This window comes from Calidris pugnax, unplaced genomic scaffold, assembly GCF_001431845.1.
Source record: "Calidris pugnax isolate Ruff unplaced genomic scaffold, ASM143184v1 scaffold120, whole genome shotgun sequence".
NCBI lineage: Eukaryota > Metazoa > Chordata > Aves > Charadriiformes > Scolopacidae > Calidris > Calidris pugnax.
Genome location: NW_015090867.1, coordinates 638,763 through 708,366, shown reverse-complemented (window position 1 = coordinate 708,366; position 69,604 = coordinate 638,763). Strand labels below are relative to the sequence as shown.

Genomic DNA, 69,604 nt, shown 5'->3' with positions numbered 1-69,604 from the left:
TAGTTCTTATCGCAGCCGTTTCTAGTTCCATGTAGCTCTGTACTTACCCTGTTGGCAAGAGCTGGAGCCAGGAAAACTCCAAGAAGAGAAGCAATCACAATCTGAAATGGACATTTGAAATTCACAGCACTTTACCATTGGAACTGTTTATCTTGCATCAAATTAAAGTAATTTTGCCTTCTAGTTTAAATTTTGTGCATGCTTAGCACTTTTCTGAAGTGGGGTCTAGCTGAAGAGTATTTAAACACACTGAATTTTTTTTTTATTAATGAGCTTACATCAGATCACCAATTGATATAAATTACTGTTAACCTCAGCAGAATACTTTGCACAGTTAAAGTATGTTCTGCCCCAGTTCGGTAAACTCCTTGGAAAAAGGTGGTCTGAAATATCTTGTTTAAAAGATTGAACTTTTCGCCCTGAGCTTTTGATTTCATAGAATCATAGAATGGTTTGGTTTGGAAGGGACCCTATATATCATCTGTTTCCATCTCCCTGCTGTGGGCAGAGACCCCTCCCACTAAATCAGGTTGCTCAAAGCCCCGTCCAGCCTGGGCTTGAACCCCTCCAGGGATGGGGTGCATCAGACATGGAGCAGATCCAATCAACATCCCTGTGTGTGTGCAGCTATTGAGAATAATTAGACTGTGGGTGCACAGGTCAGCTCTGTACTCGGAACAGAGCAGAGACAGGACTTGGCCATCCTCACAGCAGGAGCCTCCGAACACAGGGCTTATAGTATAAGGGTAGGCACAAACATTTTGTACAAAGAAATGCAGTGCTAAACACATAGTTACCCCTTTATAAAAAAATACTCTTTCACATGCTTGCTGTTGCTCAGATTTGTCAAAACTACTGCTGATTTATTTTTGAAAGGTTTGATATTATTATTATGATTATAAATTCTTTTGCAATAATACTTATTGTGAATGTTTATTCTCTTGGAGACAATGCCTCTAATGTTGAAGCTGTCACAAATTTACTTCAAAGGCAGCTTTTTATGAGGAAGACCAAAGTGTGACTCAGAGCACTTAGCACTAGCATTTTGGAAGTTTTTTTGGAAGAATTTCAGGCTGCTGTAAGTACCCCAGCTTTACAGCCACACACTTGGAGTCTCTCGGGTCTCATGGTTCTTGTCCTATACTCCCATCAGACAGCTCTGCCACAACTTTATGTCACTTGCTGAGACTTGCATCGGAGTTGTAAAGGAAAGAATATTGCCCTTCCAACATTTCACATGTTCTTCTTGCCTTTGTACCAGAGCACTTCTTCATATTTGAGTAGGTCTATGGAGCAAAGTCAGTGCCGAAAGTGAAATTTCACCCATGCAGTCCCAACACATTTGGCATTTTTACTCTGTAATCCCTACACTAAACAGTAGTAGTTCACTAGGCACCAAGAAAGACTCAAAATAATTTTAAACCTGTCCAACCTTTAAAGTTTTATGAGAAAGTGATAAATATACTTACAGTGAGCTTCATTTTGATGGCAGGTGAGGCAAGATCTGCAGGTAATTGTTGTGTACTCTTACTTTTTATACAGTAATATCCCAAAGTTAAATCTTAAAATGGGTTTACTTTATTGGCACGTGCCCTGTGTTCACAGAATCATGACAAGTTTCCTGGGGAAGTGCTCTGATAAGAGGAGGCTTTGATACCAGCTTGATTGAGTTCATTACACACGGGAAGATGAAAGAAAACTTGTTATTGTAACTTAAATGTATTTTGTAGCAACTCTTAAATAACAAAAAAAACCAAACAAACCAGAACCAGAAAATAGATGCCTAAGAAAAATTTGAGCAACACTTAGCCTACGTGGCAAAGGACTCGGCCTCATATTTTATCCGTAGCTGTTACCATCTTTTCAATCAATGAAGGTCGTAATCTTGCTGTGTTAAGAATGTTAGGTCTGTTCCCAGAAATCATGAAGTTGGTTCTAAATCATTGAAATAACTGAGTTGTTTTGTTAACCTTCCTTTCTGAGCTCATTCAGTTAGGATCTGCTTGCCAGACTTCAGGCACGGCCTCTGTATCTTCACAGAGCCTCTTCACAGAAGTAATACCTGATGGTGGACTAAGCGCTAATTCTAGAAAGGGACCATAAACTAGAAATAACAAGAAATCACTAAGGGAGGAACAGTAACAAAGGGCATTTTATGTCAAGGAGTATTTAGAAAGCAGATTTCAGTATTTCTCTGAATTTGAGAATTATGCACAGAGCCATGGCTCAAGAGCTGATTTGCCTTGTTTGCTGCAGAAACTTTGCAAAACATTTTGGGTTTTGAATTGGCCAGTAAAAATGCCGGAGTCTCTTTACCTGGGAATATTGTCCGTTGCTGTTCAATAAACCGAGAGAGAGATTTATGTGTAGCCTCAGAGAATTTGGATGCGTTTCTCAGCTGTGACTGTTACAGAAGCCGTGCTGTCAGAAGTGCTTGTTTTCTTTCCCCCAAAGTGCTTCTTATTTACCAGCAGCTCTGTCAGTCCCTCTGTTTGCTAATTGTGCCCTTTACTGTAGCTCAGTTTGGGTTTGCACACTGAAGTTTCCTTTTGGTTGCCAGAATGGCTTGATGGAGACTCAGTGTCCCCATTAACTCATGTCTCTGTTTGAGGGAAGGTCTCCGCTGTCCCCAGGTGCTGAGGACCATTGGGTCAGGTGTTAGTGGAAAAGCCAGGGAATTGGACTGTAGCTGAGCAGGCGAGGCCCAATTCTCATTTACACCCATCTCATTTACACTCTGTCATTCCGCTACTCCCTGATGCCTTGCTGGGACTGTGTGAGTGCAGCCCGTCTGCCAGCGCTGGCAGCGGAGAGCTCTGGGATTCATCTGTTTTGCACCCACTTTGCAGTTTGCACGAGGTGTAAAACATGGAGAATGAAAGTAATGAATTACTAAGGGAAAAAATTGACAGCTCTTCTAATGGGACCCATTTGTGGATGCCAGGTGGAGACAGGTATGTCCGTGGCCTCCAAGATCCAAATGCACATCAAAGTCTTATTTTGTGTGTCACAAAACCCTCTCGTAGTCTCTGGAAATTTAACTAATCGACTAGTTCTCAAGAAAGGTACTGAGAGGCTGTGTAACACTAATCCCTCTGGTGTCATTAGCAAGGAGTTGGCAATCAGTTTGGTCCATGTCTTCCAACAGCCATAGCCAATTTGGCCATTACAGTAATGCGTCACCCTTGGAAGCCTTAATCTCCAAATCTTCCATCAACTTCTGATTACCGGAGCGGTTTGTATGGCAAACACACACAGCTGGAGCACTTGACATTGAGAATAGCTTACACAACTAATTACACTAGTGGAAGCCAGGAAAAAGGGCAGGGAGGGGTGCTTTTACTGTGTAAGACTCTGTTCTGTGTCCAGGACAAGCCTCTCTTGGTCTCATTGTTAAAGCTCTGCTCAAGGCAGTCTGTTTCCATCCTAGGTTCTTGTACCACTGTGCAACAAACGGTTAAGGCTAAGAGGTGTTCCACTTTTAACCCTATTCTCAAAATAATGTTTCATTTTGTCCACACGTGGGTTTTTTTTCACATTTTTGTAGGTGGTACTGCCTAGCAAAACTGCTGAATTGATTTCTGGATTCATCCTTGAACCTTGATTTATTATTTGACTGCAGAATGTGATTAATTCTGCCTGACCTGTCCTTTGCTACAGAGATTTTTCTAGAATGTGCACCTCTTCTTTATCTCATGTGTGACATGCCCAGCTGGACGCAAATGGAAGCACTGAGAATTTTGTTGATTTTTTGAGGTGTTCCTTCATTCTTTACTTTTCTCCCACGACCTGCTCACTCCCTGATAAAGTAAATATTTATGAAAAGTACCTGGGGAAAAACCCCATGAGTCACCAGGAGGCTTTGTTTTGATAGTATAATCTCACCTTAACTTGATTGAATCCATTTCCCTTATGTGTTGAAGTTCTTGTTTTGCAACCAGACTTGAATTGAAATTGTACAATTATTCTTTTCATTTGATGTTCAAGATTCTTTCACTAAAATGATTTTTAGCATATGACAGTGCCAGACAGTGCCAAATAATGGGTCAAATTCTGGAAATTTTACTTACATAGATTAATAGGAATGCTGTAAATTAATCTTGTTTCATCGAGGTAAGTCACAATTTATTTGAAAATACTTGGCCTTATAAAAAGAACAGAGAAAATAAGTTTCCTTTACTTAATTTTACTTCTCAATTAAGTCTCTTCTAACTAACTGCACTCTCTGAAATTAATGGCATATTTTTCAGACAGTGTCAGCTTCTAGCAGGTATCCTGATGTTTATAGTGAATCCCAGGGAATGGTACAGAGAGGTCTCTTGCTTGTATTTATTCCTCTAACAGCAGTCATTAAACTTATGGACTGAGTTGGAGGGTTGGGAGGAGAAAACCATGGAGGGGTCGCCCCTGCGGGGAGGACTGGACAGGAGAGGTGACCCAGAACTGACCTAGTTATTCTTTTCATTTGATGTTCAAGATTCTTTCACTAAAATGATTTTTAGCATATGACAGTGCCAGACAGTGCCAAATAATGGGTCAAATTCTGGAAATTTTACTTACATAGATTAATAGGAATGCTGTAAATTAATCTTGTTTCATCGAGGTAAGTCACAATTTATTTGAAAATACTTGGCCTTATAAAAAGAACGGAGAAAATAAGTTTCCTTTACTTAATTTTACTTCTCAATTAAGTCTCTTCTAACTAACTGCACTCTCTGAAATTAATGGCATATTTTTCAGACAGTGTCAGCTTCTAGCAGGTATCCTGATGTTTATAGTGAATCCCAGGGAATGGTACAGAGAGGACTCTTGCTTGTATTTATTCCTCTAACAGCAGTCATTAAACTTATGGACTGAGTTGGAGGGTTGGGAGGAGAAAACCATGGAGGGGTCGCCCCTGCGGGGAGGACTGGACAGGAGAGGTGACTCAGAACTGACCTAGGGGGTATTCCATCCCATCTGCATCATGCTCAGTATAAAAGCTGAGCGACCAAAGGGGTCACCCTCTTTCATCGATGGCCGGCGACCAAGGAGGACTCTGTTCTTCCACCTCTGATCCCAATCTGTGCATTCCTGAATCCAGTTCCTGAGTTCAGCTCCCGTCCATTGCTGAGTCCAGTCTGGGACTTGCCCAGTGTGGGCCCGTGACGTGATCATCCTGGGAGCTTGATACGCTTTTGCATATCTTGTATGTATTTAATTATTTTCCTATTAATATTGTTATATTTTCTTTCTATGAATAATATTTCTTTAGATTCTTTTCAACTCATAAGTCTCCCTATCTCTCGCTCTCTCTTACTCTGCCTCCCTTCCCTGACGAGGGATGTGAGGTTAAAGGGGACAGAGGTTAAAGAGAGCATCTGTCATTCATTTTAGTGGCCAGCCCAGCCCAAACCACGACAGATTTATTGGCACCCAGCGTGGGCATGACCAGCCTCTGAGAGATCGCCTGGTTTCTGACGTGCTCAGTTCAGAGAGTATTGGACTTTTTTTGCACGAAAGTCTTAAGGGCTTGGAAATTACAACCCAACAGCTCACGTCATGTTGTTCTTGAGCAAAATGTTATATCGTGCCTTTGTAGAGTTTTATTTAATGTTATTTGATATAACACTGCTTCTTGTTAGGTGTGCGTGCATGAATTAGAAGAAATGGCTGAAGAATCGGTCTGTCCAGTGGCTGGCACATAGCCCAGCGTGACATAGGTATTTCTTTCCAGGATTTGTCTGCAGACTGTCAGGCTGTTAGGGATTATATTTTGGAAGACAAAATGCAGTTTGTATGAATGAATAGCAGTATGAATTATTCCTGATGACGTTTAATTCTGGACTATACCCTGTTAAGTATTTAAAAAATGGAAGCAACAAGAGTGTGAACTCCTCATGGGTGTAAGCCAATAAATAATAGCCATTTAGAGTGATTGATTTTTCAAAAGCTGACTTAGTGAGTGCTTTTAACCTATCGAGGTCAGGTTATCTGTGCCAACCCAAAATTCAGATATGAGGCTTACCACAGTGTGGCACGTAGATATGGACTTGTTCGAGTCATGAAGAAAACTTCTGTCAATTGTTTCCCACACCTCCAGCATGATATAAAAGTTGAAGGTCTCTGGGATTTTCTTGCATTCTTACTTTCTGCAGCCTCTTGTTCTTATCTGAAAGAAAAATGAACAGATTTGTGAGTATATCCATTTTTACTGAACTCTAAAAGTTCCTTATTTTTAAAAGCAAAGAGATAGAGAAGAAGATGCTCAAGTACTGGGACTAATATCTGCGTATTGTTTCTGTGGGTTGTTCAGTGGGAAACTTGCATTTCTTGGGTGTGCAGCAATCCCCAGGGAGTCAGTGGAAGCATCATTTAAGCAAAGAGTGCAGAACTTGAATTGCAGTTCAAAATGGGGGATTTAGTTTTTATTTAATAATTACACTTGTAGAGACATGTCAAGAAGTAACATGATATCAAGAAGTGTGACATGAAAAATACAAAAACATGCAATGTTAAAGTTCTTGTTCTGCTTTTTCAGTTACAGCCAAAAGAGAGCCTAAATGCAAGAATTTTACAACAAAGAGCTATAATTTGTTTTCAGCTAATACACGTGTTAAGTGGATCATTTTTCAGACTGATGCTACAGCTGCTTCCCTCAGTTCAGGAACTGTTTGGGGGCTTTTATGGCACTGCCTGGTGTTTCTGCTGAGTGAGAATGCTTATTCCTTTCACAGGCTGCCGTCCTCGTTTTGCTGGGAGTCTTTTGGACTCAGAGCTCTGCGTTGGAGGTGAGTAGGCTGAGGAGTCTGGTAGTGCAGGTACTCCTTGGAAATGCATGAGATTCCTGGGCAAGGGGTGAATAGAGTAGGAAGGAGATCACAGAAGCAGCATCAGCCAAAGCGGCAGCTGTGTGCACCTGCATAGTAACAAGGAATTTGGGAGGGCTTAGGTCCCCAGAGCTCAAGCTAAAATCCAGAGCCTGTTGCCATCTGCTGCCAGTCCCTGCTGCCAGACATAATGACTGGGGTGCCCACATTGTTTTTCCTTGGGCTGAAGTGAGGGCCTGTCCCCTCCTTTCTCAGCCTGACTCATTCTTGCATGGTTTATCTCCACCCCAAGGGCCTCCTGGACCTGTGAGGGAGCTGTTAAGGGATTTAGAGTTCACAAAAAGCAATCACGCTTGTTTATTTGAGAGAAAGCATTTCTTTATATTGCACCTGGTGCCAGCCAGATAATGAACAATGATTATTTTTTTTTTACCTGTAGAGCTTTTCCCTGCTAGATCCTCAAAATGACTACGTCGCTGGAACTATGACTATTGACACTGACAAGCGCGTTGTTCTTGTCCATGTCCGTTCTGGCGTGTACTCCTCTGATACCATCATTGACTACGCGCGTGTAAGTAAATCTAAGAATCTGCCAAGACTTAATCTCTGAGGAAGTTTTTAAACTTGGAAATTGTTTTAATGTATATCACCATGAGTTGTAGTGAAAGGCTGTTTCTTTGAAGACTCACATCACTTTTCCTCCTCTTTGTTTCACCCATATCATTGCTTCAATGGTGCAGTTTCAAAGACTTGTAATGAAACCCATGGTGGCGGCTGATGAAAGTGAACAGAAAGTCATTGACCTCAGCGAGGTCAGAGTTGAGAATGGGCAGCCATTGCTCCCGTATAGCACGTGTCACAGAAGTTTGTCATAAAAAATCCTTCCAGTCCGATGGACAGACACTAGTGTGGGCAGGCTGCTCCCATTCCCCAAAGGGGACAGTGCCAGAGTCATTCTGCAGTAGTGGCCTGTGTAGCCACTTGGTGTTGCTTCTAGGTTGTCCTAAAAATTGTAGGGAGAACCAACTAATATTTGTGGTGGCCATTTTCAATTAATTGATTGACTATGTTTTTTTCTTAATCGCAGGGATATATTGCAACAAGGTTATTTTCACGAAATGCCTGCTTTATCATGAAAATAAATAAGCAATACATCCCAGATATGCAAGAAATGGGACGTCTGGCTTTTGCGAGAGAGGTAACTTTGTAGGAAACCCATACGGTGTACGAGATAGGCCACTGTACAGGAGTTGCGTGGTGTGACGGGAGCCCTCCAACCTGCCTTTAAGAAGGGCTGTTCTTAGGAATGTCTTTTACTGTGTTAGCAATGATGAAGCAGATCTGACAAGACAGAACTTCAAGGGAAATTCCTACAGAACATTATTGTAAGATAATGAGGAATCATGACTCCACCCTGTGGTTTTATAATGGACAATCATGTGTCCTTGAAGTGCTGGAATTTGACTGGTTTGGGGTGATTGCAATATGAGTTCAGGCAGGCTTCCTGAAGGTGGCTGGAAGTGTTGGCTGGAGATGGACTTGAGTTCTGGGCCAATTTCTGGCCCAGCAAAATTGACTGCACGTTAACAAAGCTTATTATGGTAGTAAACCAGCTCAATTTTGCTGTGTTGACAGAATTAGTATCTAGTGAACTTTGAATAGATTGAAAATCTTTATTGTCTTTAAGAAGATGTAGCTTCTGTAGCCAATGCTTTGTATGAGTCAAAGGAAGGTGACATTAGGCTTTGGGATTTTCTCAAAGGGTGTCCTAGTAGAGTGAAAACAAAGCTACATTACTGATGATGTCTAACATTTTCTTTTCAGACTATGAACACCGTATACTCTCCAAATAATGTGTGGGTACAGTTTCAATCTGGCGATTCCAGATTTGGGCGTATGAAAGACTGGATTGTCTATGGTAAACCCATTGAACAACTCTGCACAGGTCTGCCTCTCTACCAGCTTGTAAAGACTGAACGTAAGTTCCTCAAGTTAAGTTAATTATGCTTCTGTTACAGTGCACAAGCACTTTTCTAACCTTTAAGTGGCAAGTCCATGTGGTACATGTGAGGCGGGAATATATTTCCCTGTTTGAGAGAGGTCCCACAAGGCATCTACTGTGTGCCAGCACGCTGCCTGCTGTACCTAAGGGAAAGGAGGGCCACAAAGGTGATTGAAAGCTGTTCAGACATTTCCCCCTCGGAGTTACACCACTGAAGTTTTACACAGCATCCACTGAGACCAACAGGAGCCTCCAATACGACCATGACTAGGGATTGAAATTTGTGCATTTAACAGACTTGCTGGAAACAGGGGTCTCGTCACTGCTAATATTTTCATTTTCTTGTTTCTTCTAGCACTACCAAATTTTCATGGCTGTGCCAGTGCAGGAATTCCAAGCATATTGGGCCTTAAAATATGTGAAAAAATCAATCGACGTGAATATTGACAATTTTGCTGTATGGAACTGGCTTGATTCTTTGCATGCTTTTGTGGTGGTACCATGTTCTCCAACTGGAACAAAATGGTGCTAGACTCAGCTTGCCTCTCCTAAGCTTTGAGTGCAACAAACCTGTGATGTAGAAATAAAGATAATGCAGAAATTAAAATGCTTTGTCTTTTTTCTTCATCAGAAAGCAGAACAGAAATGAAGTGGGTCATAGATCTTTTTCTTCTGGGCATTTCTCAAACCCAGTCAGAGGACAACGTCCCAGTCCTAAAATGTTCATCACCCAGAATAAAATGGCCCTTTCACACCGTGCCAGTGTAAGAAGTGCTGTGGCCACTTGCTGAGTGCCCCACAGATGCTGGAGAGTAGTTTGTGTCAGGAGCTGATTAAAATACAAGTTGAGGTGGCCCTCGTGCTGTATGTTGAAGCAGAGCTCATTGGTGGGGTGGGAAAGGGGGAGTTGTAGTTGTGATGTTTGTTTGGCTGATGTGCAGGGCATTTGAAACACCTCAAAGGTGTTTTGAGAGCTCTGCTGGGCAAGAGTCGTCATGAGGGTTGTGACTGTCAAGGGTTTTGTGGTTGCAGTATCTAGAGAGGCAGTTGTTTCAAGACCTTCAAAAGTCAGTGGAAGCCCTAATCTAGTTTCCAAGTGACAACTTTCATGTCTCAAACCTTTGTTTGTGTATTCTTCTGTTAGAGGACATGGAAGTCATGGCAAGCCCCTCCCCTGGCCCAAGTCAGCCAAGCTCTTCAAAGTCTAGAAGATACCTTCCTTAATTATCTCAGGCTTTATATATGTTTGGATTATTTCTTTAAGGATGCTGACCTGACATCAACACTCCGGTGAAAGTTTCAAGACCAGAGACTGAAGTAGATGCCAAAGGAAGAAACTGGTAGAGCTTCAGCTGGCAGACTAGATGTACGAGCAAAGCTGAGTGTTATTGTTCTAAGATTATTGTTTCATTCAAAGTTATTTCAAATACTTAGTCATTGCAATCTGGTTTTCTGTCTAATTGCCATATAGATGGATCTGAACTTTTACTGTGTGTGCAGTGTAAGAATGGTCCTTTGAGACTCTCATCCCCTTGCTATCAATTTAATCAGAATTTGTGAATTTAAAGCAACCCCCTGTGTTCTATGTTCATTTACTAATGCCACAGTATTCTGAGACACGAGACATGAGGCATGAATTGCTGCCTTGATACTGTCAATGGGAAACTGAAGCACAACCAAGTCTGTGTGGTTTGACTGTTTTGGAAATTGTCCGTGACCGAGGCACGAACTCAGTCCAGCTCTTCAGGCTTCACCAATGGCTTAGAAATGTCCCTTTCTGTGGTCTGAGGGAATTGAATTTAAATTACAAGCAGATTTAAGGTTGTATGTTTTTTGTATAGAAAGTGTTGCTTATACATCTAAAAGCTTTTTGTGTTCCCTGCCCACGAGTTTCGAAGGTGGTGTTACAATCTGGGTAGATTTGTACTCAATACAAGAGCAAATAGTTCCACAAAGAACTCTGAAACAAGCCTCAATGCCTTCTTATCTGCCCTTTAATTTTGTTTGAGCTGGGGAGGTAGTGTTTCTGCCCTTCGTGTACTCAAACATGGAAGAAGATTGTTTCTAGCTTTTATTTTCATTCACAATCTCATAGTATCAGTGGGGCCTGTGAACAATATGTTTCCGCTTTGCCTGCTGTGTTTATAGTTTGATAAATCAGGTTAAGCTCTCCATCTATTCCCACAGCACCTCCAGTGCCAAGGTGCATGGCTGAGAGGAACCTCTTCTGGATGGAGCTCCAGGGAGGCAAATCTCTTGTGACGTTGCTGTGCCTTTTTGGGGGCAGTTCACAACAGAGAGAAAAGGAAGCGTGGGAAGCACATGTGCCCACCTTCTCCTTGCCCCTGTTTTTCAGAGGGTGGTCTGCTCTCACATGAGCACAGGGAAGGGCATGTCACACCTCTGAATTTCCAGACCTGGAACCTGGGCCTGTTGGTATCACCAACATATCCCTGATTTCAAAGATTGTACTAGAAATGGCTGCAGAGCCAAAGAAATGCAGTCTGAGTTTGGTAACTAACTACAGGGCAGGCAGGAGTGTAGTCAGCTCTGAACAACAGTAGAGAAAAGGCCCTATGCAGGAGAAAGGCTTTTGATGGTGTTCCTTTTTGATGAGTTGGCCAGTGCTATTTCCTCCTTTGCTGACTGTGCCACAGTTTACCATATATTTTAGGTACCTGTCTTAGACTGTAACTCATCTATGTTTCTTTTCTTGCAAGGTGACGGATGTTACTCCTGGACTAGAGGGAAAGACCAAGGAAGTAAAAAGCAGCAAGAAGAGGTAAAATGTCCCTGAAGACATGGCTCCATCTGTTGCCTTAAATAACTGTTTACAGTCTTTTTTAAAATGTTTCCCATCATAGAATCCACACCGTGTCAGCAAAGGGTCTGGACTGAATGTTCACAATGTGAAGGAAATAGATAGTTTTCCTTTTATTTGTCACTGAACTTAGACACGTGTTCTGTGGGATATGAAGCTTCTATGGTGCCAGGGCTTGTTGGGTGTCAGTGGATTTATGGGTTGTCTCTTGGTAAGGATGTTTGTACCTTGAGATCCATGAGATTTCCCACTGGAGTGGGTGGGAAATTCGCACTGATTTCCACAGGAGGGACCCACAGAGGATTGCAGCCACTTCCTGAGAGGGGAGCAGGCAACAACCCTTCTCAGAAACAGTGGGAGAGAGAGTCATGGTCACAGTCAACAAAGCAGAGGGCCCTTGTCCTCCTAACAGCTGCCTCTGGTTAATGTGCAGAGTGGGTTGTCCGTGAGGCTTAAGTGTGAGATGGTGAAAATGGCAGAGGCAACTGGTGGGTCTGCTTCAGGAGAGGGGCCAGGCTGAGGTGATCCTACCAGGGCTGGAGCCCAGCTCTGTCACAAACCTGAAGAAAGGAGCCAGTGCACAAGCTTAGACCCTGAAGAGAGAGTGGGGGAAGGAGTCTAGAGAGGAAGAGAGTATCAGGATGTGACTCTTGGTATCTTGAGCGTTACCTGCTCTTTCCAAGAGCTTCTCTCCATCCAAGTAATACATCAGTTTTGGAAGCTGAGCTCGCTTCTCATCTGGGCTTGTTCTAGAAGAGGTGGGGAATTTGTTTTGTGTGGAGGAGAGCCCATTGGGAGGGTGTCTGAGTGTGCCTGAGTGAGTATCTGTGTGCGTGTGCCCTGACCACTTTTGTAAGTTGAAGCAGTATTTATCCTCGGCTGGATATCAAACTAACGCTGATTATTTGCTCCCAGCTTTTTTTAAATGCCTGAAAGGTGTTTAAAGGCACGGCTGGTATCAGGCAGGCTGGGGTATCATTGGATGCACACTGGCAGGCAGCTAAATTATGTCAAGCATTTGGGGAGGGCAGAATTAGCACACATTCCAGTCCCATCTCCAGCTCCGCTGCAATTAACCTTTCTTGATCCTTGTGCCTATCAGTGGGCAGGAAGCCTCTGTGGTCCCTCAGTGCCGAGGACACTGATTTATCAGGTCACCTGCACTGTGCAGTAACCCAAGAGCTTCTTACCACTGACCCCATCCCACTGAGGGCCTCTCCCCAGCACCCCCAAGATTTCCCAGTGTACGAGACTGTTCCCCGGGGTCGAGGTGTGACACCTTTGCCAGATGGTGCCATGGTTTCAGAAGACAGACCTTGCCTCCTGAGCGTGTCTCTGTGAGCACTAAGCGCTGGGGAGCGGATTGCTGTGGTCGAGCACTGAACAGCAGGGCAGGATCCGTGGGCAAGGAGAGAAGAGGGTGCATCCCAGGAACGGGACAGGACCGAGGGTGCTCGGTTTGAATCAAGGCACCAAATCCTGAATACTCATTTTTTAAAGTATTCTCCAGAGAGGTGGGGAGCTGCCTTCTGCACATTTACTCTTGTCAAATAAGTAAAAGTCTTGGCCAGTGAGGCATACCAGATTTCCCAAGGCCTGGAGTGGTCCATGTCTGCTTTGTACTTGAGCTGAGCACCCAGTGGGATTGCCATTGACCACTAGATGGCAAATGGTCACCTCAGCGAGTTACTTCTTATTGCAAACTGAACCAGGGTTGTTACTAAGTGAGATCTCGCCGCTGTGAGGCTGGTGCAAACACTGATTGGGAGCAAAACATAACTCAAAACGAAATAAAAGGAATCGCTGACAGCCTGAGGCCTGTTCCCCGGGAGGTACAAGCTGAGTCATGATGCAGAGGATTAGAATTCTTTCTGATTTCCAAACCTTTGGGAGATTTGTGTTTCATGTGTCATTATGCCCCATTTGGTGACTAAATGAACTCGTTTCTGAACCCTTAATGTGGGTAATTTTTTTTCTCTTTGATAGATGTAGCAATATTCCATTGTGTAGTGAGGCATTGCATTTGCCTTATTAGGTTTATTATTGAAAGATTTCAAAACGTTCTGGGAACAGAAACAGCAAAGATTCACGAGATCTAATAGGAGTGAGTGAAATGTCTTTTTTCTTTCAGCAAAGGGATGTGGCAATGGAGGAAAGATAAATCTGACCATGAGCAGAGGTAAGGGGGGAGCCCTGCAGCCCTGTGTTGCTGGGACCAGGATGAGCGCTGATGTCGGGATATCAAGGAGGGTAGGCAAGTAAAGCAGTACAATGAGTTTCCCTGAGTGTGTTCTTGTGATCACAGGGTGACCTTTATGTCTGGGCTGTCCTGGGAGCTACGCCTCTCTCTGTTGTCAGGCTGTAAATCCTGCCCAGCAGTTCCCAGGTGTGACACAGCCTCCCTTCCCATACGGACCACGATAGTCACGATGCCGTCTGCTGGGGAGTTTCCCCTTTCTTCTGCTGGCTCCATTACACAGATGGTCACATAAGGAAAGTTACAGGTTTAAAAATATGTTGAAATTGAGACCTAAGGGTGCTAAGGCGTGAGCCAAGAGCAGTAGCCAATAACCTTTTCCATCCCCATGATAGGAAGCAGAGGCTGTTTTCCCCTAAAGAAGCTCCCCGATTCAGCAAGTTGCCCCGAGCACACGGGGAGGTGTTTGACAGCAGCACATTAAGCAATGTCCCTGGGTGCAATATAGTGAGAGCTGAGCCAGGGCACCCTGCCACTCATTCCAGATAAGTCGAGCCCTTTAACACCAGGGACTGCGAGGGGCTTGTTCCATGCTCTCAATGAGATAAGCTGCCATCCGCGCTTCACAAGACACTCCGATCTGCCAAGCCGCTCTGAGAAAACCTGGGAGATGTGCAGCATGATTTAAAGCACGTTGGAGACTCCCCCAAGCAGCAATCCCAAACTGGGGGGGTCTTGCTAAGGAAAAGTGAGGAGCTACTGGAGGGGTGGGATCCTCAGAGAGGGGAGTGTTCAGTGCTCAGCAGCTCTGAAGGAGCCAACTACAGCACGAGACCGATGGAGCTGGCAGTACCAGAATCTAAAAAGTGGGAGATTGCTTAAACATTCTCCAACTGAAACGTATTTTCACCATCCTGAGCCTCCCACGTGTTTCATACAGTGTAAATGGTACCTGAGGGAGGGTAGTCTCTGTACGCACACGCTACCATTGAATGGTCTCACACTGAGGTGGGAGCTCATTGGAGAGCAATCTGTGTGCCAGTGAGGGCAGTTTCCTGGCTGTAAGGATATTTGCATAGAGCTGTGAGCTTCGAGTTCTCCTTTTCCCTGCTTTTTGTGATTATTTTTTTTTAAAGCTGCCAAGATGAAGTCACGTTTTTGACATGCCCTTCCAATTTGGAGAGCAATGAATCCTTCAGTGTTTTGGTCTTGTATATACATAAGACTTTTTCAGGTGAGGAGAATTCAGCGGTTTCCTTTGATCAAATTCCTCAGTAATGCCAACCAGTACATCTGTATCATCATCATCCTAAACAATGAAGTCACAAAAGCCAGACTAAGAGAGGCAAACAGTATTTTGAGTTTTTGCTGCTGTCAGAGCATTACTAAGAAGTGTGATACAGTTTCCCTTACCTATAAAGAGGTAGGAAAGACAAAATTTTATGTTCAGTTGCACGACAAACAACATGAAGGTGGCTGCTGACAGCCCTAATTTATCCAGTATAATTCCAATCATCAAGTTACAGAAACTGAAATCTAACAGATTTTAATTTTTGCATTTGTAGGGCCGTATTTAAACAGTATTTTTCACTGAATCAGTCTCTTCATGTTTTGTTGATATGATTGCAAGCTGCTGCCTTTGTAATTACCATCTCATGCTGAGACACCAACTAATGCTGCCAAATATATTCCATCTTGCCTTAATACTCAAGTTGTCAATTAAATAATTGCAAGCTATTTATCAAAATTGTCAACAAAATAATTTCTGGCCACCAGAGCCTGTTTTCTTCCATCCCATTGTTCAAGATTAAGAATGCATAGTTTTATGAACTAAGGACAAGATAATTTAGCAATGGTTCCCAAATTGGTTCTTTGTTCTTTTAAGGCTGTGGGAGTATTTAAATGGAGTTCTCATTAAGGAAAAGAATGATATTCCTCAAAGAGCCCACTTGGACATAGCTGACAAAGAAAGAGGAACAATTCTGGACATTTTTCTAAAGTTATTTGCTGAGTCTTGCTTTTGTCAGTGTCACTGAAGCTGCTCAGAGAGTTGCCTGAAGTTTAACACCCGCATGAATACCAAAGCTCCATAAAATAATGAGATGATGAGAGAAGGAATTTCAAAAATGTAAAATTAAAACTTTCTCTTGACCTTTTTCTGTTACCCTGTTCTGTGAAGCAAGTGTGATAAGAAGCCTGCAGAGTCAAAACTCCTGGTATTAACAGCGTGCCTACCCTGCTGGTCTGCTGATTACTGCACCCCACTGCAATCACTTGCCACATGAAGATTCTAAATAGTAATTGATTTATTTTTGACCATGTCCCACCAGGTTTGAATTGTCAGACTGAATTAATAAATTGTGTGACCTTTGAAGGTACTAAATTTTAAACGACCTTTTAATATTGGAGCCTGCATCTGCATGGAAGCATATACCAAGATAATGGAAGTGGGGACAAATCAATAGATTTCTTGAGACATCTTCTACCCCATAAATGATATAAGCAAATATTAAGCTTACTACTCCTGGAAATACTTGTGCTAAATGTAAGCATTTTTATTGCCCGTGTTAGTTCATTTTGAGGCCTGGCAGGAAAAAAGACAGGTTAGATGGTGAAATGTATAAAAGTAGATGCAAAAGCAAGGGCCCGCTTTGCTTTTCTCGTGTAAGGATCTAAGAATTTTCTGTGTCTCATTCTCTGACTGCAGGACTGAGCTATGTACTTGAGAGTGTACTAGAAATTTCCCGATTAAATACAAAGCCAACCCAATGCCACTAGAAAATGACAGCTCTTCCAAATAACTGCTTGGAGAATGAGCACACGGAGCTGGGACTCACAGGAACAAGGAGGCCATGAGCTTGCAGTGAATTTGCTGCACGTGACTGACAGGACACTGACAGGAAGGCAATGTCCAGCTATTTCCAGCTCTTTTCTTTCTGTTTCAGTTGCTCAGGCTTTGCACTGGCTTGAAAATCTCTCCTTTATCATTATTTATCTGTACTGCCGCACGGCCAACGACCTGCAGCTGAGACCAGGTTGCGCTAGTGCAAATGCACCCTGATGGATGCCCTTCCTAGAGCTTCTGTCACCTCAGCAGGAAAAAAGGAGAGAGGAAAGGGAATTGCCCGTTGTAGTGCAGGTGGTTTTTGTGCCCTGCTTGTTAATATGTCACCCATCCTTTTCACTTGCCTGGAAATAGCTGATGAAGAAGAGGCGCCGCTGGCTTCCCATATAAAGCTATTGATGCGCGTCTCAGTGTTGCCTCTGGGTCAGAAGGAGGTTGTGTGACAGAGTTTAAGTATTTCCCTGCCCTCGTGGCCACACAGTGACTTGCCTTCTTCTCCCTGTTTTCTTTTCTTTTTCTTGATCGCACAGGTTGTCATGCGTTGCCACACTTCTCCCTTCCCACTCTTTCACTACGTACTATCTTTTCATTTTCCAGTGACATCCAAAATCAGAATAGAGAGTTGCTGGGAACAGCCCATTTATGGGAAGGAAATCCAGAGCAGCCATGAACCGAGGCGTACAGGAATACGGACGTAGGCAGATGCAGGAATGGAAACTAATTTTAGTTATTCCATTGCAAGCTCATCACACTGTCAGTGTCACACTCTTCTTTATCTCCCATATCACACCCAACAGTTGCCTCATGCCACAGCTATCTCCTGACAGAGACCATTGTGGGACATTTTCATAATAATTTCATCCCTGTATTTTGGAAAACTTCTGCTCACATGCTGTGCTGGTTGCTAGTGTGCATTAGCATGCATCACTCTCCTACTTCCCTGAAATGACATGTCTGTGGTGTCCTGATTAGAGAGCAGCCTCCAACTGAAATTCCTGCATTTACACGGCTTTTGAAAAGGATTTCAGCTTTGCCCAGTATGAATTTTCAAAACTTCTTAACAAGATGTCATGTCAATTCAGGCTGAACGTTGAGATTCGACCCAAGTGCTGTGACAGACATTTGTCCTATAACTCCTGACACTGTGCAGCGGAAAAATATGTGGGTTTTTTTCAGACTGATCTCAGTGGTTCTGAGCGCTAGTTAAAGTCTCCAAAGGCACTTCTGTTCTTCCATGAAAACACCCCCTTTTCTTCTTTATTAATGCTATATTACTTATGGGTAAAAGCAGTCATGTGGCTGAGAGTGACAGCTCTTTGTGTCATATACAAAAAAAGACTTCCAGGCTTGACATTATTTGTTTTCCAAAGGTTTTAGCATGGAAACAAAGGTTCCCTTGTGCTATAATGCAAATCCTTTGCAGGAACAGGATGGGATGAGCTATTTTCTTGAGGTGAAGCAGAATGTTGCATTTTGAGTTCTGGAAACTGAGGCACGGTTCCTGGCTCTGCTGTCTGTGTCCTCTGCTACCTTCGGTAAGGAGGTTGATAGATTTTCTTCCTTCTTCCTTCTTCCTCTGCATACAGCCTACATTCTCAGGGGACGGGATTTGTTTCTTATCTATTGCAGATGTGTCTAACTGTACTGCTGACAAATCAGCATAAAACTTAAACGAAAATTGTAAAGCGCTTTGAAATCATAGGATACTGGCAATGTTTGATGCTTGTTAGGTTTCCTGTCTCATCTGCCCTAAATATGAGGATTTGGAGTTGCAGTTTGAAGATATGTAAGAAATGTCCCCAAAAGCTCACAGTAGGTGAGAATCCTTCCCTTGTGAAATCTGAAATGAAATGCTCTTACTTCCACCTTCCAGCCACAGTTCTACCTGTGATATTTTTATTCATATATAAGCAAGGCAGGCAAAATTTTATTATCCTCCAGCAGATTATTTAATTGAATATTTTTTCAACAAATGTCTCTTTTCAAATATTTTGAAAAAAAAAAAACAAAATGAAACTCTAAGGAATATTTGCTTTTCAATAATGCTTCTGTATTTAAACCAAGCACAATTCTGTTTTCCTCTACTGTAACCTTTATCTCTTTGGTTTTGTTTGGTGGTGTTTTCTGGGAGATTTTTTCAATAGAATCAATTAAAACCTTTAGAGAAAATGGATGAAAAAAATTAGAAAGAAGGAAATTTTTTTCCCATGTTTTTAAAAAAAGCCTATTATGTAATAACAATATTATTTTAAAATCTTAATTAAATTTGTTAAGGTATGAACTGCTGAATCAAAATCCACTGGAGTTTTTGCACGTGGAGAAATTACATGTGACATTGTAACTGACTGGCAAACTCTCTGTTTATTCACTCAGGAACTATTCACGTCCAGAAAGCCCAGGACACATAAACAGGCATTAATCACTTTCTCCGGGGAAAGGCTCCACATCCCGATCTGCTCTCGGTGTGTTAATGAGAGCAGGTGTTCCTCCCTCCCAAAAATCAGACTAAGGAGGGGTGAGGATGCTTAAAAAACACTTCACATTCTTTTTCCCCACTTCCTCTCACCCAGAGGAGCATCACACCCTTTCGATCTTGTCTATCGTCGACCTTGACACTTGGTAAAGCCTGGCTTCACTTTCTAGCCTTTCAGCACAGAGCTTGCTTCACACATTCCTGCTCAAACCCGTGCTCTTCTGCTGCCTCTTGACAGAAGAAGCCGTGGAGGCGTCGGCCTGGAGGAAGTTGTGGGGTGCCTGAGATTAGAGTCTGTTTTGGAGCCCCACAATCTTCAGGACCAACCCTTTTGACAAGTGAGTGGTTCCCAGGAGCTGTGGCATGGCCCTGGCCACCGCCGTGTCAGCCGCACTCCCGGCTGTCCCCGAGCTGCTCTGCGCAGTGAGGAAATGCCTCTCTCTGCTCTCTGGGCTCATTTTCCCCTCCAGTTCTTGCCATGGTATAAGAACAGAGAGTGGCCAACCCATCGTGCCACCTCCACCAGCCGCCAGCTCTGACAGGAAGGGCAAAACGTTAATTAAACAGTGCTGTGCACACACCGAATATTGTTCCCTGGCACTGCCAGGTTTGGAGGGGAGGGTTAGGTTTTCATTAGCCACATTTTCCTACGTACAACTGCAAATTCACTGGGGAAATGAATGCAAACTGCCAAGGAGTGAGGGCCAAGAGACTTTTCTACAACTCTGCCTGTCTGATGCACCATTAGTGAAATGGGGTCATTGCTTATGCTACAGATTTAATAGTAATTAAACAGTAATGCTTATTAATGTTCCCTCTTCAGCTACCTCAGTTAATCTACTTAGCATAGATTTTTTTGAGAGTGATTTCTTTCCTAGGATACTTACCGTGCATGTAAATTGCATTGCATCCCAAAAAAAAAAAGGCCAAACCTCTTCATTTTAGTGACGTGAAATAAAGCTCTTCTGTCAAACATCTTAATTCAGGGAAAAAAAAAAAAAGGCATATGTTAAATGCCTCAGCCTGCAACCCAAGAAAACAGGAAGCTGCTTTTATATCAGATGTACTCTGTGGGTATTCCTCATCTGACAGATGCCCAGCAGAGTCTGAATTGAGTAAAATAGGAAACTCAGCAAATATTTCATATATTCACATATGAATTATTCACATATTCACGTATTTTCATACAGCACAGTGGGCTGCTTTGCCCTTCGATAGGCTGTTGTTCTAGGAGTTATCAGAACGAGAGCGGAAATGCAAGGACGGCTGGAATGTCTGAGCAGTAATTGTATTGCTAATGAGCCGCTGAACCAGGATGACACATTTGTGGGTTGGGAGATGAATGTCAGATCACTGTGCGCACGCTACTCTTTACTTCACATATTTATATCTGCAGGGTGTGAAATTAGAGATGGATAGAAAATATGTCTGGATTTAGCAGGGCTTGGAGAGGTCAGTGGGGCAGCCTCTGCTCCGAAACAGCCCCAGCGCTGTTCATCTCGCTGCCAGAGCAGGGAAAGGAACTCTGCTCAGTTTTGGCACCCAGCGAACCAGAGCTGCCCAGCAGATTTAAGTTTTAATTCGTAGAAAAGCAGAGTCAACATAGAAAATCCTCTCTGGGTCTAGAATTGTTCATCTGGATTAAGAAAGTAACAGAAGAATTTCAGCCAAGGTGAGATTGAGGGCCAGGTGCAGTCCCCACAACAGCCAGAGAGGAGATTCGGCTGAAAACCTCAGAGCTGTTTAATTCAAAACCTTCAGCTCTAAATCTCAGAGAAAACTGCAGACTTTCAAAGAGGAGCCACATAATACAGTAGATCCTGGTGCTTATGAGCTCAGCAAGGCATGTGCTGTGCAGTCAGGCTGGAGTTCGTGTGTCTGAGAAGGAAAACCAGACACAGCCAAGGACTGGGGACGAGGCCAGTGAAGTGCTGAGAAGGTTCGGCACCTGCTGCCTTCCAGCAAGCGGTTCCTCTTCAATGTTTCTCTCTTTCGTCTAATGAATCTGCATTTTAACAAATCAGTGCATTTCTGAAATTAATATTTAAGCATAAAAAAAAGAAAACCACTTCTATAGGTATTATTTCTCTCATGACAAATGACCGGTGGCCACCAGCCATCCTGAAGGTTTTCCTTTGCAGTCAGTAGCCAGTGTCGTGCTGCATCAAAGAGATAAGGCTAAATCTATTCTCATGGTTTTTAATATTTATCTCACTTCCTATGCCTTAGTTCAGCACAGTCAGGTGGTGAATCACCAAGAAAAAGAAGATTGTGCTTTTCTTTTACAGCTAAGTGAAGAAGAAGTGACCTGAACTCTGCTCCAAATTTTCTCCAATTTTTCTGTGCTTAGCTCTGGAAAGCCACAATACTCAGAGATGAGCCTTCGAGAAGGCTGCAGAGGACTTATAGTTAAACTTGCACAGGTCTCCAAAATGAGATCTAAATTAATCTTCCTAAGCTCAAATACCTAATTCTAATGCAGTGTGGCAATAACAGGGACCTTGATAATGTATTTAGCTTTTATTGTTAAGTTCCCCATGTTTAGAAGAAGAAAAGTTGAATAAACAAGTTTAAAAGGCCATGCTGAAGTCTGGCTCTGTGACATCAATAATGCACATTATTTTCACAAAGATATTGGTATTTATGAAAAAAATAGAGGATGGGTTTAAAACAGGCCTGATTTGAGTACCGTTCTCACAAAGTCAGGTGGAGTTGTGGCCGCTTGTGCCAGCGATAGATTCGGGCTACTGAAGAAGGAAGAAAGTTGCAGAGATGGGGTAACACATCAATGGATGTGCTTACCCATAATAAAAAAGCAGAGTCTTTAGTTCTTAGTGCTTGCAAGGTGACAATCTGCAGCAGACGCAAGAAATGGCTCCTTCTCTTGGGCGCTGAACAACATGGGCACAGCTGAGCTCTGGCTCTTCCCAACACCAGGGCACTTCCAAAAAGTCTGTGAAGAACAAGGAGATTCAAGTGGACAATATTATCTAAGAACTGGACCAAGTTTTGTATGCACGATGCTCGCATTTTGTTGAAATTTGCGCAACAAAGCAAAAAAGGCCACTAAATAATTTTAGTACAACTTTTTTGTCAAAATCACTCCCATATTCCCCACATTTGCCTCTGAGCTATTTGAATGGATGAGAAGGTGAAGTCGGAGTAGTCTGTTGGCCTTTGTGTGTTTTCAATCATTTTTAGCCAGCCTCTCGGCAGTGCTGTGACTGTGCTATCAAGAATAGCTGTAACCTGCCCAGTCACATACACAACATGAAGAAGGAAGGAAAGATTTTCTGAATCATTTGCAAATATTCTAGTCACAAAATCACAGAATTGCCATGGTTGGAAGGGACCTCTGAGATCATCGAGTCCAACCTTAAAAAAAAACAAAACAAAACACAAACCAAACAACATCAACATCAAAAAAACCCCAAACAAAACCAACCAAACAAAGAAAGTCCTCTCTCTGTTTCTGAGCATTTATACAGCACGCAGCACTGACCCCTGGCATTCAACTAGTGTTAATGTTTAGGTGAGGAAAGAGTGGTTTATAGTGAAAATAAGCACGGGGGGGTGGGGGGGAAGTGCTTTATCACAAACTGTGTGGTGCCAATGCAGGTGTATGGTGCCTGCACCAAAAAAATACCCAAGGCCCAGCTTTACAAGCCCTGCTCTCTGGCTCTCATTTGATCTCTCTTCAAAGTGCTCCCTCCAGCAGAGCCCTTGCAAAGCACAGCTTTAGAGTTGCAATGGGAGAAATTCTCCTCGCTCATCAGCGCTCAGGGCCTTGTGGCTGCGGCTCTGGAGTGTCCAGAGTTCCTCTCCCATGCCTTGTGCTGCACGAGTGCTGAAGAATGGACCTTTTCCCAAAGAAGATCCTTCAGAAGAGTAATGTAAAGACTTTGCTTTAAGATGGTTCTGAAAAAGGTGGAGTTGTGACCTTAAGGGAGCTATTCTTTGCCCTTGGTGTGAAACTGATACGTTTGGATAGAGGATCTGTAGAACTTACATGTTGGCTTGAAAGCTGTGTGGATGAGAGTTGTTCATGCACGGCAAAGGAAGTCAGCTACCAGGAGGCAGAGAGAAAGAGCAGTTCCTCTCTGAGGAGAAACTTGTCCTATCTCCAAGTGTCCTAGCAGAATGTTTACAAAACGCTCATTAAGGGAAGGGGGATTGCAAGATAGCAAGAAATCTGGTGAACAGCTTACACTGCGCGAGATAAGAGAGGGAGGGCGACCATAGAAGAGAGCGAGCCATATCCAATTACCGAGACCTGGTTTTGGGGAGGGGGAAGGGGGAGACAGACAGGACGGATCACAAGTTTCAAGACAAGAGCTTCCAAACTTGTCATCTCTGTGTGACACAAGCCGCGTACAACCCAGCGGATAAAACCGCCACTTAGCCCACAGGAGAGCTAGAGCTTGTTGAGTGCGGTTGGGGTTAGAGCGAAGTCATGGATTCCGTAGTCGTCCAGCTGTGGGCTGTCCTCTGTCTCTCGCTTCACCTTGCCACCGGCAGTCCCATCCTGAGCTTGGAGCACTCTTCCTTGGAGGAAGATGTGCCTCTTTTCGACGAGATTCTCTCTGAGCAGGATGGCGTTGATTTCAACACGCTGCTGCAGAATATGAAAAACGAGTTTTTGAAGACATTGAACCTCTCTGACATTCCTCTGCACGAGACGGCCAAGGTGGATCCACCAGAGTACATGCTAGAGCTGTACAACAGGTTTGCCACTGACAGGACATCTATGCCATCCGCAAATATTATTAGGAGCTTCAAAAACGAAGGTAAGATATGTGCATCTGTAGGAGAAGTAAATAGAAATGAGACTCTTTATAGTCAGTATGAACCGTATTTGCACAGCATGGAGTGTGAACCGCAGCAGGGGAAAAAAAGGCCTTTCGGTAAGGATGGTGTGGGAAATAGGCAGCCGACAGTGTGTGTCCCGGTGTTCCCCACATCCCACTGCTCGTGAGAGACATCCCTTGTCCTCTGCTTTTGAGATTGCAAGGTCTGGGGGGAAGAAGGTGTTTCTTTAATGTTAGAATGGCACCATGAGAGACATCCCTTGTCCTCTGCTTTTGAGTCTGCAAAGTTTGGGGGGAAGAAGGTGTTAGAATGGCACCGACTATAATTTGGGTGCATCCTTTCTATTATCCTGTAATGACACACATCATTTGCAATTACCTGGTTGATTTTTCAAATGGATACCTTAAGTAATATTTAAAATTGTTGCAAGGAATGTTTTTACAGGCTGTTCAAAGGTGCAGTATTTTCCTATTATGAGCTTAACCAAACACGGCTTTCTGATTATATCCTCTCATTATTGATCCTCATGGGATTTGTAATATTTTCTTCCTTTGGCATCTGAGCACCGTCCAGCAAATATATAGTGAAACAGAATTTTGGATAATCTTTAGGTTCTACTTTGGAGGACTAGAATATTTCATATTAAAAAAAAAAAAAAGAGCTGAAGAAGCCAAATTGTGGCCATAGGTCATTTCCCTGTATGTTTCTGCTTCTGCATTTCCTCTCAGTTCAACAAGGAGAAGATAATGTTCCAGTGCTAACATTCAATACCTATCTGTGGCAATACAGGTTTTATGTTAAAAACGTTTTTCAACTAATCATTGCCCAATACCGATTCCTCCACCTGGCAAATACAAATGCTTTCAGTCTTTTTAACTACTCAGGGGTACAGGCAACTATTCAAACTGCCTTGGGGCTTCCCTCATCCTTTGTTAGTCTAGTTAACGAAGTATAGAAGTTGTTACTGCTTTTTTCTAACATTTGCAATTACAAAGTGATGAACTTCAAGGAGAGGCTACGAGCAAGTCCTTTCAGTTGTGCAGCGCAGTGGGATGTGAGGAGAGAACCCAAAAGCTCTGTTTTGCCCTGTCCATCTGCCAGGCCTGGGCACCCTTTAACCAGCAACACTTTTCTGGTTTGAAGAGGCACTCCACTGGGGTTTAAATCTTCTTTACATATCCTTTTCTCCACTCTGGAGAGATGTCTTGAAGGGTTGGTGGCAAAGCAGTTGCACCCGCTGGTGAAGAGTCACTCGTCTGACCAGCCGTGCCTGTCACTGCTCATCAGCACAAAGGAGGACATGCAGGAACACAAGTTGGTTTTTCCCACTTTGCACTATTTGGAAAAATAAATGGGATAAAAATTAGTACAATGTGCTAACGAATAAAATACAGTGTGGTTTAGTGACATAAATCTGAAGTCATTCCATTGGCAAACCCCAAATTCAAATACAGTGTGGTTTAGTGACATAAATCTGAAGTCATTCCTTTGGCAAACCCAAAATTTGTTCAGGTTTGCAGCATTTCCAATGGTGCAGCCCAACGTGGCTCTGGCCCTCCCAAGCTCTGGAGCCAGGGCGCTCGATGCCGTTTCCTCACGGCCCAAGTTCTTGGGTAAACTCAGCTTAACCTTGTGGGATTCCAATATTTCCCTCACCTCTTCCAATCCAAGCCAGCAAGATGAGGAGTGAGATTGCTGATGTTAAGACAAGCTTCATAAACACATGCAGTTAGAGGGATTATGCGATTAGTGTTTGTTATGTATCTTGAAAGTCTGTATAATGAAGAACCATCCGTTTCATGCTAAAGAGCTCTTTTGGTAGAGAAATTAATTACATGCAAGGACCAAGATAGTGGAAACAGATCATACCAGGTACATTTTTTTGTTCACCTGCTGACTGGAAATTGGCAGTAATGGTAGTTTCATTATTATCCATTAAATTCTTTATTAAATTTGTTGTACGAACATTATAGAAATATAATGAGCTGCATGGCTGGAATTAGGTCTTTGTTTTAACCCATGAACTGTAACATCCCCATTGTAAATGGGACTGTAATCAGTTCTTAGAACTTGAATAAAGGTCTTAAGGGAAATTTTTCTCTTCCTATGGACTGGAGATCTCCCTGGCCCACCTGGGGCTGTACTGGTAACCTGTGGACTTTCCAGCTAAAGAGCAAAGTCAGATCCTGACTTGGAAATGAAAACTTCTCATGCCTTGCTAGTGCTCACCCACCTTCCCCTGCCTCCTGCTGAATTACATCTTCCATATGGCCAGGTGGCATTTCTCCCTCCTGTCGTTATGTGTAATCACTGCAGACTTGCTTTAGCGAGTCGAGCTCTAGGAAATCCCAGAGATTCCTTCCTTTATGGAGGTTACAGCTAAGTGTGAATCTGAGTGTGAATAGTGTTGTCGTCCAGCTCACGGCCCTGGCACCGTGCAGAGCAGATTCAGCTCCCACCTTTATCAATTGACAGGTAGGGAAATACAAGCCCAACCACCTTTTTTTTTTTTTTTTTTTTTTTTTTTTTTTGTCGTCCAGCTCACGGCCCTGGCACCGTGCAGAGCAGATTCAGCTCCCACCTTTATCAATTGACAGGTAGGGAAATACAAGCCCAACCACCTTTTTTTTTTTTTTTTTTTTTTTTTTTTTTAATTTATGAACAGATGAAAGTGCAAAATGGAAAAACAAACTAAAAGGGCAGGTGCCTCAAAACTGAAATTAAGTAGGACAAGTCATGTGCTTAAGTTAACTGCTTGCTTAAGTGCACTGATGGAGCATGGCCAATACTTGCAACTTTATCAGTGTCATTTTTTCTACAAACATATCAAAATTGGAGAAGTCAGAGATGAAGATAGTAATAGGTCACAAGTAGTTTGCCTTTGCAGAAATGTTACCCATAGTCCCTATGTCCTATTCTGCCTTCTGAGTTCCAAGTAGACAGCACAGTCATTCAGCAACAAATACACAATCATGCGCTAAGAATCCTGCATTGTGTGAAGAAATGCATATTGCCTGTGTATAAACAAACAATGCAGATAGGACAGACAGCCTGACTGACAAGCAGATATTATGTACTTCTTATATGTTTTATTAACTAAAGCTGCCAAAAGTGCCTGGCTGAGTACAGCTGTTTGACTGCTCACTTGAAGCCCATTGAGTCTGTGGCAGGATTTCTGTTGCCTGATGTTCACGCTGGATGTTCACTGCCTGCTCTTCCTAACCAGGAGCCTTTACATCTTCTGATGCTACTTTTCCTCTCTTAGTGCTTGGCCCTTTCAGTTTCTGAGGGATGTTTCAGCAGAAGGGAACACTTGCTGGCACAGAAATGCTCAGCAGACACAGACACAGCCTGTGGTCTTGTATATGCAGGCTTCTTGTATATGCATCCTTCTTCCCTTCCTCTCCTGCACTGATGAATGTTTCCCCTCATTTCTTAAAGAGTTACTGTGCTGCGACCTAGAATTGTTTTTGTTTCGGTATTATGCAACACATTTTTAATATGTAATCCTTCCAGGGCAAGGAAGTCCCTGGAAGGCATGGGGATAGAAGGACAATCTATGAATCCGGATTTATGCTCCTTATCATGTCTGGGATCTTGCTGTCCTTAGACATCTGAAATAAATTTGGCCTTTTTTAGAAGTACAGTTTTGGGAAATGATGAAAAGCACTCTACTGGAGCTGTTCAGCTGAAACCAAGCAATGCAAAACATGTCAGATGAAGTTTGGTGCATGTGTTGCTGGATGTATTGACCCTTGTAAAATATTTGATCTTTATCATTTCCAGACTTGGCTTCCCACCCTATTGGTGTTACCGGAATTCGGAAATATCCTCTTCTGTTCAATGTTTCCATCCCTCACCATGAAGAAATCATCATGGCAGAGCTGAGGCTCTACACCTTGGTGGAGCGGGACCAAATGCTCTATGATGGGCTTGACCGGAAGGTCACCATTGTTGAAGTGCTGGAAGATGACCATATGGGGGTAGGAGAAGAGAGAAAGACAGTGGCACTGGCATCCAGGCAGATCTACGGCACGAGCAGCGAGTGGGAGAGCTTTGAGGTCACTGAGGCCATCAGGCGTTGGCGAAGGGCAGGGCTGACCACACACCGGCTGGAAGTTCATATAGAGAGTAGGGAAGGGGAGGAGCAGAACGGAGAGGGGAAACTCGACATCGACATCAACTCTGAGGCTAAGCATGTGCCCCTGTTGATTGTGTTCTCTGATGACCAAAGCAATGACAAGAAAGAGGAGAAGCAAGAGCTGAACGAAATGATAGACCATGAGCAGCTCCTGGACTTGGAGAACCTGGAGGTTGGCAATTTCCACGGCCAGCCTGGTGAGGAGGCGCTACTCCAGATGCGCTCCAACATAATTTACGACTCTACTGCCCGAATCCGGAGGAATGCAAAAGGCAACTACTGCAAAAAGACTCCGCTCTACATAGATTTCAAGGAGATTGGCTGGGATTCCTGGATCATCGCCCCGGCAGGATACGAAGCTTATGAGTGCCACGGAGTGTGCGCCTACCCTTTAACAGAGCATGTCACACCAACGAAACATGCCATTGTCCAGACTTTGGTTCACCTGAAGAATCCCCAGAAAGCCTCCAAGGCCTGCTGTGTGCCCACCAAACTCGATCCCATCTCTATTCTCTACTTAGATGCAGGGGTGGTCACCTACAAGTTCAAATACGAAGGCATGGTGGTATCAGAGTGCGGCTGCAGATAGTAGCAGGGAATGCATGCACAGGGGATTGCACAGGGGAGGTATTTAATGATTCAGTCTGTAAATTTGTACATTTCGGATTTCCTATTTAATAAGGTTATTTAAAGAGGCATGTACAGAAAATTGTATGTTTCCTGTTACGGGGAATGGGCAAGTCGTACGACTGTAGGGAATGTATATTTTGTTCCATTGCTTGCTTCTTGCTGTTCTTTGATGTCCAAATTATGACCGAGTCTCTCTTCTGATCAGGGCATAGAGCAGATCACTGGATTTTTTGGGAGGGCTCTTCGTGCCAAGGGGGCACATTCAAATTCACAGAAATAAAAGCATATTTTTGTAATTTATAAATGTTGATTGGCATCTGTAGGGATTTCCAGGGCTACTAAAGATAGGTGAACTATGGGCAATACACACCCAGATTGTTTAGTTTTGTGTAAAATCTTTATAAAGATCTTTACATGCTCAGATATTTTTTTAAAAAACTTAACTCTGTAGATCTTAAGTCCTGATAACTCTCAAGCTCCTAAATCACTAAGGCACAACAAGGTGTTAGACTTTTTCCCTTTTCCTTAATCCTTTCTTTAATCTTTCCCTGGCTCAGCGGTAACTGGCAGGGATGACCCAGCACTGGGAGAGGAAGGGATCCGTTCCCTTCCCCCTGTTTCTCAGCAAAGTGATGGGCCTGGGAGCGATGCCCAGCTCGTGCCACGCTCTGACCTGCAATGACAGAGATTCCCCCTCTGTGTGTTTATTGCAGAAGCCCCCCGTGGGGAGCAGCACTGGCCTTGCTGCCTTGGCCGTGCGTTGTCTCTCAAGGGCCAGAGCTTTAGGTGGCAGAAATAAGTGCGGTGAATTTCATGAATTTTTGAAATCGTACCACTTCATCCCAGCTGAAAACTAGTCCCCGTACCCAGTCCAGTAGGTTGTGCACGACACGGCTAATCCAGTTCAGGTGGCCAAGTGGTAGCATTGTGTTTAGTCTGCATAGAGCTAGGCAGAAAGGAAGCCCCTTTGTGCCAGCAAGATAGAGAGGATCTTTCCTTTATGCATGTGCTGAAGTTGTCAATTCATAAAGATATTGCCCCCCCCACTTAAACTATATATGATGGAGTCACATGCCATGTTTCCACCACTCTTCTGCAACAAATCAGGATGATAAGAAGGTGTCGGAGCTGAGAAACAATAGACCCGTCACTTTATTTATACTAAGCTGCAAATTTGTCAGATTCTTGGGAAAGTGTAAGTGACGTTGACTCTTTTAGCCTGTACCAGAGCCTACCGTACTGTCCCTGCATCTGTTTTACACTTTTAAGGGAAAGTTATCTTCCCTGGAAGTGATAAGGGTCTTTGAAAGAATCACTCCAACACTTCATGGGAAAGAACACAAAAGACTTTTATCATGCACCAACTAAAACCAGTTTCACCTATTTTCACACATACTCTTCTGTGCTTCCCATAATTTATTGACCTATTTATTGACTGCCTGCCTTTGTAATATAATGTAGAATACAGAATGTTTTATTTTTGTGCTTGTGTTGTAATCCCACTTGGATAAAGCCTTGTACTGATCCTATTTTACATGGAATCTCTCTGTTGAGTTGCGCTGCCGCAGAGATTGGGTTTGCTGGTTGTTTTTCCCCCCTTGATATTTGTAAATACCCTATACCACACTTCTCTCCCTTTCTTACACAACTGTGCACTCCCTGCAGTGATTTAAATAGCATTCTGGAGCACATATAGTCTTGCCCAGCCTATAACTACTCTTGCAGGGCTATCACTGCTGTGAGTGGCCAGCTGCGTGGTTTATTGCAGAATTATGCCGTCTCCACTCGTGCTGTGTGTTTCCAGACAGTGGGCTGTGCCGTGAGGCTGCGTTGCTTTCTCCCTGCCTCCGGTCTCACAGACCTTTCCCCCCGGCCACGCTGCGATGGCGGGCGGTGGCGAACGGCACGCTAAAAGAATCCGTCGGAGGTGTGATATCTCTCTCTGCTGACACGAGCTGCAGCAGCCAACGGTTGAAGTGTGACCGCACAGATCCTTTCAAAACCATCCACGATTCTTATGAAGCCATTTGCCAAGACAAGCCATTCACCTTGTTAGGAGTGATAATCCAGCATTAGGGAGATAATCCGACATTTGCCTTTATCATCTCTTTTCTGCGACTGTTCCCGTGGCCGTGCTCACACCAGCGTGCTTCTCACACCACGGTCCTTCACTGAACAGAACCAGCACTTCTCAACAGCCTGTAGGGCAGCCTGTGCCTTAAAAATAAGAAGTAGCCCACTGCAATCACCCATAATCACTATAAATTTTCAAGTGACCACGTAGCAAAGCAGAGGGACTGCCTTCACACCCTTTTATTGCCAGAGCTGTGTTGTAATAGAGCAGAGGGTGTGCAGCGTGTCACGGCACAGCGCACACGCGGGTGGGCATGTCATTGGAGCCATAAGGAAACCTGCACGTGGGGATTTTGACCAGCTCAGTCAAAATATCAGTGATTAGAATTAGAGGCCAGCCAGGCTTTTATTGTTAGTAAATGCACTAATTTACTGTACTGCTGATTCAAGAGCATTTCAGCCAGAATTTGCGGTGAAAAACCAGAAAGGATGAAATGTATCCTACTGTGCTATTTTGGGAGGAAACTGAGCATCTTTTGAATCCTTCAGCTGCACCTGTGTGGTTCCCAACCTGAGGTTAGAACTACTGAGAATAATATTTCATTTATTGATACGTGTCTCTTAGGATCGCATGCCTGCTTCATGAGCAAAACCTTACCTTACTTCTATCTTACCTTTGAATATAATTATGCAAAGATTTGCTGGGTGCTCATGCAGTTCAACGGCAGAGATCAGGCAAAATAACACCAGAAAAATGGGGGTAGTTATTTTATAAAGTGCTTTCCGTACGTAGCAAATTAAGGTTGTTTCTGAAAATTCAGAAGTGCACAGCTTCAAATGCACCTGTCTATATGGATAAGACACTCACAAATAAATGGTGAGTGCATGACAACAGCCAGGGGCACCAAGCTGTAAGTGCTGGTAACGTCAGCAACAAGTCCCTGAAAAAGTATTCCACTGCATGCTTGCATTTTCTTTGCTTCTTTTCTCTTTCCTTCCTTATTCCTTCCTTCCATCCATCCGCATTAGTGCTGTGAGTTCTTCTGTTTCTAAAATAATTTATTTTTCACATTAAATAGTAGTGTGCATTGATTTTCCTTTCATTTCTGATCTGTTTCATATCAACGTGCGAGCAGATGCTTGACTTAAATCGTAAAAGCTCAAACCAATTTTAGGAAGGTTTGAAAAAATATGGCTTCAATGTGGAAGTGTCTGTCTTTCCCATCCATCCACCCATCCACCCATCCATCCATCCATCCATCCATCCCTAAATCACTGCATGCAGCTAAAGGAGACAGCAACGCTGTCTCACTGAAATCATCAATATCAGTTGGATTTTTCTTTCCTCTCTGTGTAACTGAATCCGTATAAGCAAGTGTGAGCAGATGCAAAGCCCCTTTTTTTCTGGGCGCTGTGTGGAATGCTGGGCAGTGATTGCAGCCTCAATAGAGGGGACAGGCAAAGGGGTGGGGACAGAAACAAGCGATACAAAGAGAGGAAGAGCCTGGATAACATATCAGCGAGGGAGCTGAGGGAAGAGCTTTGGTCTTGGATTGCTGCTCTTAAATCAACACACACGATACCTCCAGAAGAGTATGGACTCGAGACATCTTCCTCATTTCTTGGCCTTTGAAGAAATCGTGACAGCTGTGTCTCCTGTGCAGACACTCAGCACCAATGCCAGATCTCACAAAGCACTTGGAAGTTTGAGGTTCCCTTAAATGATCCCTATCTCTTAGCTCTCAGCACATGGACTAAAATTCCTTAAATAGATTTCCCCCTAAAGCTTTCCTGCATTATCCCTTTCTTGGGTGTGATCCCTGGAGTCCAGGCTCACCCTGAGTAGCTGATTGAAGATACAGAATCCCAGGTTTTTGAGCATTAAAGCCTGACAGCTCAGCATGGCTTTTTCTGTCCCTGCTGCCCCAGCCCTGTGAGCCCCCTTGCTCTGGGCAAACTGGACGTTTTGGGGTGGCCTGGGGAGAAGGGAGCAGAGCCCCACATTGTTCTGGCACCCCCCTCTCCCGAGCAGCGCCTGGTGCTGGCTCATGCTGCTCCCATTTGGAGGTGCCCAAATGTCAGTCTTTGGGAAAAAAAAAAGAAAAAAAAAAGAAAGTATTCCTGAATATTGTGGACACATATCTCTTTCCAAAGGCAGAGGACCTTGCTGGGGGAGCAGCAACTCAGGAGCTAAAAGCATGAGGATCAGCCCCCCCAGAACTGAAGTCACTAAGGAAAAATCATCTCCCAAAGCAGCAGCCAGAACCTCTGCCCAGCCTCTTTCCCAGGCTCCAGCTGCTGCTCTGCCCTTCTTAGGACCTCCCGCAGCCTGGAGATATCCAAGGATCCCGTGGTTTTTAACAGCTGTGGGCAGTTCAGTGCCTGACCCACCTACAGCACAATGCGAGAGGTTCTGGTAAGTATTTTCTGTGAAACACACTGGGCCAAACCCCAGCAAAATCTGTGATATTTTCAGGGGGGAAAAAAAAAAAAAAAAAAAAAAAAAGAAAACAGAGAGAAGAAAATTTCCTGGCACTTGAACATCTGCTTCAAGCATTTGAAAAACTACAGCCCAGTGTTAATTTAAACTTCCTTATAACCCGGTGCAACATTTGGAGTGCAAACACAGTTAATAGGATGGGAACTGGGGTAGTGGGGGTTTGCTTACTATATTGGGAAACAAAGCCAGAACAAAACTAGCTTGAGATAGAGTTTTTGTTTATACTGCTGACCCATCTGTCTTCATTAATGCACTATTTACAGGAAAAGTTTAAAAATTAGCTTCTGCTCCTTCTTCAATTGAAACAGCAACAAATAAAGGCTGAATGGTTCATTTGCCCTTGACTAAAAATGGAAATTCTTATCAGGACCTCTTGGAAGAAGAGGTTTATTATATGGAGTGTATTATTGTTGAATATTGGAGCTGGGACTAGGCATTTTGGCCACAGCTGTATTTCTAGCACAGGCAACGTCGGGAGTGAAGAGTGTCACAGAAAGCAGAAACCAGCTACAAGACGTGACCCGTGTCTTACTCTGAATTCCTGCTTTGAAGTCTAAGGGAGAAATAATATGTTTTTTTTTCCCTGTGTTGACCCCCATGGGATAATGGTGGGGTTTCCCTGGGTGTGAAAAGGGACCCATTTGAGGCCAAGCCTTGACATGGGATAGAAACCACCCAGGGGGTCTCAGATACGGACACCAGCGTGGGGCAGTTCCCCTTTCTCTTACCTGCAACTAGAAGGACAACAAAGGGACAACACCACATATGCACTTGAATTTCTAGAGTTTAGATACATAAATGAGAACATACGAAAGCCGCCCCAAATGTGTCTGTCCTGAATGTCCTCCAGAGAAAATGAGGCAAATTTCTGACAAGCTGTAATTAAGCCAGTTTAGCTGGACAGACCTGGCCACAGGTGCAGTTGGCTCAGCTGTAACCCAAAGAGGACCTGGGTTTGTGGCCTGGCACCCCTGGACATTTCCCCATGAAAAGAGCCTGTCAGACCAACTGCTGTGCAAATGAACTTCTTTAAAAGCATCTTCTCAGTATAAAAAAAAAGTTCAGTTTTGCACTACAAGTCCACTGAAATAGAGACATCCATTAAAAAAATCAAACCCAAACTCTCTTTTCTATAAGCCATAAAGGCAGTAATTTCCAAAGGGAAATGTATCAGAGTTACCATCTCATTTGCACAGCCCACTACAGGCACAGGCATCCAAATGATCCCAGAACCTTGGGCACATTTTGGGAACAAATCTGGCTGCAAGGGCATCTTGTCCTGCTCTCCTTCTCCCCTCCTCTCCTTTCCTGCCCTGCTCTCTTTCCTCTCCTCCCTGCCCCACTCTCCTTACCCCCTTCTCCCTGCCCCTCTCCCTCCTTACCCCCTTCTCCCTGCCCTGCTCTCCTTCCCCTCCTCCCTGCCCCTCTCCCTCTCTCTCCCCTTCTCCCTGCCCTGCTCTCTTTCTCCCTCCTCTCCTTCCCTGCTCTCCTTCTGCCCTCTCCCTGCCCCACTCTCCTTCTCCCTTCTCCCTGCCCTGCTCTCCTTCTCCCTCCTCTCCTTCCCTCCTCTCCTTCTGCCCTCTCCCTGCCCTACTCTTCTTCTCCCTTCTCCCTGCCCTGCTCTCCTTCTCCCTCCTCTCCTTCCCTCCTCTCCTTCTGCCCTCTCCCTGCCCTACTCTTCTTCTCCCTTCTCCCTGCCCTGCTCTCCTTCTCCCCCCACTTCCTTCCTGCCCTGCTCTTCTTCTCCCTTCTCCCTGCCCTGCTCTCCATCCCTCCTTCTCCCTGCCCTGCTCTGCTTCCCCCCTCCTCTGCTCTCCTTCTCCCCTCCCCTCCTCCCTGCCCTGCTCTTCATCCCCACTCTCTCACTCTCCATCCACGTTCTCGTTGTCTCTTGCCCGGTTCCCAGGGGATCGGGGCTGGAGGCTGGGAGTGTGTCTGCCCCTCTCCCGGAGGAGCCTCTGGCTGGGGAGACGCTGGCTGGTGGAAGCGGTGGAAGGAGCAGCCGTTAGAGTTACTGCTTCTTTTCCCAGACAAAAGTGGAAGGAAAAGTCCACCTTTTGATACCCTTGTCAGGAAGACGAATGGTGGAAGGGGGTCCAGTTCTCCCTTGGTAACATCCCCTGCAGCAACTGAGCACATTTTTGTTCTGAGCGCATCTGCACGATAGTAAATGCCAATTTACTGCCTCTCCAGTCTCTTCAGATGTCAATCCGGATCTGAGCTAGCAATTAGCTGGGAAAATTTCTGCTTCCAACCCCATCTCCCCACACAGCATTGCTGGCAAAACTTAGGATATCCCTGCGTTATTCCAGCAAACTGAGTTACTTTTTAGAGCAGATAATGCCAGAAAATACAGCAGTGTATTGCTAACACATATCCTGTGATATATCCAGCTCAGGGCAGATGAGCTTCCTTGGACAACAGGACGTTTGGTGACTTGTTTCACGCTGTTGGAGTGGTGCCCACTGCGATTCTCTTCACAGCACAGATTGATCAAGCCCCTGCTCAGCATTTCAAGGGCTTAGCGGGCCCTTTGATTGCATTTGTTATGTAAACAGAGGAAATATGAGGGATAAAAGCAATCAGCATGGGCTGCAATAAAGGAAATGATATGAGAGGAATGGATTTCCGTGACATAGAGCCATGCTTCCTGAAAAGAGGGTGGGTTTTTTTTCTTAGCTCCAAATACTACATTTTCTGTGATGGCCCAAGATGCAGCCAACAAAGCCAAGGTGCTGTGTTTTATTTCAGATGGGCAGCTGCAGTACCATTAATTCAATATTAGCATCGCTGTGTTTTGCAGAAGCTGCTGCCCGTCGTTATCTGCAGCGACTTTAGGATGAGGGGATGCTCGCTGCAGCTCTAGAGCTCCCCAAACAATGTCCTTCAGCTCCGTGTGGCTGAGGCTTTCCAGGATGTGAGCTTCAGATGGTGTTGAAAAGATATGTGTCGAGTTAAGTGAGAAGGTTTAAATACAGGGTGGCCTCTGAAATCAAGTACAGTAGCTAACTAGCAACAACGGCTAAACAACAGTCCAACCTTCCATAGCTCTCAGGTTTATGTTGGCTTTGCTGTAGCAACTCCTTATCTCTCCCGAGATTAGAGCATTTCAGATCAGTTGTTGTGAGATTTGGTGGAATCCATTTCCTGAGCTGTCACCGCTGGCTTTGGGAGAGTGGGAAAGCAAAACACCTTATCCTACAGTACTGAACGTGCTCTCTTTGCTTTTATCATTGCCAGATTTTAGATGCCTGTCCCAAGATACTGCCACAGAGAAGCCCACAACCTGAAACACAAACCACTGAACTGTGAGCACAGCAAATGTCATATGGGAGAAAAAAGGAGCCCTTTTACCATTTCTCCAAGTACTGGTAGCTGGCATAACCCTTCCCTGCTTACTGCTTACTGCGCAGATCCGCACTATGAACCTCAATTCCCCCATGAGTTAAAATGAGAGCGAGGATCCCAGGAAACTGAGACCCACACAGTTTGGGGACTGATGGGCTGAAACAGTGGAAGTGATTTGCTTTTGGCTTGCAGCAGTTGGCTGCTGCTTAGACAGACACGAAATAGTGTGACGCCATGCGAATACAACCTGCTCTCCACAATTTCACTTACGATTTTCACTTACTTTCTAACAATTCTGAAGTCATTCCTGCAGGGAAAGCAGGGATAAACCCAACCACAGTCGCTTTCCTTGCTGAAATCCCTCCTTTTCCTTTGGGATTTCTCTAGCTCACATCATTTCTCGTTCTCTTGCACTCCTCTGCCAATCGACAACTTACACCAGCTGCAAAGCTGGCCCAATAATATTGATTGCACGTCTTGTGCTTCCTCTGTCCACCCTAATTAGTGCATTAGAGATAAGCAACGTGCCCTGAGCAGCGAGCTAATGGCAGAGGGAGCAGGCTGTGCTTCGTGGGGCATGTGTCCTTCCTGACGGGGGCTGCCACACACGTTCCTCCATGACACTGCTCAGGGCAACACTAATGAGCTCCAGGACAGGCAAACAATTTAGACAAGGGCCTCAGTGAGCTCCCCAGAGTTGCATTAACCCCTGCACTTACTGCAAGAGAAAGGAGTAACTTCTAAGCCAGAGCTGTTGGCTGAGACGGACCCTGCTACACGCACACGGCAGCCTTCCAGGGACTGGGTAACAGCAGGGAAACTGGGAAACCATAGCACTGGGAAACAACAGCAATTTCCAACTCTGGGAAATAAACGAATTACACCTCTGTATCTGGTCTCAGCTCTTCCTCCATCAATAACCATCCCGCTTTTGCATCATTCTCTTGTTCTTGCATCATTCTTTTCCAGGAAGAAACCAGTGTCTTCACCGCTGGCACCAATGTCGTCTGGCCTAAAACCCCTGCCTAAAGTTAATAAAAGGAAGGGTTATCTGGCAGGCCCAGTGACCTAGTTGTTATCACCAATATTTGTAGTGTGGATTGGGATTCAGGACTCCCAGGTCTTTGGTTGTGCTTCATATGTGCTCTGCAAATGTTTTCAAACGCTTCATTACTTTTGTGTTGAGTTTCAGAGAGTAAAAATCTGTGACCTTGATGGGTTGGCTTTCCCAGGCACAGAAGATCTGGTTAGCTTGGCATGGATGGTGAGTGCTGGGCACTCTGCTGTGAACTCCTTTGCCTTGACTGGCCAGGGCAATGCGAGGCTTGCACTGGTGTGGACTCACCTCCACGGGCAATAGGCTCCTGGCTTGCTGGTGTTGAAGCCAGAAGAGGATGGGGAGCCAAGACATGGGGCAGGTCAAGCAAAAAGCACTCTAACTGCTTCAGCCCTACACAAGTGTCCTAAAAACCCACTGTAGATGCAACCACACTAAAGCTCCATCTCCACGTTGTGATGGGATGCTGGGGTGCTTTGTCCCGGCTGATGTTCCTGCACGCAATTTCTTAACAGCCTTACAAAATGAAAGGAAGACTCTGCTACATTTTTATTTTTGAAAGCCATCCTGCTTGCCATTATCAGTGAGGCTTTATATTTGACTGAGCAGAAGCGGGTCAGAGTGGATGACAGCAATTTAATCTGCTGTTGCTTTTCCATAACTTCTTGTGCTATCCTTGACCCTCAGCCAATGCCCTTCCACTGCCAGCTAGGGGAAAGATCCAACCTCATGGAGCTCATGAGTTTCTAAACCTGTATCCCAGGTCTTCTGCAAACTGTGAATGTGATTTATCCCCATTTCAGGTTACACAGCCTTCTTCACACTGGAGAGGAGGAACATAGTGAGGGAGCAGGATGTTCCCACTCCCCCACTGGGAACACCCCGGTGACAACACTCCAGTTTCCAGTGGACATTTGGCCTTTGACTCGTGGGCTCTGCCGGTAGCTGTTGTGGTGGGAACAACTGTCCATGGGGTGCTTGGCTGGTGTCCTGACTCCTTCTGGATTGGCATTTCCATGGAGGTCAGCACTTAACATCAGCACTGTTTTTTTTAGCGGGATCACAAAGGTGGATACATGCAAAGAGAACACTTGGCAGCATTAGAAAATCCATCCTCTGCGCCCCAGGAAGGGACACACAGGGTAAAAGTGTCAAGGAAAAGACTCAAAACCTGCACTGGCCCTAGGGATCGAGTGTGGGATGATCGAGGGATCATCCAGAGCACGCAGAGTGCCGGGGGAGCCCCTCCAGCTGCAGCCTGTGCTGCTCCTTGTTGGGGAGCTGAGGAAGGAAACAAGGCAACGCTGATGGGAAAAGGCAAAATTTACCTCTCACATGCTCAGAAAGCAGGTGCCAAGCTGATGCTTATCCTCATTTCTTCAATAAGAGGTCAAAGACTGGCCCCTGCCTCCCCGGCTGGTTTTAAAATGCACTGGTTTGGAAATAGCTCCCTGGATGCAGCAAACAGCGTTTGGGCCAGCTGATGAGATTAAAGGAACATTCCCCCCCCTGCCCCGTTCCCAGTTCCTGTTATCGGTACATTGTGTTAAGAGGGCCCAAATATCACATCGTGTTTTTACGCGTGATAAAGCAAATTTTCACAAGCGGCACCAGTGGCCGCTGACAGGGCTGGGGGTGTCGCTCCCGCCGGGCAGGGGGGCACAGGGGGACCTTCTGCACGGGGTGATGCCTGAAAAGAGAGAGGCTTTTTTTGAAGCTTCCCTCACGTGATGGGCTCCAGGGGCAAACAGGATGTTTCCCTCTCCTTGTGGTCTCCGCTTGGTGGATTTTTTCAGCGTGGTGCGTTCTCTGGTGCTTTGCTAAAGGTCGAGCACACCCTGGAGTCCTGCGGTGGCAGCACCACTGAGGTCCCTCTGCTCTGTCCCATTGCCTTGGAGTGAGGAAAATTGCACCCAAATTCCTATCACTCACCTGGTTTCTGTATTCGGCTGAACTTACAAGCCTTATTTCTTAGGAAACCAAGTTCCCAAATTCCTGCTGAGCACTTCTCTCTATGGGAGTCACCTACTGAGAAAACTCTTGTAAAGGAAAACAGCTAGAAGGGTAAACCACTCTCCATGTCTGTGGGGAGCTGCTGGCAATGGGAATGATCCCAGGAAAAAGCTGTCCCAGACGCAGCCTCTGGGCAGTATTCACCATGCAAGCACTCAGGGCATTTACCTGCTTGAGTAACTCAGAATTCCCAAACTTGCAGGGGTTTTGTGCTGGAGTAGAGGAACGTTTTCCTCCAGGGAGTGCTTATTCAGGCAGCTCCTGTCCCTGCTACCCCGGCTGCTTTGTCCTGCCCCCACGTTGGTCCTTGCTTCATCAGGATGCTCCTTTTTAGTGAGGCTATTTTTCCTCGGGGCTCATTTGACCAGCTGGCTTCGTAGCATCCCTGTGCTGCAGCAAGGTGGCAGGAAAACCCCGAGAAAGCAGGACAGTGGGGCCACCTCCAGGGAGGCTTTGGCTGAAAGTCCGAGGATGATTTTTCTCCCCACCTTAGTGAAGAGTTATTCACCCACGAAGTAGCACTTTGGCAGCCCCTTCTGCTTAAAAGCAGCCTGTTTGGGGGTATCTTTCAGCTCTCACGTAAAGGACAGATTGCATTACTCTCTCATTCCTGGGGAGAACAACTTGTTCTCGTGGCTTTTCTTGCCTTTGCAGCAAACACCCGAAATAATGGCCGGACACTTTCCCGCACGTCCACCTCGCCTCCCACAGCAACTTGCTATTCTCTGCAGGAGCCAGGCTAAAAAAGGAAAGTTACTATCATGCCAAAAAATGCAACTTTGATAAAATATGAGGGGATAAGTCAGCGTAAGTGTGACTGGCTGGGGATCCAAAGAGAATAATGCGGGAAGGATAATTTTACTTTCTTGCCTCTCACGCCTACCGAACGCCTGGATCCAACAAAGTGAATTCCTAACTAAATGCAGTAAATAACTAAGAAGAGAAAAACACATTTTTTGCTCTAACACAAAGAATATTAGACAGTGAGAGCAGGACTGAAATTATATATCCTAAAACTTGTTGTATTTTCACCCCGTAATGCATGGTTTAACAGTTTTAGATACATTCAGACCTGTGGTTTTAATTGCTCTAATTTGGAAAGCCACACGACATTAAAAGGAGAGGAACCTCCTCTGTATGTTTTGTGGGTTTTCCCACACACTCTCCCATCACTTTGAAGGGGATGCTCTCGTGTCCTCTGGCTGCTCAGTGGGAAGGTTAAGAGGGGTGAAAAACTGCCTTTTTGGCAGTTTCCAAGCCTACAGTACCCAGGACAGGGTTGAAAAGGATCTTTCTACAGGGTTTATTCTTTATTCTCTGACAGACAATCTCTTGTACTTTCATACGATACAAGTAGTTTCACACTTTCTAGGATACCCAGAATCGATGCTTAAAGCCTGCTGAGCTGAAAAGCAGCCACCAAACAACCCTCGGTGAGTTTATGACATCCTTTTGCAGCACAGAGGAACAGCAGCCCCTGCTTCAGGAAGAGGAGAGGCTTTCTCTGCTGCTCCTTCCCCACAAAGCTTCACGGCTTTGCTGCGAAAAGAGAGGGAGGAAGGAGATGTAGGTCGTGCATCAGTCAGTTTTCGGGGCTCTCATTTGTGGTGTCTCCAACAGAAGATCTGAAAGTGCATTAAATCCCGAGTGGGACTTGAGTACTGCCAGTCTTCAGCTGCATCTCCCCTCAGGGATGAAAAGGGTGCAAAGTTTCCACGTGTCTGGGCAGATCTGTGCTTTTCTGTCTCTGGAAAAAGCTCACATTTTTAAAAAAAAAAGGAAAAGCCTCCTTATCTTATGGCACCCAACAGCAATATCAGCTCATATGATGCTCGTGTCGCTCCCTGAGGCCATTCACTCCCCCCGTGCACGTAGGAATCTCCAGCCCACCTGACCTCTATCGGGAAGCCTTATCTTTTAAATATGACCACTGTAAACACTCCAAATTTTAATGGGCAGAATATCTTCAAAGAAGCTACTCTGATCTTCAGAAGCAGTCATGGTTTGATAGAGGTTGTTGTGCCTATCTATCTGCAGCGGAAGCGGAGGAATGTGCAGTTTATACTAAAATAACGTGCACTTGTCCTAATCATGGAGACTTCTGAGCCTCAGCCAAGACTTTTCACGTCATTACAGCCTCCTGCGGGCTGTGAAGGAACTACTTGCCTCTTCACACTTTTGATCTTTGCAGAAAGGAGCGTGTGGCATTTCCAGCCCAGATGTTCACGAGGTTCCTCCTAGACCCGATGAAGAAATTTCTCCCTAAATGGCTCCTGAGCCTCATGCCCAGATTAGTAATGAGTTCCTTGTAAACGTAAAAAATTAAATAAACACTGAAGCAGCTCTGCCAAGATCGTCTGAATTCACAAAAAAGAATCATGAATTGCTCTCAAATGTTGGCAGGAAAAATGCATCTTGCAGGCACTTTGGAAACCTCTTGATTTGAGTGTTGGGAAGCTGTGAGTCCCAGAGGTGGATGGTGGGACCTTTGACTTGTGACACAGCGTTAGTGGTGCTTGAAAGAGACTTTGAGGCAAGAAATGTGTCATCTCAGGATGCTGTAGCGTGTGGGACATGCGGGTTATGGGGAAGGGGAGGTCTGTATAGCTCATAGCTCGGCTTTGAAGGTGTTAGGTCACCTCCACCACCTGATGGAGGCCACGATGTCCTCCTTGGGGGCTCTTCTCTGTGACACACATCCCTCTGCAGGGCTGTGGAGCTCTGCACCAGCAGGTTCAGCCCCGCTGGTCCAGTGCAGAGGGGTTACATGAGCCTCACTGGGATTTTAAATTACCACATTTCAGGTTTCAAATATTTTAATCAGATTTGATCATTGCAAGAGCAAAGGACCTTGGCTGTGGGTCCTTTGGAAGGTGCTATGATTTTGCAGTAGCCCCACGCAGTAACCCTCTGAAGGTCTCCAAGAAAATGTAATGCCCTGGTGTGAAGGTTTGTGGGCCAGACAGTGAGGAGCTGTGTAATCTCTGGGGACCTATGGAAAGGAAAACCACCTGCAGTCAGAGCCTGTAGGTCCAATGAGCGCTTTATGGGTTGGACTCTTAAATGTATCTCAGCTTTCATAAATCTCTCCTTTACCGGTCCTTTATATCCACAGCTGAGGGAAGGTGGATCCAATAGACCAAACTGAATATAAGGTTGCAACTAAGGAGCCTGGGCTCAGTTTAAGGCTACACAAGCCCTCCCCCAGCAAGGTTGATAGCAGCAAGTGCTATACACCCAATATTTTTTATTCTCTAATAACATTTTCCTGCTCCTATCTTCCCTTTTTTCCTACAGTTTCCTCTGTGTCCCTTTCTCTCACCAGTTCATTCTTCTTTTCAGGCTCTGCCAAGCAGGTCTGCAGCCTCTCTTGTGCTGGACTTTGCTGTCACCCAAGCCACGTCCTCAGTAGCAGAAATCCAATTAACATCCCCACGGCTGGCACAGAGACCTGTGGTGTCTTGCTTGAGAAGTCCTGCAGATCTCTTTGCTTTTCCCTTTTCTGTCCCTTTGAAGGCTCCAGGAGGGGCTGAGGCTGGGGCAGTGGTGTCCCCCCTTCTTAACGTAAAGGAGGAGTGAAAGGTTTTCTTGCAGAATCTGGTGATTTTCTTCCCTTCAGCGGCGTCGTGGTGCTGCTGGAAGGGTGACTTGCTGGCAGGAAGCAGGAGAACAAGCAGAGAAGTTTACAAATAGCCACAGGGACACAAGGAGACCTTTGGGTGCAGTTAGTCCTCATGCTGGTGGCAGCAAGTGGCCGGGAGAGACCCAGCATCACCGTTGAAGTGCAGACCCAGGTTTCCACCAAAGTGGCTGAGGAGATCCCGTTCTATGCTGATGAAATGAAGAAAAATGAGAGTGGAGGCGGTAAATAAGTCCAGATTTGTTATTCTTTGAAAACGGTCTGTGAGAGAAAACGCAGAAGCCTCATTTTCTGTATGGAATAAAGCTGCTGGTGGACTCCCTCTGCACAGAGAGCTCCCTGTACGTGAAAGCCCTCTCCAAAGCCTCAGCAGCAGCTCTGCTGGAATTATATACACATGGCTATAAGGAACAGCGACTTAAAATAACTGAACAGCCACTTAATTAAAGAGGTTTCTAGGATATTGTGATTTTATACCTGGAGCCTTGATATCGCTGGGTCTGGCACAGCACCGTGCGTGATGCTGCATGAGATCTCTTCTCAGTGACCCGAGGGGCTGTCTGGGCTTCTCTTGCTCTATAAGAGCAATAATCCACGGGATGTATTAATGTGAACGTCTCAACCGTGGTGCTGACAGCATTTGCAGCCCACCATCCAGGCACACTGTGACGGGCTGTGCCACCTCAGGGATTTTCCGTCGCCCCAGATCCAGGATTTAAGGACTTTTTGTTCCGCTCAGAAGCGCTGTGGGTATCTCCAGCAAGGAGCCAGCTGGCTGGCAGGAGGGATGCTTGCTGGTTTAGTTCTGTGAAGGCATAATGTGTCCTTAACCTGAACTCCTGAGTGCAAGATATTCTGATTGAGCAGCAAGAAGTATTGGCCTGTTCTACAGGGAACTGGAGCAGCTGAAAGAGGAGTTGAAGAAAACACCAAAAAAAAAGCTAAATAATATTTTTGAAATTTCCTGTTTCAAAGCATAAACCAGCCTCTAGCTCCTGGGCTCCTTCCTCCAAACTAACCCACGGTCAGTAGCAGAACATGGGATGATAGAGGTCCCTGGCTCTGAACCTGCTTGGCAATTCCAGTGGATTCATGCAGCTGCATTTCCTGTCTGTGCACAGCTCGGTGTCTTCTCCTAGTTGGTTTTAACATCAGTTTTGCTTGTTAGCTAAATAGCTAATTTTTTAATCTTCTCCTCAAGCATCTTGTTTTTCTTCTCCATGTCCTCCCGTAAGCGCTCCATGTTCATCAGCTTCAGCTCCAGTTCCTCAGACTTCTTCTTCTCCTTCTCAATGTCATGGTTCAGCCTCACCACTTTGGCCCAGACTTCATAGTTTTCCTCCTCAAGACTGCAAAGAGAAACGGAGTGTGAAAGGATGGGATCAGAAGAGTGCCAGGAAGTCATCATTTGGCTCTTGAGGAGTCTGCCCTCTGTGTCATTAAGCAATAAAATAAGCCAGAGGTTCTGTCCTGATCCCCCAACCCTCAATGGCCACAAAACACGATGGAATAAATCAATATACTTGATATATAATAATATGATAACAATATGTGAAGCTATAGTAGCACTAATAATGTTAGTTGATAGTTAGTCGATGTTAGTTAATGCTACTGCTGAATTCTGGATGGTGTAATGGTACAATATTGTAGTAATAACAAATTGTGACAGTGTAATTATTGCAGAAACATTTTAGTGCCATACAGTGATGTAATAAGGACTATAGAGTATTAATATTGTAGTAATATAAGATTAGCAACTATGTCAGGAGAGTATAGCACATGAGTATTGATTTTTAGATAGTCTATAATATATAGTCTATACTATAAGACTGTATTTTATCATTAGTCATTACTATTATACACTGCTAAATAAATCTCTGCAATACCAGCGTTGTGATAACAGGACCTGAAGACCTCGTAGTCTCCAGAAAGCAGCACTCTGTCACGTGTTACCTTTTAATTTGTTCCTCGTATTCATTTTTCTGTACCTCCTTTTCTTTCTCCAGCTTCAAGATCATGTTTTGCAGGAACTCCTTGCTCTCCTGGTGGGGCTGGGAGCCCTCGGCCGGGCTGCTGGTGGGACTGGCAGCTTCCTGGGGCTGATGGCTGGGGCTGGGGCAGGGCAGAAACTCCTTGTCAGAGCTGCTGCTCGAGGGGCTGGGGCTGCAGCCAGTGCCTTCCCCACTTTCCGCCTGGGAGGCAGGGACGTTATCGTAGGTTGAAGCCCGGTGGAGGTCGAGCAGCTTAAAAAGATCATGAGACAACGTTCTCTTATGCCCCTCGGGGACCACGGGGCGCGTGCTGCTCCCAGGGGAGCTCCTCCAAAAGTCACTGGCAAATACGTCGTTTTTGTCGTTGCTGCCTTTCTCCCCCGGCGAAGCAGCCGTCAGGAAAGATTTCCTGTTAGGTAGAGTCTGAGTTCTTTTCCTGGACTGCGTTTTCCACATTCCCAGGGTATCTTTGCCCCCATTATCTTGGCTGGCTGCACTCGAGCTCGCGGCTGCTCCGGGGGCACTGCTGGAACCCGGGTCATCTCTCTGTAAAACAGACGGTGTCAGGAGAGCCTGGTCCTGCTCCGTCAGCAGAGAGAGGCTCCAGGAGCTACAAAAGGCACATCTTAACATGCCAAGGGGAATGGCCCCAGGTTTCCCATTAAAAAGAACCTCTTTGCAGAGATTCTTTCTTTCTGAGAAAAGCCTTTAATCTGCAATGTTTTCACCTCACCAGTATGACCTGCCTTTGACTAAAAAACTTTAGTAGGAGTTTTCGTTTTTCCCAGAACAGTAGATTTTCCACAGGAAAGTGGGAAGTTTATCTACGTTGTTTTCCTGACATAGTTACTCCAGGGATGACAGTTACAGCTCTTTACCCTACTCATAGCGAGTGCTGTGTCTTTCTGACCTGTGAGACCCCATAATAATTAATCGCCCATTTATTAAATTTATGCTGTATTATTTCTCTGAGGATCCAGCCTTACCATTTGCCTTTGGATCAAGCTCTCTGCCCTGGACACTGCAGGATCCTCTGCCGCGTCCCAGCCCACGGAGCTGCGTGGGATGGGGGTTTTCTTGTCATTTTTGTTGGCAGGGGGGGAGGGTGGCACATCCTTGGAGGGGGGAAAGAGGACAGCATGGTCACTTATCATCACAGTCATCACTTTCTGGATCTGTGGGGTGCCTGGAAGAATATTAGAGATGTGTCAGCCGCAAACCCAATGTGATGGGCTTTCTTCCACCCACACTTGCATCTTCTGGTTGGTCTTTCCAGTGGCCAAACTGGAGATACATGTAGAAATGCAGGTGGAGTCAAGGAGCGTGATCATTAAACCAGATAAATGGAGGGATTTTTATATCACCCCAGAACAGCAGGAGCAAACTATGGAGCAACCAGGACGAGAGTCTGCTCAGCTGCACCAAGCCACAAATTGTGCTGCTTTGGCTCAACAAGCAAACTCCAGGTATCAGTTGTACAAACAGAGCAAACAGAGCAGTTGTTGGCCTTAAAATATTTCTTCTATTAGTTCTGTTGCATCTGCCCTTGCCCGTGGGATTACAGTTTGGCTCAGCTAAACAGTAATTTCTTTGAGTTCCCTTGCCCGTGGGATTACAGTTTGGCTCAGATAAACAGTAATTTCTTTGAGTTTCCTTTCAGAGAATCATAGAGTCATAGAATCATTCAGGTTGGAAGAGACCCTTGGGATCATCGAGTCCAACCATCTCCCCTACTCTACAAAGTCCTCCCCTACACCATGTCCCTCAGCACTGCATCTAAACGTCCCTTAAACACATCCAGGGATGGGGACTCCCCCCCCTCCCTGGGCAGCCTGTTCCAATGCCCGACCACTCTTTGGGTGAAAAATTCCTTCCTAATGTTCAATCTAAACCTGCCCTGTTGGAGCTTGAAGCCGTTCCCTCTTGTTCTGTCGTTAATTACCTGTGAGAAGAGACCAGCACCAACCTCTCTACAGTGTCCTTTCAAGTAGTTGTAGAGAGTGATGAGGTCTCCCCTCAGCCTCCTCTTCCTCATACTAAACAGTCCCCTCTGTTTCTCTATGAAAAATTTTACACCTCCCTGCTCTAAGCAAAAGAAAGATGACTTCACTGAATTCCTGAAATATTTGAAATCTATGGAGGGAACCCAGAGTGGAACTCCTAAGGGGTGTTTGTCTCCTTACCACATCTATAGCCTAGCTAATGCGTGGCTTTACTCTGCCCTGCTGCACTTAGTGTGCCCAGGCACGCGTCTGCCTTGTACCCGTGGTCTACAGTAGAAAATTTTTAATGTCAAGATTGTGGATGCAGCTGAGTGTTTCAGCAGATCGGGTGCTCCAGTGCCAGTAATTCCAGGAGCCCCTTTTACCTCTCATAATAATTGCAGGATCCTCTATCTTGGGTCTGATGAGGTTCACTCCAATCACTGTTGCCAGGTTATCCACGCTCATCTTGTTGATGCTAGAGTTCAACTGTATTTCATGTAGGAACCTGCCAGAATCCAAGGGCAAATATTTCAATTCAGAGAAGAAAGGCTGCAAAAAGCTTTACACACCCACTGGCATAAAATCCTGATTAATCCGTCCAGCTCCTCCTTTGAGTCCCAAGGAAACATATAGTTGCCTTATAACTGCAAGCTGGAGCTAGGTCTTACTGGTGTCAGTAGAAACACCACCATGTGATGAGCTGTTCACCCAAAAAAAAATCAAAAGGGAAGGGAAAAACCCCATCTAGTATGTAATAACTGTGGGGAAATCACCCAGGCTGGGTGAAACCTTACAGTTTTGTTGCATGGGTCTAGAAAAATTACACTTGATTTTAATTCTCAGGGACCCATAAGTGAATTTTTTGGTAGATATTTATGCTCAGACATCATCAAGATGTTTAGCTGCGTGGCTGAAATTCTCCCCTTACAAAAGTCAGGATCTGGTGCCTTGAGGAGAACCAAAACACAGTTTCAGAGGGCTCTCTCTAGAGGAGTCAGCCTCAGCCCATGGGATGATATTTCTACTCACCAACACCAAATCTGAGCTGTTTGTGCAGAGGACTGACCTGCAGATATAGCTGAGGAGGTTGTAGTTGTCTCTGGGAAGGAGGGACAGTTGATTCAGGAGTTCCTGATGGCCCTAAATGCAAGTTAAGAAACACCTCTATGAAGAGTCACAGATCTATTACGGAGTCAAGAGTCGCTCTTGGTCACTCCATCCATCCCTGCATGGTCTCACCTCTTGGTATTTGCTCACTTTGGAAGTTACATTTCTCTGGCAGCCCAGGCGTGGGCAGGGAGAAGCTTTTGCACAGATCTCAGGAAAAGGAGGCTCCACCACGGCCACAGCAGCAAAGCAGAGAGCAGGGTCCCCCCCAGCCCAGCACGTGTGTGATGAGCTCTTCGGAAAGACCTGATCATGCCTAAACTCCTTCCATTGCTTCTATATCAACAGTTAGGACGTTTTTAGCCCCAAGGATCCTGAAGTGAGACAACCTCCAAGAAGCACTTGCCCTTGAAATATCAGGCTGAACTGCGGTTCATGGAGCTCATGCTACTGAGGACATCTGCCTTATTTTTGTGTGTATAGGAACAGCATCCCTGAGTGGGGTTTTTTGCAGTAGGAAAGCTTCTTTTCCACTAAAATATATAGTTAGGAAAAGAGAGTTCGTGCTTATTTCTCACTTCTCCCTCTCCCAAATCCCCGCTTCCTTCCTTGCTCTCACCCGGAGCCTCCCCCAGCTCCCCTCTCGCCTCGGGCCGATGGAGGCTGCAGGAGGTTGGGTTTCCTTCCTCTCTTGGTTTTTCACACTCACACTTTGCTGCAAGGGCTCGACAAAAAGAGGTGCAGAGCAGCTCTCAGACCTGCTCCAGAAATTTAAGCTTTAAAGTGGATAAACCCATGTTGTCAAGTTGGGAAACCTCACTGACTTTGGGAGATTTTATCCTCTTAATTTTTTTTTTCTGATTTTTTCTGCTTTTGAAGATCAGCAATGCACAGCTCTGTATGCACCCGGCATCTCCAGCTCGCAAAGCCCCAGCTTTGCTGAAACACAGCTAATTTCCAGGCCAAAAGGAGGGGAATGAACATGTCTCTACCTTTTTCTCATCCGCTTCCAGCGCCTGACCGCACAGCAGAAAATCCTCATACTGCATCCAGGGCACCACGGGCTCGGGGAGCTCCCGCAGGTAGAGCTTGAACAGAGAGGCCACGGTGTGCACATCCGTGTCCCTGCAAAGCACAAAGAGCCACTGGTGTTAAAACCCACACCAGCTTCTGAGCAAACCCTGCCCCACACCAAGACACACCACACCAAGACACCAAGAGAGGGAATGGCTTCAAGCTCCAACAGGGCAGGTTTAGATTGAACATTAGGAAGGAATTTTTCACCGAAAGAGTGATGGGGCATTGGAACAGGCTGCCCAGGGAGGGGGGGGAGTCCCCATCCCTGGATGTGTTTAAGGGCCGTTTAGATGCAGTGCTGAGGGACATGGTGTAGGGGAGGCCTTTGTAGAGTAGGGGAGATGGGGGGCCTCGATGATCCCAAGGGTCTCTTCCAACCTAGACCATTCTATGATTCTAAGACGGCGTTTAAGATCTGTGTATAGATGCGAGAGAGAGAAATAGATAAATGGGATGGGACAAACCACGCTGGGGGGAATCCATAGAGCACCCCGAGCCTGGGAAGGGTCCTGCCTGGCAGGAAAATAAATGCTGGGTGGAGATTTTCCCCAGCATTGAGGTGGTAGGTCCCCAGTGCTCATACCCTGAGCCTTCCCAGCCCGTGTTTGCCTCCGGAGGGTTTGCAAACCCTGGTGTTCCCGCGTTTGGCAGGCGCTCCCCGCTCCCCAGAGCTGCCGAAGCTCGCCGGGGGTTTTTAAGATTAACAGCAATTACTGAAGATGTTCTGCCGGGACAGATGTTTGCAGCTTTGCATACCATGTAGTTTACATTATGTCAAAAGGACACTGTCAAGATTGTAAGCCTCTAATTTGACCTACCTTGAAGTTGCTAAACTCTTATAAACTTCTAGCGAAAATCCCCCAGGTCATTTATTTTTAGGATTGGTTGGGGTTTTTAAAATACTGCTACTTTTAACAAATGCACATAGCCATAGAGGGATTTTTTCAGAGCTTTGTTTTTGTAGGGCCTATTGATACACCCCATTAGGCATCCTGGATGCTAGGGGAGCTAGGGGAGCTCCCTAACGCTCCCCGCTCCCTCCCGCCCTGCTCGTGCTGAAAATACTGCTACTTTTAACAAATGCACATAACCATAGAGGAATTTTTTCAGAGCTGTGTTTTTGTAGGGCCTATCGATACACCCCATTAGGCATCCTGGATGGCAGCTCCCTACCACTCCCTGCTCCCTCCTGCCCTGCTCGTGCTCGCAAGTGTGTCTGTGCAAACCCAAACCAGCTGTGAAGGTGGTACTGAAGGTCGAGCCAGCATCTTGCTGCATTCAGGTCACTGGAAACCCCAATTATTGGCCTTCCTCCTTGCTAAAAAAAGGTTCTGGTTGGAGCACAGGGGGGTTGCAGTCGCCCTGAGCTCACCACAGCAAGGCTTGTACCAAACCCTGTAACCAAATGGGGTTAACATCACAGGGGGCTGGGAAAGGGGCCAGGCTCCCTTCCCATGCCCCGCTGCAAAAAACACTTCTGGGGAAAAAAAAAAATAATAATAATAAAGGCTTCACCTTCCTATGACCCCCCCACAGGTTACAACAGGAAAGCTCTCAGCAGGAATCGCACCCAGAAAGCAGGAAACGCTCAGCTGTAAAACCAACAGCCCGGATGGTCACGCCTCTGGAGCAGCTGTGACCCTGCCTGGCACAGCACAGGGATTATTTTGGGAAAAGTGCTGTGGTTTTTCCTAACCAAGTTGCATAAAGTTAGGTAAAAATAGGAAAAGTTACGTGGTTAGGGCCAGGGCTGTGAATACAGAGGTGAGACCCCTCCGCTCCGCTCAGGGGAACTGTTCTGCACAAAAGTCCAGGGAAGCTCCTGGGTTTGGGTGCTCCCTTCCGACAAGCATCCCAGATAGTGCTGGCAGCTCTCAGAAAATAAAAACAAATACATACAAATAAAGGCTTCACCTTCCTCCAGGTGATGCCCCATCTCTGCAGACCCAGGGAGCTGCCCCATGTGGCACCATCACAGCCAGTGGCAAACACCTTCATACACACACCGCAGCCTGGGCGCTCCTGGTCTCCGTTATGGTGGACAGGGCACCTTCCTATGACCCCCCCACAGGTTACAACAGGAAAGCTCTCAGCAGGAATCGCACCCAGAAAGCAGGAAACGCTCAGCTGTAAAACCAACAGCCCGGATGGTCACGCCTCTGGAGCAGCTGTGACCCTGCCTGGCACAGCACAGGGATTATTTTGGGAAAAGTGCTGTGGTTTTTCCTAACCAAGTTGCATAAAGTTAGGTAAAAATAGGAAAAGTTACGTGGTTAGGGCCAGGGCTGTGAATACAGGGGTGAGACCCCTCCTCTCCGCTCAGGGGAACTGTTCTGCACAAAAGTCCAGGGAAACTCCTGGGTTTGGGTGCTCCCTTCCCACAAGCATCCCAGGTAGTGCCGGCAACTCTCAGAAAGTAAAAATAAATACCTAAAAATAAAGGCTTCACCTTCCTCCAGGTGATGCCCCATCTCTGCAGACCCAGGGAGCTGCCCCATGTGGCACCATCACGGCCAGTGGCAAACACCTTCATACACACACTGCAACCTGGGCGCTCCTGGTCTCCCTTGTGGTGGAGAGGGGAGGGCAGGAATTAAACCAAAAAGGCTCACTTTGGGTGCCATGAAAAGGCAGGACCCACTTTTCCTTTATTCCAGCACAGGGGTCGTTACTTGCCCCCACGCAAACTGTCCCGTAAAGCCCCAGAGCAGCCTGCACCGGTGAGCAGGGGACACGGGGCAATGCTCTACACAACTGGGGCCAAAAACAAGGGGGTAAATCTGACCTGGGGGTGGGGAGAGGTGGGAAACCTCTTTATAGAGAGCATGAGGGGCAGCTGGTCTGTGGGCTGTCTCGGGGGGGCTTTATAGAGAGTTGCACCACGGGTCTAGCTTTTTTCCTCTCATTTTGCAGAGGCAGTGGGAGCAAATCTCTTTCTCCAAAGCCTCTCCGGGACCCACATGCAGCTCTCCCAGCTTTAGGGAGTTTGCTGTTTCCTCTTAGCCCCACAGAGGAAGGGGGTCAGGAGGACACAGCCTTGCAGCAGCCAAAATCTCTCTCTCCTCTCTATATGGTGTTGTAGGGAAAAGAAACAGGAGGAAAAGATCATGGCCATGGGCTGGCAGGGAAAGAAAGAACCTCTGCTGTGTGCATTGGGCTGTTCTTTGAGATTATTTGTGATCCTCTACTTGCTCTCCCTTCTCTAAACCTCTACCCGTAGCTGATGGGCATTTCTTCTGCCTCCTTCCTTGGCTGCTCCTGCAAATGGTAATCTCTGCGTGGGGCCGGGATTTTCCTAAATGCTTTCCTTTATTTCCGTGAATCTCAATTCAGAACCCTCTGATTCTGCTTTTGCCTCCATTTGGGGTTTCTGCGGAATCATCTCGCATTGCCAAGCCCTTCTGGAGGGTCCAAGTTTTCTGCAGGGGGTCTGCAGACTGCTGGGGTCTCTGGGGTGTTAGACAGGCTGTTTTTACCCAGATTTTGGTGTGGATGAGACCTAGCTGAGTAGGAGAGAGGGAGCCCAGCATTACCTGTCGAACGATGGCCTTTCCCCAGCGTCGAACGCATCCCTGAGCTGTTTCACCAGGTTGTCTTGGCCAGGGAGGCGGAAGATGCCCTCCTCGCTCACGCCGTGCTCCCGGATGAACTCGGCACACTTCTGCACCAGGATGGGCACCTGGTGCTGCCCAAACTTCTGCTCATAGGCCATGGTAACTGCCAAGCGCTGGCCGAACACCGCTAGGGAGAGAGCAGAGAGGTCAGAGGAGCCCGAAAGCTTTGCTAAAGGCACATCAAGTGCAAATGTGCCAGCAGGACCCGCTTTCCTGCTAGCACAGGAGCCACAAGAGGTCTGCAAACTAAGGGAAAGCAGAACTTCTTCCAAAGAAATAATAGCAAAAAGTGAAACCTTTTTTCTCCTCTGAATAATAAACAGTTACTGAACTCACAGAATCACAGAATCACATTGGGTTGGAAGGGACCTCTGGAGATGACCCAGTCCAACCCCCTGCCAGAGCAGGGCCACCCAGAGCAGGTCCCACAGGAACGTGTCCAGGTGGGGTTTGAATGTCTCCAGAGAAGGAGACCCCACCACCTCCCTGGGCAGCCTCTTCCAGGGCTCTGTCACCCTCAAAAGAAAGAAGATCCTCCTCATGTTTAGGTGGAACTTCTTACCTTCAAGTTTGTGCCCATTTCCTCTTGTCCTGTCCCTGGGCACCACTGAAAAAAGACCGGCCCCATCCTCCTGACACCCACCCTTGAAGTATTTAGAGGCGTTTATCAGATCCCCCCTCAGCCTTCTCTTCTCCAGACTAAAAAGACCCAAGTCCCTCAGCCTCTCCTCCTAAGAGAGATGCTCCAGGCCCCTCAGCATCTCTGTAGCCTCTGCTGTCCCCTCTCCAGCAGTTCCCTGTCCTTCTGGAACTGGGGAGCCCACAACTGGTCCCAGTGCTCCAGATGGGGCCTCCCCAGGGCAGAGCAGAGGGGCAGGATGACCTCCCTCCACCTGCTGGTCACACACTTCCTGATGCCCCCCAGGATGCCCTTGGCCTTCTTGGCCACAAGGGCAGATTGTTCTCAAAATGGTGACAGCCAAGCAGTGAGCTTGGTCCTGTGCCACCCCGCTTGCCTGCCTGGGAGCAGGGAGACAGGAACAGTTTTTTGCTGTTGTGAGGGCACACGGAGAGAAGGCAAGCTCACCACACACACCTGAGGGTTATAGAAAGCACAGGAGATCACCAGGAAATAAGAAAAGCAGCCTTGCAGAGTTTGGGAGCTGGAACTCTTACTGATTTAGTTGCTTTTCTTCCCCCTCCCTTCTCCTCTCACCCTCCAGAAACTCCCCTGTGCAAAGAGCCGCAGGATTTTGCACCAGGCAGTACCTTTCCTTTGGAGAAATGGCTTTTTCCTCCTGAACTCGCAGCAGAAGAAGAGCTCGAAGGCGGGAGGGCAGCAGCCTGCATCCCAGCTCTTCCTCCTCGGAGCCTGGGGCATGGTGAGAGCAGACAAATCCCAACTGGAGCTGGCTCTGGGACATTAATGGCAAAGGGTCCTATGGTCCTCTACCATATTTTTGTCCCTGTAGCATCTGCAATGTGTTCACCTCCTGCTCTGAAGGCTGAAATAATTCCTCTGCATCTTCCAGACCAGGAAAATGCACGAAAACACTCTCATCTGGAACCAGGGGCTTGTCAGCACCTGCCTGATCGTGGAGGGTTTTCATTTATGACTCATTTACAGTTTTAAATAATGGATATAAATCTGTCATTGTGCATGGTAAAAGCAAATAGCGCTCTTTTCTTTTTTTTCCCCACCCTGCTCTGCTTTGGTAGCTGCGAATGAATTGCTTATTTAACTGCAAGCTGGCAGATGTGTGAATTTGGGGGTACCTCCCCAGGGCCATGTCCCTGCCAGCCCCCCCGGGGGGCGGCTGTCATTATAGGGTGGCAACCAACCCCCAAAACCCCTCGGGGATTTTGGAGACCCTTTTGCTATTGCTTTGTGCTTTGCAGCCACTGTGCTTTTTGGTGTGGAAGAGGCTCACAATGAGCTGTGTCACACAGGGCTGCTTCCAGGGGGGCTTCTGCCAAAACCCCCACTCTGCTGTGGGTTGCTTCAAAAGCATACATTGCCTCAGCTTGCATGGAGGCCAAAAACTGAAAGCGTGAAGTTTTGGGGTCTGTTAACCTGTGTATTGACATAAAATGAAGCTCCAGGGTACCTGACCTCTCTGCTACCTGTCATTTAAGGTCTGCTTTCTGTCATATAAGGTCACTTTATCCAGCTGGAAGAAACTAGCAGCCTCCTAAGTTTAAGCGAGGATCAGATGCAGTTGTTATTGTTGTTATTAAATATTAGACCCAGGTGGGGCAATGCCCTGAAAAATTTCTGGCTCATGCAATCTTAATTTCAGATGAGTGCGGGCCCCAGGGCACAGCATCTTGCAGTTTAGAGGCAGAAAACACCAGGGTTGCCGACAAAAAAACAGTGGTGGTGTTATTTAGGTGGAGTTTATCTGTGCCTAGGGCAGGGTCACCACGAGAGAGCTCAAACTGGCACCATCTGCTTGCAGTGATTTACAGTAACACAGGAGCTATGGGACACCAGAGCTCCATCCTGCCTGTCTTACCCAGCTGAAGGGCATGGACCCTGTAAAAATTACAAAAAATAGTGGTGGCAAAGCACAAATGTAGGGAGAAGAGCCTCAGGATGACCATCCGGGTTAGTGCTTTTTTGGAAGAGAACAAAAGAGACTCCCAGCCCTGTTTTCATCAGTGGATCTTGCTTAGAGTAGTTCATCCTGGAAGAAATTTTTTACTATGAGGGTGGTGAGACACTGGAACAGGTTGCCCAGGGAAGTTGTGGATGCCCCATCCCTGGAGGGGTTCAAGGCCAGGCTGGATGGGGCTTTGAGCAACCTGCTCTGGTGGGAGGTGTCCCTGCCCAGGGCAGGGGGGTTGGAACTACATGATCTTTAAGATCCCTTCCAACCCAACCCATTCTGTGATTCTATGATCCTTATAGTAAACATCTGGATGGTGCATCCTTGCAGGAAAAGTGGCTGGAGTCACCTTTGCTGTTTCCTTTGTGGGCTTCGCCTGTGGTGGCAAAGTTCCGGTGCGTTCCTCTCTGGTCGATTCATGTTTTACACTTCCCTGGCCACAATTTTGCAATGGCATAAATAAATGCACACCCCAAGGGGCTGGAAGCACGGATCCTGTCCCACAAGCCCTGCCTGTGCCCGGGGAGGGTGATTGCGTGGCCAAGGCAGGCTCTGCAGAGAAAATAGGGGCAGAAGCACTGCGCTGAGCAGGAAAAGCTGGAAGCAAAGCAAAGCTAGGAAATTAGCAGGTGAAAGGCAAGCTTTTCCAATGTTTTATCCCTGAATACAAGTTGTTTTCAAGAACGACATTTTCTGGGGTCAGGAAGTCAAAGAGGAAGTTTGCAAAAGAGCCTGAAACCAGCCCAAAAACCTTCATTCATGCTTGGCTGCCGTTTCCTTAACACTCCCCATGTTTGCAGCAGCCCTGGCGCCGCAGGGGCTGCCCTAGGAGGAGGTTTCTGAGTTGTCACACGTTACAGTCACTATAGCTCCCTTTTCCAGTGTCAAGGATTTATGAGACCAGCTTTGAAATCCTGGCACAAAAGCCCTGCAGAGAAGGAGATGGTAGGAAACAGCCTTTCCCGTTCTGCTTTACCTCCTGACGACGACCCCAGCACTCGCCGGATGGATTTAACCCATTCCTCCATCTCAGACTGGGAATTAGCCATGAGCACGCAGGTGTCCTGCCCTGTCCGGTTCTGGTCTCCAGAGACCCCTGCAAAAAGAAAACATAAGCATGAGGATAGGGAGGCTCCACCAAGAGACTTAGATAGATTGGATGGATGGGCCAACTTTAGTGGTATGAGCTTCAACAAGACCAAGTGCCAGGTCCTGCACTTGGGCCACAACAACCCCCTGCATCAGTACAGGCTGGGGGAAGTGTGGCTGGAGCTGCCTGGAGGAAAAGAACCTGGGGGTTCTAATTGACAAGTGGCTGAAAATGAGGCAGCCGTGTGCCCAGGGGGGCAAGAAAGCCAACGGCATCCTGGCTTGGATTAGAACTAGTGTGACCAGCAGAAGTAGGGAGGTGCTTGTCCCCCTGTACTCAGCACTGGGGAGGCCACACCTGGAGTGTTGGGTCCAGTTTTGGGCACCTCAATCCAAGAGAGATCTGGAGGTGCTGGAGCGGGTGCAGAGGAGGGCAACGAAGGTGGGGAAGGGCCTGGAGAACAAATCATATGAGGAGCAGTTGAAGGAGCTGGGACTGTTTAGTATGAGGAAGAGGAGGCTGAGGGGAGACCTCATCACTCTCTACACCTACTTGAAAGGACACTGTAGAGAGGTTGGTGCTGGTCTCTTCTCCCAGGTAATTACTGACCGTACGAGAGGGAACGGCTTCAAGCTACAACAGGGGAGGTTTAGCTCTTTTTCACAGCAAGAGTGGTCAGAGACTGGAACAGGCTGCCCAGGGAGGGGGTTGAGGCCCCATCCCTGGATGTGTTTAAGAGCCGTTTAGATGTGGGATTTGGGGATATGGTGTAGGGGAGAACTTTGTAGAGTCGGGTAGATGGTTGGACTCCATGATCCCAAGGCTCTTTTCCAACCTGAATGATTCTATTATTCTATTTAAGCATCATTTATAGAGAGGATTGGAGGAGAAAAGACACACCCCTGTTGTTTTCTCTGCTAAAGACTTTTTGGCTCCAAAGTTCCCCATTAATATCTATCTGGCTGTGAAATGAAGCAGGGTTTTTACATTCCCCCTTGCTGAAGGTCTGCAAGAAGGGAACAGAAACTGCTTCACGCTGCAGCCTGGCCCTCCCACGGGCACTGACCCAGCGCCCTCCTCCAGCCCTGACATCTGAATATCGAAAGCAAGACACTTGTTTTCACACGCAACGCAGGGCAGTGGGGACCTTGAAAAGGACTGGGAGCAAAAGGGCTGCCAGAACGACTTGCCCAAAATGGTTTGGGGTGGACAGTCCAGCCCAAAAGTGGGTGATGAAGAGGAGGGAAGTGTCCTCACCTGGGATGATTTCGAAGATAAATTTCCCTCCTTCCTCCGGGTTGCTGACCACCTCCTTGATGGTGCTTCCCTGGAGACACAGGCAGCCCTAGGACAAAGCAGAGCAGGAGCTGCAAATACCCGTGTCCCATCTGTGCCAGGCTGGCACTGCCAGGACTGAAGAATTCAAACAGATTGCAGGAGCTAGTGGCCTATATATATACACATATATGCTAAAAATTATTTTCAAACAATAAGGGAGGCTCCATAAATGCCAGTTTTTCTGACAAAGGAATTCTCAGAATGAGAAAACTGGTTATTTTGCTCTTTCTGGCTTTTTTCCCCCCTTCTCATGGTTTTTTTAACCCCTGTTGGGAGTGGAGAAGACCAGAGCATCCCGTTTCTGCTGCACCAGCGCAGGAAAACTCTTCCTTTAACACAGCACCACTTAAAACCAAAAAGGAAACCCAAAGTTTGCAGCAGAGGAGTGGAGAAAAAAAGATGAAAAAGGTAGGGAAAAATAAAAAGCAAAGTGGAAAACAGCCCTTTCTTTTGGATTTTCCTTTCCCCAAGTGTCGGGGCGATCACGGGTGGCTCGGTCCCGTGGCAGGGGATGGTGGGGAGCGGCCGAGGCGCGGGGCCGAGCGGTGCCTGAGTCAGCACCGGAGCCTCCCGGGGCAGGAAATGAGATGGAGCCGCAGAAATGACGCTTCTCAGCGGCTTCAGCCTCCAGAGAGACACCGGGCTCCCCCGGGCAGCGGGGACCGGCCGCGCTCCCCGAGCCTCAGCTCCAGCTCCATCAGTTGGAGTCGTCGATGGGATCAGGGAGGTTTGAAATGAGCCAGGATGGTCACAGCAAGAGCTGCCAAAAGTGCCATGAAGAGCAATAAGTTTTTTGCAGCACTTTTTGTTTCTGCATCCCATTCACAGCCAGGGAGACGGCTCTTCCCAGTGTCCCCTGAAATGGAGCAAAGTCAGAAATAGGACCCAGATCCCGCCAGGCTCAGCCCTGTGCTTTCACCCCAAGGTTCTACTCATCACCTTCCTCTTACGAGCTTTTTCTATCTCGAGATTAGTTTTCCAACCAGTAACAATTTGCACAGAGACTGGCTTTTCCGGCTCAGGGGAGGACCTTTCCCTGAAATTTCTCAAAACAAGGAAAAGATGGTGGCTATTCAAAAAGTAAGCTGCAGTATGGAGGAAATGGTTGAAAAACCAAAAGTTTATCCATATAAATTGGGAAAATAACCTGATTTCTTCCTGGTGAGTGTACTACAGTGCATACCCTGCAAAACGGTTGGCAGGAGTGAGCCAGAGGGGTTGCTACAGCCTGGAGAGGCTGAAGGTGGGGTGATGCTGCTGGAGAGCTGGGGACCACAGGCATTTGAATCATGCCCAAGTGAGAGATCACACCCCTGTTTTGTTCAAAGGGTTGGGTGGACGTTGTGCTCCCCTGGGGATCTCAAAAAGCTTCAGAACTGACAGGCACCGGAGCGTTCAGCAGATTTCAAGCCCTTTCCCTTAGAGGAACAGGGCAGGGCTCCTCTGGCCGCGCAGGGTGGACCCAGGGCAGCAGCTGAATAACACAAACTGTATGGGCACCACTGAGCCTTCTGTGAAGGATGGGGCTGGGCCAGGGTGGGAGACAAACTCCGGGGCTGGAGAGAGACACATTTCCTTTCTTTATCCCTCCAGCTGCCCTCTCCTGCCACAAGAGGAAAGAGTTGCCCTTCGTTGTTGTCTGTCCAGCCCACAGCCCTGCCGGGAGGTCTGTCTTGGGCAGATCCTCACACCCAGGCTGTGCTGAAGGTTCTGCTTGTGTCTTCCTAAAAGCATCCTGTAAAATACCTTTCCCACCGAGTGCACCATCACCTTAAGCACCCATTGCTGCTCTCACTGTCCCAGAAATGGGGGGGTACCCAGAAATGGGGGTGTACCCAGCTCTTTTTCTCCCTAGGCTTTTTCTGTTGTCTTGGAGAGTGATAACAATGTTCTAGTTGGTAACTCTTTGGTTTTTTCCAACCCCCCGTTGCCTGGGCACAGAGGGGCCAAGCCCCCAGCAGGGCTTGCAGGCACTTATTTAAGTGCATAGATGATCCTGCCCGGGATATCTCATCTCTGTTGCTGCCCACAGGCAGAAAAGCTCTTTAATACCCTACTCCAGACCATTCCCAAACCATTTCCCGATGAGCAAAGTTGGTAGACCAGGGAGGCTGAGGACCAGCAGAGCTCGACGGCCTCGTCCTACCTGCGGTTTGACATCGTCCTCGTCCTTGTAGTAGTAAAGCTGCTGGCCCTTGAGCACGAAGTACCTCTGCTGCCAGTTCTTGACGATGGAGCGCTGCTTCTTCAGCCAGCCGATCTTCAGGGGCCGCTCCAGAGGGTTGGGGGAGGCCGGCCGGGCCCCCACGGCCTCGCCACTCATCACGCTCCTGGAGCGGGCTGCGAGGAGAGAGAGGGACGGGTCGGTGGGGATGCTCGGGGACCAGCTGGGACCACCAGACCCCCGTCCCCACGGCCGGTGGCAGCTACAGCAGCGAGAGCTCTGCCCCCCTGCCTGAGCTCAGCAAACTGGCTGGAGGTTTTAAAGGAAGTGGCTGCAGTATCTGTCAGTGTGTGCTTCCTTTTTCCTGCGTGGGAGTAATTGTCTTGCAAGTGAGAAGAAAATCATTAGCTTTTTTTTTTTTTTTAATGGGAGTGTGTGTGTTGTTTTTTTTTATACCCACCCCAAAAGAGCCTGCAGCAGCGATAGCGGAATGACCCAGCCCAGCTTGAAAAAAAAAAACAAACCAAAAACTTTGTTGGAAATGGCAGTTCTGCTCGGGGAGAGCGTTGCCTGGTGTTTCCAGTGGAGCAGTTCTCACACAATGGGATTGGAAAGTCTCCAAGGAGGGGGAGGAAGCGCCAGTGTGGATTTACCGACTGGGCAGAGCCGTGTCCCCCGTCTCCCCTTCGCATCACACAGACGAGTTCTGTGCCAGGGACCAGCAGCATGGCCCTGTGGCATCTCAAAATGCTTCTGTGACAGTAAATGCCTTGGGAGGGATCATTCTGGTCAATGCTTCTAAATACTTAAAGGGAGCGTGTCAGGAGGATGGGGCCGGTCTTTTTTCAGTGGTGCCCAGGGACAGGACAAGAGGAAATGGGCACAAACTTGAAGGTAAGAAGTTCCACCTAAAAATGAGGAGGAACTTCTTCACTCTGAGGATGGCAGAGCCCTGGCAGAGGCTGCCCAGAGAGGTGGTAGAGTCTTCTTTAGAGACATTCAAACCCCCCTGGACATGTTCCTGTGGGACCTGCTCTGGCAGGGGGTTGGACTGGGTGATCTCCAGAGGTCCCTTCCAACCCCATGTGATCACCCTCTGTGATTCTGTGATTTCTGGAAGGGATTTTTGCCTCTGGACTGGGCACTGCAGGACCCCAGTGCCAGCCCAGCTGGGCAGAGTTAGCATTTGTGGTTGCAAAGACAATGATCTGACTCCAGGGGAATTCAGCTTCAGTGGTCTCCGCACACGGTGATCTCTGTGGTCTTGCATCTCCCCTGCTAAAACGGAGCTGAGGGCACCTGGCTGGGTCCTGTGGGTGAGGGAGGTGCAGGATTTGGGCCCCTGGGGCCAGCAGTGTTTCTGGCAGTGGGTGTTGAGGCTGAGCCGGGGCTGAGGGGGGGTTGTGCAATGCCCTGGGATGGGGGAAGCTGTGGTGGCCCCATATCTCTGCCCCCAGCTGCCTGCTTCTCCCCCGAGCTGCTCAGCAGAGCAGAGAGCTGCAGTTAGATAGGAGCAGCGATGAACCCTGGCACGGACCTGGGGTTGCAAAGGACAAGCTGAAAGAAGGAGAAAATTAAAAATCACCCACCGCTGCCTGGCGATGGTTGGGACTGGAGGCATCTCATGGCTGAGCGGGTGCTCCCATTGCACAGACACCCACCAGGAGCATGAGCCACAGACCATTCTGTACTCGGTGCCCAGCAGTCTGCGGTCACTTGGGAGGTCAGGGGGGGCTGCAGTTCAAGAGCAGCTTCCCCTTCTGAAATCCCCTGCAGAAAGAAACCCTGCCCTGCTTGGCCTTCATCCTTGGGAGGCAGGCTTGGGTAGGGCGCTCTGAGCTCCCCTCTCCCTCCTTTCACAGGATTGCAAATCAAAATCCCCAAAAACATCAAAAAGAACAGTGACTGTAAAAATCAGCCTTCAAAATGCAGTGAGGATGCTGCTTACACCTCAGTGTGCACTGCCGTGGGATGCCCCCTGCAGAGGATGGTGGCAATCAAGGACCTTCTCAAGGGATTTGCCAGGCAGCTCCCCCGAAAAATGCGGATACTGGGGATTACCCCAATTGAAAAACCCAAACGGGGTTTCCAAATTGCACCTCGTGCTCAGGGCAGCTTCTTTGCTCTTTGCCAAAACATCTGCATTACTCAAGTCTCACAAGTGTGGATTATAATGCTCAGCAAACTACTCACGAGCGGCCCCGCTCCTCTCCGTAAATCATGTTCCTTCATGATTTGATGCTCAGAGGGATGGAGCACCTCTCCTATGGAGACAGGCTGAGGGAGCTGGGATTGTTCAGCCTGGAGAAGAGAAGGCTCCGGGGAGACCTTATAGCGGCCTTTCAATACCTGAAGAGCTGGGGAGGGACTCTTTGCCAGGAAGGGTAATGATAGGACAAGGGGAAACGGTTTTAAATTGGAAGAAAAAAGATTCAGATTAGATCTCAGGAAGAAATTCTTTACTCTGAGGGTGGTGAGACACTGGAACAGGTTGCCCAGGGAAGCTGTGGCTGCCCCATCCCTGGAGGGGTTCAAGGCCAGGCTGGATGTGGCCTTGAGCAACCTGCTCTGGTGGGAGGTGTCCCTGCCCAGGGCAGGGGGGTTGGAACTCGATGATCTTTGAGGTCCCTTCCAACCCAAACCATTCTATGATTCTATGTCTTGGCTGCCACGGACTCCTCAGGGGTGAGGAATTTTGGGGAATGATCCTGGGGGGTGCAGCAACCGCCGGGAGCACGGAGGGTACTGGGTGCAGGGCTCTGGTGCCTCCCACGGACACTGTGCTCTGCAGAAACCACAGAGCCCGTTGCCAAAGGGCAGATCCCCAGGGGCTGGCTCCAGACCGGCCCCGTTCTGCAGGACGCAGCCTTCCCGCGGGCCAGTGCTCTGATCACTTCCCAAATTTTGCTGTGGGTTGTCCTGTCCCATCACAGGACCTCGATGAAACAGTGATTCTGATGTTCACTCCGCTTAATTAGCACTAAGGTTTGCAGAGCGAGGTCTCCCTGCCGAGCACAAGGGCTTAATCTGAAGTGAAGCTGCTGCGACACAGCTCGTGGGGTCTGTACGCACCCAAACGGGTGGAAACCAGGGATGTGTCTCCACCCAACAACTCCATCAGCTTTCCCCAACGAGCTCAACTCAGCCCAGCAGCACTGATACTCCAGCAGCACCAGGCTTGGGAGGAGAAATCATGTCTTTTAGGAAAAATGCCAAGTTTTACTACTTTTGATTGGAGATATTAATCTCCTTCTAAGCCCATCAGGGCTCTGCACCTGGAAGGGAAGTGACCTGGCAGGCACTGCTTCCCAGGGGTTCCTCCTGCTCTCAGCCTTGAGCTTAAATTGCCTGCTCCTTGCTGGAAATAAGGTTTATTCTCTCCCTCTTTGCAGCCTCTCCCAGATGCATGAGGAAGGGGGAGCACATTGAGGTCCCCGTTCTTTAGCATCAGCCCTTCTGGACCACCAGACTCACGGTGCAGCCGGGGGGCCATGCTCAGCTGTGTTTTGCCCGTGTTTAGACACACACACAACTGTGTCTTCCCTCCGCACGAGGCAGCTCCCCCTGTACGATGATGGGCTCATTTCAGGCCAAAATAACAGCTCTTTCTTACCCACGACGCGAGCACTCCCTGACCGCTCCCCCCACCGCAGGGCTCTTGCGGAGGCGTGGGGAGGGAGCTGCTGTGGGGAGCTTGGCTTTGCAGACAGCGAGGCTATTTTTGCCTGGTGGAAAGTTTTCTGCATTCAGAAAACCAGAGCTTTCAAGGCTGCGGCTCCCTCCTTTACCACTTTCCCAATTTTCTCCCTATTGTGGCCAGTGCGATGCCCAGCTCCTGCGCGATGCCCAGCTGAAAATTTTACAAGGGGCTGGGGTGAAGCTTCTTCCCTGGCTCTCACCAGGGTGGCCCAGCACCCGAAATCATCTCCTCCTTCACCAACACATCCCCAGCACCCTCGGCCCTGCTCCTCCTCACCGCTCTCACAGGGCAGGAAAGAGCCACTAAGAGTAAATGCGGTGCCCCCCGAAGCATTTCCTGCGGTAACCGCCTCTGAAGTCAAATATTTCCTCCAAAACATCCTCACTCTTCCTCCAGCCCTGGGGACCAGCCGTAGCAGGGTGCCCACGGCCTGCTGCCTGCTTCCTGAAAAGAGGAACCCTGCCAAAGCGTGTCTTGGAGGAGAAACGGTGCTGGGTGTCACCGTGGGGTCTCCATCAACGCTGGCTCCTGCCCCAAATCCTTCTCTTGGGAAAGAGCCCTCCCCATTGCTCCTGCCCCACAGGAGGGACGTCGGGTACTTGCAACACAAACCAGGAAAAGCCAAAGCGCCGCCATAGGTTTTTCAACGAAAATGGCAAATGCAATTTTCTCCTTCATTGAGCTAAATGGGTTTGCATTTTTCTCAGCAGGAGGAAGCCCACAGGAGCCGTGGCGCTGCCCTGGGGTTTACAAAAGCTGCGTGTGCCACGGCCACAGCTGGGGACGAGGAGGGGGAAGTGTCTCGAAGCTGGGAGGAGCCAGGGAGGACGGTGGTGACTAATTTGTGATTATTTTCCACAAGCAAGTCACATCCCTGCAGCACCCCCGAGGGTGGCAGCGGCCGATCCCCGCAGCCAGGAACCCTCCAGCGTGAGGAGGGTCCATCACCGAGCTGTGCCCCAGCTCTCTGCACACACACACACACACACACAGCCCTCATCTCGGGGGCTCGCAGCAGCTGCAAGCTGCAAAAAGCACCCAGAATTTCATCACTAACTGATTTTTCTTGGAAAAAAAAAAGCAATTCCTGGTAACAACACAGGTTCAAGCCTGTGTCCTGTCTCCACCCTCTCTGCTTCCCCGCAGCCAGCAGACTCAGTGTCCCCTGGCCTTTCTTCCTGAGCTGCTGATCGAATTTACCCTCTGCCCCGCAGCCTCTGCGCAAAAAAAAATCTTAATTATCTTAAGAATGGGCAATGCAGAAATCCAGGACGCTGCCATGATAACTACGTGAGGGTTTTTTCCCCCACTGTCCTGCAGACTGGTGGGTGCAGGTGATGGCACTGCCTCCTCCATCCTCCTGCAAGCTCCTGGACCACCAGGGTCTCATCCTTCCCCTCGCTGTGTGTCACCGAGCCAGCCACAGCAGTGGCCGCCGGGGGCCAGCGGGGCTTCATCTGGGGCCTTGTGTGAAGCAAAAGGTTTGGCCACCCCCCGGAAAGCAGCTTCAGACAGGAGTCCAAACTGCCCGTGCAAGAACATCCACCTTGCAAGGTGCAGGGAGGAAGAGCTCAGCACCACAGGGTCTGGCTTGGGCAGATCTCGCTGCCACAGGGACAAACCAAGTTGCCAACGGGTGCCTTGACCAGTGCCAGGACCACGGAGGACCTTTGCTGGGCTTGTGCCCCCCTTCCTTGGCCCCACCATCCACCCCCCTCCCCGGCTTCACCCAAAGGCAGGCATTGGCTCTGACGTGACCCCTCAGAGCCCAGGATCAGGACCCCTCACTCCTCCCCAACCCCCTTCTCCAGTGGTTTTCCTGCTGGAGATGGATCCCATGGCAGTAGAGGAGAGTCAAACAAAGCCTGGGCAGAGCAGATCACCCAGTGAGGCCGTCCCATGGCACAGAGCCCGGCATGGGCATCAGAGGGCTCTTTACCACCGAGGAGAGGAAACGAATGACGTTGGGGAGGGCAGAGAAACCTGAGCAAGAGCGAGATTGCTTCCTCCAGCCTTCACCGTTCCGTCCGCCTCTTGGCCTATGCTTCACCTCCTGCAAGGCTTGTGCCAGCACCATCAGGACCCCTCACTCCTCCCCAACCCCCTTCTCCAGTGGTTTTCCTGCTGGAGATGGATCCCATGGCAGTAGAGGAGAGTCAAACAAAGCCTGGGCAGAGCAGATCACCCAGTGAGGCCGTCCCATGGCACAGAGCCCGGCATGGGCATCAGAGGGCTCTTTACCACCGAGGAGAGGAAACGAGTGACGTTGGGGAGGGCAGAGAAACCTGAGCAAGAGCGAGATTGCTTCCTCCAGCCTTCACCGTTCCGTCCGCCTCTTGGCCTATGCTTCACCTCCTGCAAGGCTTGTGCCAGCAGAGTCATAGAATTGTCCAGGTTGGAAGGGAGCTTTCAGATCATGGAGTCCAACCCTCAACCCAGCTCTGCCCAAACCCCCACTGACCCATGTCCCTCAGCACCATGTCTGCCCGGCTTTTACATCCTTCCAGGAATGGCGACTCCACCACTGCCCTGGGCAGCCTCTTCCAATGCTTGATAACCCTTTCAGTGTCAAAATTTTCCCCAATATCCATCCTAAACCTCCCCTGGCACAACTTGAGGCCGTTTCCTCTTGTCCCATGGCCTGTTCCTTGGCAGAAGAGACCGACCCCCCCTGGCTACACCCTCCTTTCAAGGAGTTGGAGAGAGCAAGAAGGTCTCCCCTCAGCCTCCTTTTCTCCAGGCTCAACACCCCCAGCTCCCTCAGCAGCTCCTGTGATTTAAAATCCCCCCCAAAACCTGAATTTTGGGTGGGGAGCAGCCCCACGCTGCCAGGCCCCCCCGTTCCCCACCCTACCCAGAGCCGCGGCGCTGCCCGTGCCCCCGCAGCATCCCTGGGGGACAACTTTGCAAATCACTTCTTGCAAGTCATTTGCAAACCGGCTGCTGTCTCGAAAGCGGTAGCTGGGGGCCAGGCCCCCCCCACAAAAGGCCAGAAGCAGGTTTGTAGCCCAAATCGCCGCTGTGCTCGGCCGCAGACCCCCAGTTTGCACCTGAAAGGCTGAAGCAGGAACCAAAGGGCATAAAGAAACACTCACGGTACCTATTTTTGCAGCATCCATTTTCAGGTTGAAATCCCAGTTCCGAGGCAGCTTGAGGGACATTTTGGATCAAAGAGGGGCTTTTTTTTTTTTTTTTTTTGGTTTTTCGAGGGAGGCTTGCTTAGGAGACAGGCTGAGATGAAGTTCTGACAGTCCCGTGGGGCTCCTGTGCCCCGGGGTGCGATCCCCCCCCCTCCACGAAGAGCTCAGCAAGGCTTGATTTGCCAACGTACTTCCTCCTCCCTCCTCTCAGAGCGGCCGTGAACAACCCCATAAAAGTACTTTCCTGCCCTGCTTTCCTGCAAAGCTCTCGTCTTGCTTCCCCGACGACGCCAAGGCGATGCTACCTCCTTTTTATTTTTGGCCCCCCTTTTCTCTCCCCCAGCTTCGGCTGCCGGGGGGACGCAGCGGCCCGGCCCCAGCCCGCAGGGAAACGTGGCTGCTCTCGGCGCGCGGCTCCTCGCATTTGAGGAAGTGGGTGTCCTTCTCGGGGCCCTTGGTGCACCAGAAGATGGCTCGCTGAAGGACACGGCCCGGCGCGGAGCTTTGGGAAGTGCTTGGCTCAGCAGCGGAGCAGAGAGGCCGCGGCTCGGGCGGCCACGGGGAAACACCACAGGATGATGGGGGCTCCAAATGTCCCAGTGATCCCCTGTGTGCACGGCCTGGAGTTTCCTATATATATATGTATAATCATAGAATTATAAAATGGTTCGGGTTGGAAGAGACCTCAAAGTCCTCCCAGTGCCACCCCCTGCCCTGGGCAGGGACACCTCCCACCACACCAGGTTGCTCCAAGCCCCCTCCAACCTGCCCTTGAACCCCTCCAGGGATGGGGCAGCCACAGCTTCTTGGGGCAACCTGGGCCAGGCTCTCACCACCTTCAGAGTTCAAAATTCCTTCCCGAGACCTTGTCTAAATCTACCCTCTTCCAGTTTAAAAAAATATATAGGGTCCCCACAGCTGATTTAGGGTTTTTTCACCCACTTTGTAGCAGTGGTACCAGCGAAATGGAGATGGAATGAGGTTGCTCGTGGAGGAAAGGCTGCGGGTCTCAGGGCAGTGAGGACCAGGGGATGGTCTGCTACTGCTTGTTTGCAACGTGGCTACAGCACAGGCTGCAAGCAAAACAAAAATCCCTGCAGCTGTTTTTATGAGGTCACTTCTGCAAAGTGGATTGCTAACCTTGTCAAAAGACCCCATCAAGAGGAGCTTCCAATTTTCCAAGCGGTCAGTTATGAGTCTAAGCTGAGACTGTAATAATAAAGGGCTTTGTCAGAAAGGCTGAGAGAGCTGGGACTCTTTAGTCTGGAGAAGAGAAGGCTGAGGGGAGACCTTATTAATGCTGACAAGTACGTCAAGGGAGGGTTGAAGGAGGAGGGAGCCAGACTCTTTTCAGTGGTTCCCAGGGACAGAACGAGGGGCAACGGGCACAAGTTGGAACAGAAGAGGTTCCACTCAAATATGAGGAGAAACTTCTTCACGGTGAGGGTGACAGAGCCCTGGAACAGGCTGCCCAGGGAGGGTGTGGAGTCCCCTTCTCTGGAGATCTTCAAGACCCGCCTGGATGCTCCTGAGTAACATGCTCTGACAAGCTCTGGGCAATCCTGCTTCAGCAGGGGAGTTGGACTAGATGATCTCTATGGTCCCTTCCAACTCTAAAAATTCAGTGAAATTCAGTGAAAATTCATTGAAAGCCTAAATGTGCTTAAAGGGCCATGAAATCCATACTTCCCATAGGAGGTGTTTGCCTCTGGATGTCTCTATACATTAGTGTGACTGAAATTTTGGAAAAAAAAGAGCTGTACTTGCTGAAATATCCACAGACCCCACCAGATCAAGCGAAGCCCCTTTCCCTGCTCACACCACCAAGTGTCTCCTGTTTCATGTCATTTAATGCTGCGTTTTTCCCCAAAAAAGAAATGGCTGTGCAAGGCAGGCTGCCGTGCGATTAGCCCGAGATGTGGCTCTCGAGAGGTGGGATGAGCCCAGGGAGGGGTTGGTGGGTTCCCAAACCCCCAAACCATGGCACTGTGTCCCGGGGCAGGGGGGGGGCTCTATCCTTTTTCCCCCCGTGCTGGGAGAGCCCAGGCGCTGCCGAGGGGGAAGCTGCCCTGAGCAGAAGCAGAACCAGCAACGTGGGGAGCTCGGGGGGCTGGACAAGGATGTTGCCAGCACTTCCCGTGGTGATTGGCAGCTGGGATGCACCCAGCTGCTTGCAAAGGCTTTTTTCTTTTTTTTTTTCTTTTTTTTTCCTTAATAAAATCGCGCAGCGTGAATTGAGGATGTGCCTCTCGGGGAAGGAGCCGGAGGCTGCACTCACTGCCCCCAGTCGCAGCAGGGCTGGGGTGGACCCTGGTGGGTTAATGATGTGGGTTAATCACGGCTGAAAAAAAAATGATTTGTGGCTCTGAGCAGTGACCAGAGGCAGCTCAGAGATCCCCAGCTCACACCTTCCACTGCCCAAAGCCCAGGG

At 47.5% G+C, this 69,604-nt stretch overlaps 3 protein-coding genes across 5 annotated transcripts in view; 2 read left to right on the top strand and 1 right to left on the bottom strand.

The window, feature by feature from the left end:
• Nucleotides 1-9,368, top strand: part of GKN2 (gastrokine 2) — a 27,803-nt gene extending 18,435 nt beyond the window's left edge. Inside the window, exons 3-5 of the mRNA XM_014945453.1 lie at nucleotides 7,897-8,007; nucleotides 8,634-8,787; nucleotides 9,167-9,368. Coding sequence (XP_014800939.1) covers nucleotides 7,897-8,007; nucleotides 8,634-8,787; nucleotides 9,167-9,258 — 357 coding nt within the window. The 3' untranslated portion in view covers nucleotides 9,259-9,368. The remainder of the gene's footprint in view (nucleotides 1-7,896; nucleotides 8,008-8,633; nucleotides 8,788-9,166) is intronic.
• A 14,116-nt stretch (nucleotides 9,369-23,484) lies between these two features.
• Nucleotides 23,485-31,053, top strand: BMP10 (bone morphogenetic protein 10). The gene is made up of 2 exons (XM_014945467.1): nucleotides 23,485-23,934; nucleotides 27,743-31,053. The coding sequence occupies exons 1-2, from the start codon at nucleotides 23,601-23,603 to the stop codon at nucleotides 28,684-28,686; spliced, it is 1,278 nt and encodes a 425-aa protein (XP_014800953.1). The 5' UTR covers nucleotides 23,485-23,600; the 3' UTR covers nucleotides 28,687-31,053.
• Nucleotides 31,054-40,734: 9,681 nt separating this feature from the next.
• On the bottom strand, nucleotides 40,735-67,570 carry ARHGAP25 (Rho GTPase activating protein 25). 3 transcript variants are annotated; one of them, XR_001412431.1, is made up of 12 exons: nucleotides 67,134-67,570; nucleotides 60,316-60,509; nucleotides 58,089-58,176; nucleotides 56,718-56,837; nucleotides 53,052-53,259; nucleotides 49,434-49,566; nucleotides 48,401-48,474; nucleotides 47,718-47,839; nucleotides 46,336-46,535; nucleotides 45,312-45,895; nucleotides 43,041-44,707; nucleotides 40,735-42,710 (listed from the first exon to the last, which is right to left on the bottom strand). XR_001412431.1 is itself a non-coding variant. In XM_014945446.1 (11 exons), the coding sequence occupies exons 1-11, from the start codon at nucleotides 67,192-67,194 to the stop codon at nucleotides 44,527-44,529; spliced, it is 1,965 nt and encodes a 654-aa protein (XP_014800932.1). In that variant the 5' UTR covers nucleotides 67,195-67,570; the 3' UTR covers nucleotides 40,735-44,526. The 3 variants fall into 3 exon arrangements, 2 of the variants coding, with proteins under 2 accessions (XP_014800932.1, XP_014800933.1); XM_014945446.1 differs by having other exon boundaries at nucleotides 40,735-44,707; XM_014945447.1 differs by having other exon boundaries at nucleotides 40,735-44,707; nucleotides 67,129-67,183.
• Nucleotides 67,571-69,604: the final 2,034 nt, after the last annotated feature.

What these genes read in the sequence shown, in the direction of transcription:
- BMP10 (XM_014945467.1), top strand. Translation starts at nt 23,601, where the DNA reads ATGGATTCCGTAGTCGTCCAGCTGTGGGCTGTCCTCTGTCTCTCGCTT. An exon ending in TAGGAGCTTCAAAAACGAAG is followed by an intron (nt 23,935 to 27,742) that starts GTAAGATATGTG and finishes TATCATTTCCAG; the next exon opens with ACTTGGCTTCCCACCCTATT.
- ARHGAP25 (XM_014945446.1), bottom strand. Translation starts at nt 67,194, where the DNA reads ATGTCCCTCAAGCTGCCTCGGAACTGGGATTTCAACCTGAAAATGGAT. An exon ending in TGGAAGCGGATGAGAAAAAG is followed by an intron (nt 48,475 to 49,433) that starts GTAGAGACATGT and finishes ACTTGCATTTAG; the next exon opens with GGCCATCAGGAACTCCTGAA. An exon ending in CTCCTCAGCTATATCTGCAG is followed by an intron (nt 47,840 to 48,400) that starts GTCAGTCCTCTG and finishes GGATTCTGGCAG; the next exon opens with GTTCCTACATGAAATACAGT.